The sequence below is a fragment of the Pyrus communis genome, chromosome 1 (assembly GCF_041283825.1).
Source record: "Pyrus communis isolate YQ-2024b chromosome 1, ASM4128382v1, whole genome shotgun sequence".
Lineage (NCBI taxonomy): Eukaryota > Viridiplantae > Streptophyta > Magnoliopsida > Rosales > Rosaceae > Pyrus > Pyrus communis.
This window is the reverse complement of record NC_142565.1, coordinates 14,595,507-14,667,595: the sequence shown is the minus strand read 5'-3', so window position 1 is coordinate 14,667,595 and position 72,089 is coordinate 14,595,507. Positions and strand designations below refer to the sequence as shown.

The 72,089-nt window shown below is 36.7% G+C and overlaps 2 protein-coding genes, 1 long non-coding RNA gene and 2 pseudogenes across 3 annotated transcripts; 1 reads left to right on the top strand and 4 right to left on the bottom strand.

Moving 5' to 3' along the window:
• Positions 1–21,283: 21,283 nt before the first annotated feature.
• LOC137721297 (transcription factor bHLH94-like) lies at positions 21,284–23,375 on the bottom strand. The gene is made up of 3 exons (XM_068460404.2): positions 22,589–23,375; positions 21,985–22,413; positions 21,284–21,528 (listed from the first exon to the last, which is right to left on the bottom strand). The coding sequence occupies exons 1-3, from the start codon at positions 23,033–23,035 to the stop codon at positions 21,427–21,429; spliced, it is 978 nt and encodes a 325-aa protein (XP_068316505.1). The 5' UTR covers positions 23,036–23,375; the 3' UTR covers positions 21,284–21,426.
• Positions 23,376–43,762: 20,387 nt separating this feature from the next.
• Positions 43,763–45,164, bottom strand: LOC148699227 (uncharacterized; annotated as a pseudogene).
• A 1,432-nt stretch (positions 45,165–46,596) lies between these two features.
• LOC148699225 (uncharacterized) lies at positions 46,597–57,383 on the top strand (annotated as a pseudogene).
• LOC148699226 (uncharacterized) lies at positions 50,006–51,233 on the bottom strand. The gene is made up of 3 exons (XR_015965460.1): positions 51,098–51,233; positions 50,600–50,999; positions 50,006–50,336 (listed from the first exon to the last, which is right to left on the bottom strand). It is a non-coding gene; the product is annotated as an uncharacterized LOC148699226 (long non-coding RNA).
• LOC137720712 (uncharacterized) lies at positions 57,358–62,033 on the bottom strand. Its single transcript, XM_068459819.2, has 8 exons — positions 61,581–62,033; positions 61,328–61,444; positions 60,689–60,915; positions 60,386–60,597; positions 60,162–60,264; positions 59,620–59,990; positions 58,893–59,385; positions 57,358–58,655 (listed from the first exon to the last, which is right to left on the bottom strand). Exons 1-8 carry the CDS (start codon positions 61,738–61,740, stop codon positions 57,507–57,509), a joined length of 2,832 nt encoding a protein of 943 aa, XP_068315920.1. The 5' UTR covers positions 61,741–62,033; the 3' UTR covers positions 57,358–57,506.
• Between the last annotated feature and the right edge of the window lie 10,056 nt (positions 62,034–72,089).

The following is a 72,089-nucleotide window of genomic DNA, read 5'->3' as shown; positions in this document are numbered from 1 at the left end:
GGGTCCTTCTTCACATATAACACACTTGCATAAAAATCAATTTCCATTGCTTTTCCAATAAACCATGAACCTCAACGCCCCAGATTAACCGTGAACAGCACTAATTAACCCTCAGATTTTCCTTAAGTCATTGAATTGGATGGATAACACATCGGCAACCAAATTATTCTTCAATAGTTCCCTACATGAACAACATAATAGAGATACAATCAAAGATCATTAAGCTTTGTGAAAATCATAAGCATTGACAAGGCATTCGTAACTATAAACAACATGATACTCCTGCCAAGAATTTACTTGACACGATTATGACTAGCAACCTCCATTACTTATGAATATAAGTTCATAACAATTAGGTGAAACTCCCTTATATTCTAGCATCAAATTCAGGCATGCAAACTAAGATTGCATCCAGGCATGCAAACTAAGATTGCATCCTTAATCAACAAACAAGAATAAGCTCTGAATCAAACAATTAAGTAAATTGCATTCATGATTTATGAAATCACAACTGGAAGTAATCAATTCATATTGCAAATATGTTCATGGCTTTGAATTCTCCTCTAGCTAAAATGAGTTTAGCTCCTCACGTTCACAATAAAACAAAGATAACTTAAATTAAACATCGAAAACAAAAGATGGATTACACCTAAAAACGTTCCAGCAATCCAACAATCTTGAATGGCAGGCACGACTCCAAGCTATCCTCTCCTTCCTTGCAAAATTGTGGCACAAGTGTGTGAATGAATGGTTATGTGGATTGGATGATTGGTGTCAAGTATGATGAATGATGGAGGTCCTTGTGTAGTGTGGCACAATGTTATATTTAAAGGGAAAAATAGCTAAAACCCTAATTAATTTTGGAGACAGATTTGTACACCAAATACTCAGAGAAAAAGGGTAATTAAATGTCAAAATCCAAGAGGAAAAGGGTAACAAGGGTGCGGCAAGGAAAGAAAAGGGGAAAGGTATTTGCCTTGCACGGCAAGGGAAAGGGAAAGGGAAAGGTGGTGCGGCAAGGAAAGGAGATAGGACTAGGTCTTCTAGAATCATTATTTAAGTGTCCTAAAATAATTAGGGATCCTCTTTTGCAGCTTAAACCTAGGTGGTGTAGAATTAGGAAAGGGAAAGGACAAAATAAGGTAACTTTGGCTAACTTTCCTTATTTCTTGCTGGATTCCTTGATTTCTTTTGTCTTGACTTTATTTCCTTCATTTCTTTGCTCATTCCTAGCCTCCTTTGAACTTCAAATTCGCCCATCCACCTTGCTCCAAGCATGTGCTATCCATTCTAAGCCCAAAACTGCTCTAAAATGCTCCAAATTGCCTTTTCTTGCCACTTTAGTCAATTGGACCTACAAACAAAAATAGCTTAAATCACTATAATAAATAGAAACTAACTCACTAAATGCAAGGAATTAAACTAACAAAGTCGCATAAATATGCTCCTATCAATGGGCCAAGAAAAATGAACTGCTATAGCAATAATCAAACGAATGGTTGAGTGAGTCACCAAAAGGCTAAAAGTTTCACCATAATCAAGTCCTGGTTACTGATGAAAGCCATTGGCTACAAGATGAGCCTTAAACCTGTCTATCGAACCATCAGACTTACGCTTTATACGAAAAACCCAATTATCTGGAAGTACATTCATGGAAGGGTGATAGGGCACCAAAGACCATATGCCTACACGTTGGAGGGCATTAAATTCATCTGCCATAACTATGCACCATTCCTAAAATTTATTAGCTTGACTGTAGCATGTAGGTTCAGACAAGGCATGAATGGTGGAAGTATGGGCATACTTAGGGTTAGGTTTAGAAATACCATATTTTGCACATGTAACAATGGGATGGATGGGTGTGGGACCGGGTGGAACTATGTTTGTCGAAGATGATGAGGTAGTGGGTTAGGGAGGGATGTGGCTGATGGTAGAGAGGGTAATAGGTTAGGTGGGGATGTGACTATGGGTGAATTAATGGGAGAAGAAAGTAATGGAGATTGTGTGGTAGATATGGGAGAGGTGAGGTGAGTATCTGGGAAAGTGTTGGAGCGTGTGAGGGAAGTATGGGTTAAAGTAGGGATAGCTGGCGGATTTTGTGATGATGGGAACGTGATTTTAGGAGTCCCAAGGACAATGGGACTATTATCATACAGAGAGGATTGTACGGGAGTAACACTAGGTTTTTCGGTAAATGGAAAACAATTTTTCATCGAAAACAACATGCTTGGACATGAACACATGACCAGTGCATGGATCAAGACACCTATACCCTAATTGATTTTGAGAATAACCTAAGAAAACACATTTCTTTGAATGAAAATGCAATTTATTTGGCATGTATGGACGTAAATATGGAAAGCAAGCACAACCGAAGACCTTAAAAAAATCATAGGATGGTTCTCGTTGAAACAACTTGGTGTATGGAGAAATTAATTTCAAAACTTTAGTAGGTAGGCGATTAATAAAAAAATTAGCAGTATGTAGAGCCTCTGCCCAATAGGTTTAAGGCATGGTGGCATGAGCAAGAAGAGTGAGACCAATTTCAACCAAATGACGGTGTTTACGTTCTACCATATTGTTTTGTTCAGGATGGTGAGGGCATGTATATTGATGATGAATGCCATGATTTTCTAAATAAGATTTGAAATTTTTGTTTATATATTCTCCTCCACCATCCGTTTGAAAAGTTTGAATTTTCAATTGAAATTTATTCTCCATTTCAGTTTTAAATTTGATAAATGTTGAGAACACATCAGATTTGAGTTTTAAAGGATATAACCATGTATAGCGCGAATAATCATCAATAAAAATCACGTAATATCGAAAACTAGAAATTGACAAAGTTGGTGACGTCCATACATCAGAATGAATAAGCTGTAAAGGAAAATGGGAAATGGAATTTGATGGTAAAAATGGCAATTTCTTGCTTTTGCCCAGAGGGCATGAATGACATACAAAATTGAAATGGTGCCTAGTAAGAGGCACTTTACTACTGGAAACTAAATGCTTTAAAATAAATGATGATGGATGATCGAGTCTGGAGTGCCAAATGCGATCATCGACCCTAACTCCCATGCATGAAAACAGTTCATGTCTTTTATTTGAATGAAAACTTGTATAAGGATAAACATCAGTGTTACTCCAGCCTGATAAAAAGGTCATCCTCGAGCGGATATCTTGAACACGAAAAAAATTAGGATGAAGGACAAAGAAACAGTCATTGTCAGAAGAAAACTGATTGATGGATAAAATATTTTGGGAGGCATTGAGACATATAAAGTATTAGAAAGAGGATAGGATCTAGTGGGAGAATGAATGTAGGATGTTATTATGTGAGAGATGTGCAAACCTTGACCACCATTAACACCATTAACTTGATATGTGCATGTGTATTCCTGTGCATTGGTAAGTTGGCCAAGATCATTAGTAATGTGAGTGTTGGCTCCAGAGTCCAGAAGCCAGGTTGTTGGAGCATTAGATGCAGGAGATACACGGCTAGACTGCCTAGCAAGGGCCGTGATGAGAGTATTAGGAACACAGCCTTCATAAGAAGTATTCATTCAGTTGTAACAATCAATGGCATAGTGCCCATTACGATGGCAAATCTGACAGCGGAGAGAAGGTCGATCAGTAGAAAAAGGCCCAACACCCAGAAGACCATCATTAGAGCGACCTTGAGGAGAACCAGTAGCAGCATGAAGGCATGGCTAATGACCACCGCGAGGAGCACCACGGCCTCCTCCACGCGTAAAAGCAGCAGAGGTAGGGACCCTGCGTCTATAGTTAGCAGCCATGGAAGTCATGGCAGGAACAGAAGTGTCGCCAGACAAAGTGAAGGTGAGATGGCGTGTTTCAGCGCTGAGCAGGAGAGCTTCCAAAGCAGCATAAGAAATAAGAGTCTCGCGGGCATGTATGGAGGCGACAATGTTCTCATACAAGAGACCAACATTATTCAAGATTACAGCAACGAGGTCAGAATCAGCCATGGGAGAGCCAGATAAAGCCAACTGATCGGCCAAGGTATTTATTTTGTCCAAATAATTAGCAATACGGAGATCGCCGCGACGAAGATTAAGAAGTTCCCCATGAAGTTGAATAACACGATTATGAGAAGAGGGTGCATACCTGTCCTGGAAAGCTTTCCAGACCTCAGCAGCACTAATGCATTTGACAACAACATGCATAACAGACGGGGAAAGAGCACTAGTGAGCCATGAAAGAACCATCTGATCTTGCTGGATCCACGGTTCTAGAGCGGGTTGATGTTGTCAGTAAGCTGACCTTCATCATCCAGAAGGAATGCAGGCAGACAATGAAAGGTGTCATCTACAAAAGACATCAGACTCCGGCTTTGAAGTAATGGAACGAACTGGGCACACCACAACGGATAATTATGATGATCAAGTTTTAGAGGAAGAAAGGCAGAAACATTTAGAAGGGCAACGGAAAAAGCCATTGTTATTTGAGAGAGGTATGTTGTGAGACTAGAAGAATGATGATACCATATAAGAATTGTGCTCGATACTAAGCTTGTATTACTTCAACACTTATATAGAGCTTTACAAGATAGAGTTTGAGTGAAGAACAAACTCTTCAAAACAAACTAAAAGATAATTACATAAAATACAAAAGCCCAATATTATCATACAATCTGTTGTGAATTCAAAATATTCAAATAGTTAGAGATTTGGATGAATTGATTCCATCGTTATCACTTGTGGTGGTTGTGGCAGGAACTGAGGTTTTCAAAGTTGATTTATCAGGAAAGAGGAGGGGAGAGAATCCTAGTCCCATCTGAAGAGGGGTCACATCATCGTCAATTTTATGGGTGGTTCTATCGCCGCAATCGTCTGCCTGCCCAAACGGTCTGCATAAGAGACGCATTCATTTGGACATAATAATTTCATTTCGTATTAGATGGTTGGACTGAAATGCACAACCTTTTAAATTCAAGGCATAGTTAAGATAGATGATAATAATTTTTCATTGAGGGGAAATTTCTTTGTTTTGGTCTTTCCATTTTGAGGAGGATTGGAATGAAGAAGTTTTCTTAATGACTAATTCATCTTCTACCCTTTTGTTGAGCACAATTTATTTATGTATTCTTTCAACATACCTTGACAGTTGACAGTAGTTACCTTTCCATTCCAATCCAATCCTCTATACCAAACGACACCTAATAACAAGTCAATTGGAATTTAAGATAATTTTATATAGCGCTCTAAATCTCATCACGTTTTCAGGTTTAATTTTGATATCCCCAAATTAAAAGGTTTAATATTGAAATTCTCATATTGACAAGAACAAATCAACTACGAAGTAGCTAGACCTTCCATTTTCAACCTGACCCATTAACCAGATTCGACCCGACCCGTTAAAATTAGTATTCGGATGAGTGATAAACGTGTCGAGTGATTAATGGGTCAACCCGTTAATCACCCATTAAATAACGGGTCATTTTGGGTGAACCCATGAACCCGTTAACACCCATTAGGGAGGAACACAAGCCTGGTGAACGAAGTCGACCATGATTGCGGTGCCGCTGATGTTTTGGGTAATTTTATTTGTGACGTGAGGGAATTGGCGGAAGGAAATGGAAGGGTGGGACTCCTACCGTGGGAGTGGGAGATGTGGTGGATGTAGGCGGGGCCTGAGCTATTTGTTTGCTTCAAAATTCTCAATTCTTTCCCTTTTTTGCTTTTGGGATTTTGTTTTCTGCATCAGTTTTGCCTCAAATTTTTACATTTACCAGAAAAACAAACATGTAACTCACCTGGGTTCTTAATTTTTTCCATTGATGGTATCTTTTTTGTTCCCAAAGATTATGTGTTTTTGACTTATGAACTAAAGATGAAATTTGAAATATTTTATCTAATTGATGATTATAAATATAAAAGTTGAATTTTTGTTTTGATTTATCCCATTGAATGTGAAATGTGTCAATTTGTTGTTCTGATCATGTATGTATGTCAATGTCATGGTGTTTTATGTTGTGAGATAGTAGTTGGGCAGGCAGTCATCAACCATAACGGTGACACCACAGATTTGGATCAATGACAGGAACCTAGTGGTTCATGGAAGGACCAGTTTGACTGGAGTTCCAGACAACATCGAACTTAGGGGTGTCGAAGAAGCTGTTGTAGGTGTAAAGAATGGTGATGGAGAACTTGTGGGGGTCGTAGTGGTGGATGAGCTTGCCGAGCTCCACCATGGAGATGATGTGACCTATTCCTACTGCTGCGTACAACACTATTACGTCTCCCATGGCGGCTGCTGCTGCTGATTTGTTTGGGTTTGGTGTTTGTGTGTTGTGTTTTCTCTTGAAATTATTTGATTTGATTTGATTTGAAAGAAAATAAAAGAAAAGAAAGAAAAAAAAATTGTTAACGGGTGAAACAGATACTCCATTAGTTTAATGGGTTGGGTTTGGGTGACCCATTAACTTAACGGGTTAGGTTTGGATGATCCGTTAGATTAATGGGTCGGGTTATACCCAACCCGTTTACAGGTGTAGAAGTAGCTATTATATTGTTATTTGTCTTTCAAACGTTGATCCTGAATTCAAAACATCATCCCTTATTTGATAGAAAAGAAGTGAACTAATGCATCTAGTAGAAAAGAAGTTAGGAGTATTTGCAGAAATAATTTTTTTGAATACACATTATTACTTTTATAAGCTACATTAAGACGAGGAGGGAGGGTGCTAGATGCAATGGATTAAAGCAAAAGGTCCTAATAATTATTTGATAATGATATTGGGATAATTATTGGTCTTTCCCATATAACTCAATTATGAAAAATATTTCATGTATGTCAGACGGTATTTGTACATAGGAGAATGACTAATGACGATGTATGAGGAGCCAACCAGTTTTTTCTTTATAAAATTTGGACGTTTACCATCTTTGTTCAGTAGTCATTATCACAAATTTGTTGGGTCATGAGTGTTAACTTTCAGTTCTCCAATTATTGGTTCCTTACTGATTCATTGTCCTGCCAAATATATGCTTTCAATTTACAAATTATATCTTCCTGTGCCAAATATATGTATTATTCCTTGCTGGATTCGTGCAGATCTGTTAGATATGTTTGCTACATGTATATATTGACATGCAGAAAGCTTTAGCGCTTGCAAAGGCTGCTCATGCCTTGCCTTTGTAGTACTTGACCTCACATATATGTGCATATAAATTGCTTTATACTTTATGGCTTTTCACCAATAAAATACTTTAGGGCTTTTCTCATATGTATCAACTTTTTATATATAATGTTGTCTTTGTAGAACTGTATCCGTTCATGTTCTTTATTACAAATGAATGTCTTGATGATTTTGAATTTGTATAATTTTTTGCAAAAATGGTCAATGAATTGAAACATAGGTGGTTTAAACCTTTGATAAAAGTTACAAAGGAGAGCCACAAAAATGTGTGTCATCAGATCCCAACTCATATATCCCGCAGGTACTTGTTCTGAACTTCTGGTGAAAACGAATCTCCTTGGGCTAGCTTTGAGGTCTTTTTTTTTTTCTCTCTTTGATAAGTTTGCTCAAAATAAAAAAAAAATGTTCAGTGCGGTTCTTTGGATTACATATATATATATATATATATATGTATATATATGTATGTATGTATATATATATATGTATGTATGTCTCTATGTATGTATGTATGTATGTATATGTGTGTGTGTGTATGTAGGATTTTATTTAGATCATCGATTACGTAGGATTTTATTTGAATGTATGACCATACATGGATTAACAATTTGCAACATATGTAGTGTTGTACCATATTTAAGCCCATGGGTTATGTAAAAGGGCAGGGAAATTCAAGTCCTGTAAAAGGAATCTCTCACCCTTATTTTAGAGGGTAGCCTCGTTTTCCACATTGTAACCCTGGAGGCACACAGTATTCTCTAAACACAAACTACAGCAACGTGTAAGTAATTCAACTTTGGGTGAACCACAACACATCTTGTGTTCTGATGTGTTTGTGTGGTTTTACAGTCGGATCTAAGTTGGTCCACTTTTGTGCATCAACATATAACAACTAACAAGAGAACATTACGTAGTTGAATTGTACAAGAATAGTCAAGTTGATAATCATCACTTGCTTTCTATTAACAGTACGTACAGAGGAGATGAGATTAATTATGGAAACAGAAGAACTGAGAGAAGTAAGGTTTTTTATGGGACACTTTGGATGCAATCCCTAACTATCAATATTCTTTGATTCAAACCTTATTTGTTTTTAGTTTTTTATTAAAGTTCCTGACATTAATGTAATATGTAAGTTGCTATGTTTTTAAATTAAAACTTAAAAATTGAAATTTGTATTTGTTTTTATTAATAAGATTTTAAATAAAACCCATAATTTGTGGGATTAAAAGTAATAAAATATAAAGTATACTCTCTATTATATTGTGTGTGTATATACATATACATATATAGGTACATTCATTAAAATTAACAAAAAAATAATAATTATTGTAAAAAAAAGATATTAAACTTAATAACATTGGTAAATTTCTTCGATCAAACTTAATTATTGTACCAAAACAAAAAATGGGTACATTAACACACCCCGACCGGAGTTGAGGCAAGCTAGTCGTCACGTGAGGGTGACGTAGCCAAGTGTGCAACAGAAGTGATATTAATAAGAAAAAAAATGTGAATAAATAAAAACCAAAACTAAACTTATTTAAATAGAGATAATATATAAGTGTGTGAAAGTGCTTTAGTATATAATACACACATATCAGAGCATAGGTAAAACAGAAGTGTAGTTGAACTAACTAGGTACTAATTATACAAACATGGAGAAAATCCCTACATTATTTAGTAGTACGTCAGAACCGCCGAGTAGTCCTTGTGAGCCACCAAAGATGAACATCTACTTAGAACCTGGAGGGGCACAAAATAAAAGGGTGAGTGGGCAAAAACAAAGCGTTGGAAAACATATTTAGCTTTATGAACATAATAAACCCTTTCCGTAAAACCCATATGGTTTCCAGAAAATACTACTACGTAGGTACGAAAAACCAATGCACAAGGCTAGCGAAAACTGAAGTATGCCAAGTCATAATATTTCAGCACTAAAAGATGTAAGCCAGGTGTGAAACCAATATAAAGTAGTATGCCAATCGGAGTCACCTAATGTGACCTGTACAACAGGCTGGGTGTAAATAAGTACGCTTAAGTGCTATGATCACATGAAAGCTGTGCGATAGATCGCGGGTCACCTACGAGTCGAAACCACCTATTGTGGTATGTACGACAGGCTAGCACCAAAACTTGGATCCAAGGTGAGCGTGCGGTGCGGGAGGTGAACAATCACGTGAAAGCTGTGCCCTGGCCTCAGGCGGGAGCACTAACACTGGGGTGCAGCATAATAAGCTCTAAATGCATAGCAATATGTAATGCTACAAGACCAATCACATGCTAACTCACATGAAGCTTACCTGAGCTTCCACAACATCAAATAGTATAATTCACAATTCATACTAATGCAACAATATAGTAATAAGCGGTATAGACATGGCATACAAGGCATAAATTCATTTAAAAACGTTTTCTGGAAATCGTAAAGCACATATATATATATATATATAGAAAACAAATGCCCACTCACTGATAAGTAACAGGATTGTAGCCCCCTTGCTTCGCTTGTCCACACTCGTCCTCGGGGTACGTCTCACCTATATGCGATACAACTATTTTAATGTTAATTCGATAGCACATAAACAAAGCCTAGGATTAATTCCTCATACGTTGCTCAAATAGGGTGTTAGAATATACCAACGTGATCTATTCGACAACACGAACACCCACATATTTTTAGAAAAAAATTTGGACCTCGAAAACACCGCCACACGTCGATCAAGGCACGGTCAGACGCGCCTCCATGCGCGGCCAGTGCCAGATGGAATCTAGGAATATTTCATCCAAACTGACGAAATATTCCGCTAATTTAACTGACGGAGTTAACGACGTTACCTGACGCCGTCAGAATATTCCGTCAACTTTGACTGAATATTCACTTTCTTCTCCAGTAACCCTTGTCGTCCGCTGTCGCCGGCACGCCATCTGGTTCCCCAGTTTCTGAAAAAATATCACCGATTTCTGGAAAATTTTCAGATCATCATAACCTTGTCATTTGTTAACCATAATCCATGAAATTATATGGATTTAAAGCCCTTGAAGAGTAGAAAAAGTTCTTACCTCTTAAAAGTCCAAAATCAAACTAAAATCGGCTTGAAAATCCCTCGAAAGTTTAGGCCAAAACTGAAACTTCTCAAACTCAGTTGTTCCAACGTCAACTTCACTCCAAACTTACTCTAGGGTCTCCGTGGAGCTGCGTAGATGTTTTCTCGAGCCTTAAAGTCTCGTAAGTTGGCCACGATCACGACGACCCAAGAACCACTAAGTTGGCGTTCAAGAGTCCACGGGTTAAAACTCGTCAAAATCCCAAACAATTGGTATGGCTAAGTTCGTGAAGTCAAGATAAGTTCGATGGTGGTATTTATAAGTTTGATATGTGACGATTTGCTGATGGTTGTGCTATGGTGGGTTCCTCGAGTGTAAGAAGAAAAGAGAAGAAAGTGCGAGAAAGAGAGAGGGAGAGAGAGAGAGAAAGAAAGAAAGAAATATCAGTTCTGATTGGCAGAGAAGAGAGAGAGTAGCTTTTAATTGGTCCAAAAGAAAGAAAATATCTATTGGCTAAGGAGGATAGAAACTAAAATAATTGGTAGACAAGGATAGTAATAAAAATAATATAGAACTACATATACATCCACGTCACTTTGTTATTAAGGGCACAAACATCAATTTACGTATTCGGGGAGAAAATCACATAGAAAATAGGGTTGCCACATACATTCTTCAAAACCATAGGGGAAAAAAAGATATTAAACTTAATAACATTTGTAAATTTCTTCGATTAAACTTAACATGGATACATTCTCAAAATCTACTAAAAAATGTACCCATATAAATTTAAAAATGGATTAAAAAAAATTGAATGGATTTATATTGAAAAATTGGGTTCATTTTATATTAAAAAATGGTACATTTTACATATAACAAATTGGTACATATAAGAATGGATACATTTAAGATTAAAAAAAATGAAAATTATATGAATGGGTACATTTAAGATTAAAAAAATTGAGAATCTTTTTATAAAAAACTAATGGGTACAAACTTATTATAATTTATTTATTTTTATTTTGGAAATGTTTGAATTGAAAATTAATTAGGAGTTTAATAGAGGTGTGAGTATTAAAATCCTAAATCAATTACTAATTTTTTATTTTAAAAAATTATGTAATAAACATGTAAATTCATCATCACATTAATGCTAGAGACTTCAATCAAAATTTAAAAACTAATAAGATCTCAGTCAATGAACAATAATAACTAGGGACCGGATACTAATTTTTCCATTTTCTATTATCTCTTACTAGCTGAACTGATTACAAGCTTAGAACCTAGTTTTAATAAGTCAAAGTTTGTTTTGAACCCTCTTGCTCCTTAACGAAGTGATAATCACCATAATAAAAAAACAAATAAATGGGAAGTGCTTTTACACCCCTGTTTCTTCTCCAAATCCTAATTACTTGCTACCTTTATTAAGACTAGCCTTCATGCACGCACTCACGCGAGACATTTTTTGAATCACGGCGTGCTACGTACGACTTACATGTTTTAAATGTATTTATATGCGTAAATTAACAAAAGGAAAGTCAAATATTTGAAGTAAATGAATAATCTTAGATCATGCTAGAAGGAACCCCTCATAAACCAATTAAAGCAGCTGAATTCACATAATAAAATCAGTCTCTATTGAATTTATATTAAGAATAGAGAAAATAATATGTAATAAACAACTGATTGAATCACATTATTGCTAGCCCATTGTGAGGCTAAGCCCACCCCCACCCCCATAGTGTAGATAATATCGTTTGTTCAAATAAAAAAACAATAATTTGACAACTAATTTAATTACATTATTATCCACGTGTGAAATACATTTTTTATAACCTGCTTTACATGCCTCTTAAGATGTTTTAAACGTGTTTAAAAATAGAGAAAATAACATTTAATGAAAAACTGATTGAATCACATTATTACTAGCCTATTGTGAGGTACTAATTATTTAAAAATAAATTGTACAAAAGAAATTAATTATTAAAAAAATACTATTAAAATGATAAAAATACCCATGCCACATTTGATGCATTATTTTGAGTTGCTTTTGAATTTTTTGTTTGAGGGGCATTTTTGTCCCCTTGTTTTGGTGAAGCTTGTGACACCAAAAATTGGGCCCTTGGCTTTATACATAAAGATTTGATGTATGATTTATTTTTCAATTTGAGAAATTATATTAACGGATGTAACAACGATCATTTTCGTGCTCTCTTTGCCTCCTATGCCTAACAAAGTTACATTCCTACGGTCCATTCAATTTTTCCAAGCCATTACAATGCAGAATGAGAGAAAAGATGTGTTAAATCATCTCCTCACAATTAATGGTAAGCAGATTGATGAGTTGCGTCAACCCAACTTACATAGAAGTAGTCGGGCCATTATTTTTAATAAAACTTTACAAGTATTGTGTTTGATTTAACCTAGTTTTCATTTATAGTTTTTTTATTTTTATTTTAACTGTTCTCAATTTTTAACATTTATAGCTATAAAAAAGCATAACTCACTCGTACTAAGTTAAGAAACTCAGCAACTAAAAGATACATGTAGTCTACTTAACAAAAGGTAAAAAAAGTGAAAAAAAAAAAAGAAAGTGGTGATAAATCTACCCCACTATCTTATTTTCCACCCGCATTTTAATTAAAATTTTAATACTAATTTTATCCTTTGTAAAATGGCATCTAATGTTAAGGATAGTATTGTAAAAGACTCAGTTGGAGATAAAACTTAGAGTTGGTTAATTTGTTGAGATTGTTGTATTAGGTTGGTTAATTAGTTGAGATTGTTGTAATAGGTGGCAAGTTGGTTAGAAGGTTAGAGTTATGTGAGAGTGTGGAAGGTTGTATATATACAACAATATTGTAATTTTATGATTCATTCAATGAAATTCATTTTCTTTAACATGGTATCACTCGCCATCTATCCACCGACTTGATCCAATCCATGCTTTCCCTCCCACAACTTCTTCGCTAAGCTTTCTTCCTCCCTAAGCTTCTACGCCAAGCTTTTTCCGCCAAACCCTAACTCTCCCTCATGGCGACCTCACCTTCTCCCTCTTCTGAGTCAGCTACATAGATTCATCTTGATCATCTCTTTAATTCAAGCTCTACTCTCTTTACACCTTTAATCACGATTCAGAATATAGGATCCATGGTGCCAATCAAGCTGACTACAACCAATTATGTCACTTGGAGTGCGATGTTTGCTCTGATCTTCCGTCGCTATAATCTTGCTGGAATTCTTGATGGATCGATGCCTTATCCACCTCAATTCATCTCTGATGCTTTTGGAAATCAAGTTCTGAATTTGGCATACGTTTCTTGGTTCGAGAACGATTAGAACATCCTAATCTGGATCAATTCCATGCTTTTTGAATCGATCATTCCTTACACTGTTGGAGTCACCACATCCAGTGAGCTTTGGGCAAAATTGGAGTCATGACTCGCAACAACCTCTTAATCGCACATCCACGATCTTCGATCATGTCTGCGCAGCATCTAGAAAGGCGATCCATAGCTGCTTAATATCTTCAACAAATTGAAGAGATCGATGATGCTCTTACTAATGCCGGTGCTCCGGTTGAAGATTCTGAACTAATTTCTATCACACTTCATGATTTACCACTGGAATATGAATCATTTGTTGATGCGATACAATTCCGGCTAGGTTCCACCACACTTGATGAATTGGATGGTCTCCTTCTTAGTAAAGAGATTCAGTTAACAAATCGGAAAAAAGGCTACTTAGACTGTGCACATTCAGGCATATAATTTCACCGCATGCATTCTTCATACTCCAACTTCTCAGGCTCTTGTTACTCAACATAATTCTCAAGACCGTGGTGGTGATCGCAATTTCTCTCAAGGTCGTGGTGGTGATCGTAATTTCTCAAATCTTAGAAACTTTTAGGGACGAGGTAATTTCTGATCCAATAACTGTCGTCCAAATTCATCTCGTAACAACTGTCAGCGATACAATCGTGGTGGTCAATCCAACTTTAATTCCTTTGGAAGAAAGATTTCATGCCAAATTTGTTGTCAATTTCAGCATGATGCAATTGAGTGCCCTCAATGTATGAATCCACATTACTCCAGCAATGCTTCTCATTCTACTATAGTTGCAAGCACAAATTCTGCTCAACCTACCTGGATTGTAGACATTAGTGCTAGCAATCATATGAACAATTCTTACAACACTCTTCAAAATTGAGAACCTGAGCAAGTTTACATTGGAGATGGCAAAGGTTTGCCTATTCTCCACTCTGGTTCCTCTACATTACTTACTCCTCAACATAATTTTCAACTTAGCAATGTGTTACATGTTCCTGATTTGAAACAAAATTTACTTTCTGCAAATCAGCTTCTTGTTGATAATTGGTGTTCTATGCATCTTTATCCCTTTCACTTCGTTGTGAAGGATATTTCTTCAAGGAAAATGCTCTAAAGGTCTTGTAAGAGATGGCTTCTATCCATTTCAACCATAGCCTTCCAACACTGTGACCATCAATCACAATGGTCTTGCTGCTACTGTTCATGCTTCTAGAGATATATGGCATCAAAGACTTAGCCATCATTCTCTAAAGATACTAAATAAGTTGGCCACTAAGTCTTGTATTTCAATGTCCAGTAGTTCAAATAAGTCATTTTGTAATGGTTGTGCTTTAAGCAAAAGTTTCATATTGTCATTTGCTTCTGTACCTTGTCATGCAAGTAAGCATTTAGAGCTACTGCACACACATGTTTGGGGGCCAACATATGTCACTTCCGTGAATCATTTCAAATACTATGTCGTCTTTGTAGATGACTTTACAAAATATTGTTAGTATTATCCTTTGCAATATAAATCAGATGTGTTTCCTACTTTTGTTAAATTCAAAAGTCTTGTTGAGAACTTGTTACATACCAAAATTATTGCTCTCAAATTAGATTCTGGTGGGGAATATCTTAGTACTCAATTCTCAAATTTCCTGGTTAAGAATGGTATCAGTCATCAATTAAGTTGCCATCGCACTCCTTAACAGAATGGTTTTGCTGAGCGCAAGCACAGACATATAATTGAGACTGCTAGAACACTTTTAACAGTCTCCAAGGTTCCTCACACTTATTGGGATCATGCCTTTTCCATTACTATGTTTCTTATCAATAGATTGCCTACTGCATCTAGATTGTCTTCATGGGAACGTCTATTCCACAGATCACCTACATATGCTACTTTAAATATTTTTCGGTGTAGTTGTTTTCCATGGTTGCAACCTTATTCTAACTCTAAGTTGGATCCCAAAGGTAAGCACTGTGTGTTCTTAGGTTACAGTCTCAATCACAAAGGTTACAAATGTCTGGATCTCACTACAAACAAGTTATACATTTCAAGAAATGTGATATTTGATGAAGGCAGCTTCACATCGTTCTCATTTCTCAAGAGCATCTTCATCTCCAAATACTATACCCACTTAACTCACATTTACACAACCATATATCAGTCCTACCATTCCACCTCCACAATCATCTCCACCTCATATCATTCTTAATAGCTCTTCCCAAACAGCTTCTATATCCTCTTCAATACCTCCATCTCACTCAATCCCTTCTAATACATATCTCATGAAAATCAGGTCCAAATCTGGTATTTACAAACCAAAAGCCTTTTCTGCAATAGACCATCCACTCCATTCTCATCTCTCTCATGAATTTGTTCCCACCACCTATCTACAAGCTTCAAAATATCCATATTGGGTTTAGGCAATGCAGAATGAGTTTCATGCCCTGCAGCATACTGGTACTTGGTCTTTAGCACCTAAACCTGATCATCAAAACATTGTGGGATGCAAGTGGGTTTTCAGGATTAAAAAAAATAAACAACAAAAAAAACCTGATGGTACCATAAATAGGTACAAAGCTAGCTTAGTTGCCAAAGGTTTTCATCAGCAAGAAGGGGCAGAATTATACTGAGAGTTTTAGCCCAATGGCAAAACCTGTGACTATTCATTACTACTTGCTCTTGCTACTCAGTTTGATTGAAGTCTAAATCAACTAGATGTAAGCGATGCATTTTTGCATGGGACCTTGTCTGAATCTGTCTTTATGCAACAACCCCCTGGCTTTGAAGATGCAATTCACCCTACTTATGTTTGCCAGTTACATAAGTCACTGTATGGTCTTAAACAGGCTCCCCGAACCTGGTATGAAAAATTACGTGGAGCATTGAAAACTCTTGGCTTCACTGGATCTCAATCAGATTACTCATTATTTGCCAAACGGGATCCCATGGTTTTTGTTTTGGTATATGTTGATGACATTATTGTCCTATGACCATCTACTTCAACATGCAAGCATGTTATTTCTCAGCTTAGCTCACTTTTTCCTATCAAAGACCTTGGTGCACTTCACTATTTTCTAGGTACTAAAGTTCAGAGATCCTCCAAAGGCATCTTCATTACACAAACCAAGTATATCTTGGATCTATTAAAGAAAGCCAACAGAATATCAAAACCATGTGTTACCCCTCTCAGTACATCCATGCTAGATCACTCCTCTCCATTGCTTGAAAATCCTACAGAATATCAATCTTTAGTTGGTACTTTACAGTATCTAACCTGGACTCGGCCTAACATATCTTTTGCAGTCAACCTTGTTTGCCAATTCATGCACAGTCCAAGGCAATCTCATTTTCAGGTTGTCAAAAGAATCATTCGGTATCTCAAGGGCTTTATTGATATTGGTCTTAGTTTTCAAAATCCACTTTTGCTCCATATCTCAAAGCCTTCTCTGATGCTGACTGGGCAGTATGTACACTTGATCAAGGATCGACTAGTGGTTTTTGTATTTTTATGGGTTCCTCCATCACTAGTTAAAGTGCTAAGAAGCAACCAACAGTTGCTCGTTCTTCAACAGAGGCAAAATATCGATCTCTAGCTAATACTGCAACTGAAATTACATGGATATGTTAGTTACTTGTTGATATTGGTTTCTCTTTCTTGTACTCTTTAACTCTGGTGTGACAATCAATCAGCCATCTCTCTTGCCAAAAATCCTTTGTTTCATGCCAGAACAAAGCATGTTAAGATCGATTACCACTACATTTGAGAAAAAGTGTGATCGAAAGCTATTTCAGTTCATTTTGTGAGCACTCATGATTAGATTGCAGATATCTGCACAAAGTCTCTTTCCAAGGACATGTTTCATCTCTTAAGATCCAACCTGTCCCTTCGAACTCCTCAGTTCAATTTGAAGGGGGATATTAAAGATAGTATTGTAAAAGACTCAGTTGGAGATAAAACTTAGAGTTGGTTAATTTGTTGGGATTGTTGTATTACGTTGGTTAATTAGTTGAGATTGTTGTAAAAGGTGGCCAGTTAGTTAGAAGATTAGAGTTATGTGAGAGTGTGAAAGGTTGTGTGTATATATACAAAAATATTGTAATTTTATGATTCATTCAATGACATTCATATTCTCTAACATCTAAGACCAAAGGAAAAACCAAAAAATTGGGAAAAAAAAACCCATTGATAGGTTCGTTATTCAAGGCTTATTTATCTACAATCCACTTACAAATTGAGTTCGATTCAGAAAAAGCAAAATCCACCCACTATTATCTCTCTTATCCGCAGCCAATTAACCCAATCTCTCTCCCAAGAGAGATAAAGATGGCAGCGGCGACATTGGTTGGAGTTGGAGTAGGTTATGTTTGGAAGGCACATGCTGCAATGGCAACGATTCAACTTTTCACTGGAGGGTATCATGTAATTAGCAAAGTAGCCATCTTCGCAAGAGATCTTGCCCGGACGAGGCTGGAGTCGAAGTGGTATAAGTGTGGAAGTTACAAATTAAGTGGTAGAAGTTGGTGTCGATATGGTAGCGGTAGTTGCGGTGGGTAAGGGTGGGCACAGTTCAGTTTGGTGCGATTTTGAGTGAAACCGCAACCAAAACTGAAACTTTTGTAGTTCGATTCGGTGTGGTTTTGAAGCCAAAACCAAATAGAAACCAAATCGTTCAGTTCGATTTGTGTAGTTTCAAACAGTTTTGGTTCGGTTTTTGAGAAAAAAAATTACCGTTTGAAATTGCATAAAACTTCATTAAAGATGGATTCAAACCTGCATCAAATTCTTCCACAATCTGTGCCAGATGAGAAATCAAAGCTAACATTTTGTAAGGATGCATGCACGCCATGCTCCAGCTACTCCAATGGCTTATCATTTCATTTTTCATGAACATATAAAATCACATTTCATATGGTCCAGAGGAGTGGTAAATATACATAGCTACTTTTTTTAATATAATTTCTCGTTAGCATGCATAGGTAGGTAAGAGAGAGAGAAAGACTAATGAGTGATAATATTTATCGAATAGCAGTTGAATAAATGTATGGACTCTAACAAATAACCAATCAAAACATGATATCTAATTTGAGGTGCAGTTTCGGTTTCAGTGCGATTTTTAAATGTCAAAATTGAAACCAAACCGTTTCTAAGACTGCAGTTAGGTTTCAAAACCACAAAACAGAGCCATTTGGTGAGGTCCGATTTGGTTCGTGTTTTGGTTTTGGTTTTCGGTTTCAAGTACCCACCCTTAGCGGTGAGAGGCGCCAATGAAATGGAAGATGATATTCTCGAGGGTGGGTGGCATGTTGGAGGACGGAGAAGAGGCCGGGAATTGTGTAGAGAGTAATTTAGGCAATACAAATTAAAAAAAAAAAAAGAATTTGAATATATTCTAGAGGTTATTTTAGGAACAAAAGGGGGTCAAAACATATTTTAATTTTTGAACTTTTTGTGGTAGGTAAAATTATAACCTGGGTGGGAAAATAAGACATTAAGGTGGGTCTAGTAGCACTAAAAAAAAAAAAAAAAATTCAACAAATCAATCGAACTTGTTTAATTAGTAGGTTCCTAACTAAAAGGCACAAAATTAAAAACCTCGAACCAATTGGTTAGTCAGTTACGTTGAAGATGCAATTTTCATATACTTGCACATACAAACAAAAAACTTGCAGAAATGCCAAAATTCACGGCTCTAGTGTTACGTGAAGCTCTAATCTAGGTTAGGAGGAGGAGCCTGACGCACGTGTTAGTGGAGGGTGATTCTAAGCTTATCATTGATGTTGTCCGTGGTGTAGGTGAAGTGTCGTGGAATTTGAGATCTATTATTGAAGATATCAGGCGGTGTGCCTCGTCGTTCCAAGATATCAAGTAAGGGCATGTGTTTAGGGAAGCAAATTTTGTTGCGGACGCTGTGGTGTCTATTGGGCTTAAGACTAATAAATTTTGTATTTGGGATGCTTGTGTTCTTGTGGAAGCAAACTTGGCCCTCCTTTTTTATTGTAATGGCTCCGACTGTGTGAGGGGTTTCTCACTTTAATATATTTTCTTTCCTATAAAAAAAAAGAAAAAGAAAAACGAAACATAAAACCATCCTATAAAAAAATGTATAAACAGATAAAAGGGAAGGCCTTGGGGGAAAGAGGGGGGGTGGGTGTGGAAAGATGGAGATCACAATAAAATGGGAGTTCATTAAAATTATATTTCATACGAATAATACCTACTGTTTGGGCCTGAAATTCTAAGTTTGCACCGAGATGGTTGACAACTTAGAAAGAAGGCTGTGAGTCTCGGCTCAACAATGTATTGCTGGTAGTGTGGCCGAGTCCTAAACGAAGTACGATTATTTGAGGCGTAAGATTAGTTTATGATAAGGTTTGGATTAATTGCTTAAGGATTAAGACTCATTTCTAGATAAAGCATGAATTGATCACATAATAGGACTACGTTACGAATCTTGGTTTGAGTCAAAGAAGGTGAGGTTCGGCAGCGTGTGATAGAGTTTCAGTGGGTGAAGGATTTGTGAAGATAATTCCAAGTGCATTTAGATAATATGCTGAGGAGTTGCAATACTATCAGAACTCTACAACTTGAACATGAAGTAATATGTTCCTATAATACAAGAGTATTGGCAACGATAAAAGGACTTTCATCAACTCAACACACAAATCAAGGTTCTACATGAAACTCTTTCACACTATTTTTGTGAAAAGTAAATGATCCACTAATTGTCAACACAAATTATGATTGGATAGATGGGTTTGGGTTGGCAGCCGAAGGACAACAAATGACTACATAGATGGGGTCTCTAGAAGAAACCATTGAAGGCGACTGACTGGATAGATGGGCCTGGAGCTGTAGAGTCAGTTTGTTTTAGGAGTCTCAACCGACTGGATAGATGAAGATTTTCTCTGAGTACGTGGCTGACTATTTATCCTAAGTCTTAGTCAGTGAAGAGTCTTTGATTCTTCTGCCGAAAGAGGTCGTGAGGTATTCTATGATTGGTTACTGCTAGGTTAAATCCCAAGTTCGGTACACAGACAGCCAAACCAGTTTTACAATTAAGACGCTTGTCTACTTTGAGTATCTTCCATACAGTTTGGTACAAATTCAGCAGACCTATATTTTCACCAATATAGTTGAGGTTGTCAAACCAGGTGCACAAGATCCAAAACTTCACAATGATTTTGCATAACCACATTCAAGTTATTTGGCTGGCAGAGCATGAGGCGAATTGGAATGCCCACAACAATATTCAAGCCACCAAAAAATGTAGTTAGCTTCTAATAATTTGGCATACGGGTCACGTAGGCTTTATAATTTTAAAAATTAACACTTTCCTTTAGGATTCTTTAGCAATATGGCCATACAAACAAAACACCTACAGAAATCACAAAATTCACATGCCTCTTCGATATGTACAATTGTATTAAAATATAGCCTGCAATAAAATGTATATAAACAGAAACATAAAAACAGCCTATAAAATATGTATAAATAGATAAAAGGCATGTCTTTGGAAAAAAAAAAAAAAAAAAAGAATAAGATAGTGATCACAATAGAATGGGATCCATTAAACTTTTAATTCCTATAACTAATTAGAAAGTGTAAAAGTTCACGTGATATTTCAAAAATGCCTCTTATTTACAATTTTATACTAATAATACTTATTTTTAGGATTACTTAAAAATATGCCCTTACAACTCATATTTCGTCGACCACAACCAACCTATTATGCCAATATGGGGAGGACAACAACTAAGTTCATCAGAAATTTAAGCCATGTCATAATGCAGATAATTCTTGGAAAGTACAAATTAAGAAATGTAACCCAAGTTGTTTCCATTTACTACATTACATAAAGAAGAAAGCATGATGCCAATATTAGTGGACAAACTAATAAAGGTTATTGAGCTAAATGCTGAGCTTCCTCCTGAATCCTACCCACCATTTCATACACATCAGCTGCAATCTCATTCACTGAGGTCAGCTGAGAATTATCTTCAATCTGTCTCATCAATTCAAACACAAAATTTAATTAAAAGTGGGTTTCACTTATTTATCATACTAATAAGAGTGGTTCGACTTAATAAATCAAACTCATTAAAAGTGTAATCAATTTTATTATTGGTATAATTACATTCATGAGGTGTGAGATGATGAATTTCAAAATAGACCATGAAGTTTTAATATTTTTTTATTTTATTTTACACCATAAGGATTAATTTGTCCAAATTGATTGCTTGATGAAGGATTAGATATTAAAGGAGACAAATGCCTAAATCAATACATTTCAAAACTTTAGGGTGTAATGTGACAAAATTAAAACCTTGTGTCTCATTTTGAAAATGACCTCAAAAGTGAAGGGTGTAAAATATAATTATCCTTTTCGTTTCTGTGTTGATATGTACTTATGAATCTAAACAATAAAAAACTCAACAAATTATTTATATGTTTAACTAACCTTGACACTGAAAGAGTAAAAGATCATACTATCCACGGTAGTGACATTGAGGTGAAGGATCATAAGGCGCAGAGAATGCAAACCAAGCACCATATTCAAGAGCTGCCTTGGCTGCTTTTTAACAAGCACTTTGATATTGGCATGGCTTTCCGCCATTGACACCTCAACATCTGCAATCGCCGACGACCGCTTCTCAGCCGTTAACTCATTTGAAAGCTCTATTGAGCTATTGTTGTATAGGCCATGACCATGGTTGGTCGAACAGGTCGAGTATTGAGGGAAGACAAAGAAGCTCGAGAAGATCGAGGCGAAATTTAAGTGATGATCTGATTGTTGCTTGGTTCGTCTCTGGCCTTCTATAGATTGTAGAAGTTGCTCAAGCTCCTTCACGAAATTAATGGCTCCTCCTATAATTGATGCTTGGTCTCCCTATGTACCAAAAAGAACTCTAGGTAAGTTATTAGAAGACATTAATTATTTTCTTCGAGTAAAACATGGAAAATTTTATGTTTTCATATTTTGCTTTTTGCACTTTATGAGGAGAGGTTTCAATTATGTTGCAAAAGTATCACATATCAAATCTAGAGAGTTGGGTGAAATTTACTCTTTGGGCATAGGGAGCGGGCATCATAGAGCGGAGGACAGCAAGATAGACATTCATTTGCTTCCTCCGATTGCGTTCAACAGCTATGTGGGTCATCCTTTGTGTCTCCATAACTTCCTTGTTCTTGATGCTTCGGATGCGCTTTCTCTTTTTCCGGCCTGTGGTGGCCGCCAGAGCTTCAATCGAAGGGAACACGTGATTGAAAGCTGACCCATTATTGGTGTCACAGTCATTGACACTTTGCACCATTGAAGAAGGTGAAGAATCCAAACTCATATTGAAACCTTGTTGCCCTACCTCATTACTCTCTTCTTGGTGATCTTCTTCTCCAAAATCAAAGCCATGGCTCCAAGATCCACCACCACCACCTCCTCCTCCTATGGCCTGCGAATCCTTCCAACCATAGCTATATTGTTCTTCTTGGAACACCACCGCCTCTAATGTCATTCTCTCTCTCTCTCTCTCCACGGGCTAAAATGCTGAAATCTAATAGAATATGTGAGGCAAGAACAAGTGCAAACTTTTTTGCTGCTTGAGTTATGGCGATCTGGGATCACTAGAATTTAAAGGGAGAATGATTCTTCCAATAAACACAAAGACTAAGTGAACGATTTTCTTAGCAAGTTGCAGAGAGAGATCAAAGCTTAATCTAGCGAACAAGTTGCAGAGAAACCATATATATAAATATATAATCCAAGCCAACTTGTAGGCATTGGGAGAGAGAATGTCATCTGTGACTCTGCGTGTGGTCAATATTTCCTTCTGTATTATTGTGTAAATAAGATCTACAGCCAGTTTTAATTTGTGATTCTCTTTTGCTTAGAAATTGACGTACATGTTCATAATTTGGTCGTATTTACTGTGTAGACGTAGGGCTGACTCTGCAGGGAGAGTACGTGGCACACTGGGGGAAGCAAAAAAGCAGCATGGGGCCAGCAAGTGTACAAAGTTTATTGTCAGGGGGAAGAATCCACGGGTTAGGAGTGACCAAACAATGAAGGGGCTACATGCCCTGCAATCATCCATGACAAAGACCAAAAGACCAATTAATTATTTAGCTCCCCTCTCCATGGACTGATTGAGTGATATGTTCTAATACATTCTTATCATATACGTGTTAAATTCTGCATACCTACCTTGGAGAATATAATTGTGCCAAGGTATAAATTGAATTATAAAAATAATATTCTCATCTTGCTAACGAAATGCAATCTTAAGGATGATATCACCTACTAGCTTTTGGTTGATGGTCATTTTTCTATTCAATTGCAAGGGGAGTCTAAATTTCAACAAAATAAATAAATAAAGTCTAGTTTGATGAATGATTACACAGAGTATTTAATACATTAGTAATGCAAGTTAGACCAAATTTGTAGACTAAAATTGCAAATTAAAATAATATGTTACCAATAAAAAATAAGTACACATTAATCAACATTTAAGTAATAATTCAACCATCAACTTTCATGTTATTTGGTTTATAAAATTTGGTCTATAAATTTAGTTTCTCTAGCATTATCCTTAATATATAGGATATTCTTAACACTTTTTGCTTGTTGAAGGCGTTGTACTTATATTGTTGATACCACGATTTACATCCGTCATGCGGGTATAGAAATCTAACCACGAATTATATATATGTCATGCGGGTGTAGAAATCTAATTAGGGTATGCAAATCCATTATAGAACTTGAACAATTCTATTGCAGACCTTGCTTTGTCAAATGTTGAGTCCATCATCCAACAATGTTCCATATAGTTGATTTGGTCCCCATGGATCTCTCTCTCTCTCTCTCTCTCTCTCTCTCTCTGTCTCTACGATTTTCACTCTCTAACCGAGTTGGACTCGATCTTTACTCGTTTCAAGTTCGATCTCCAATCGATTTGAGTTCATCTTTCTATTGTGGACCTCCTGCTTGTGACTGCAAGAAAATTTAGCTTTCGGTGATAGCAACATCGTGGGTGATGATGAGTGAAAGTGTCAACAACGTTAACAATATCGGGAGCATATAGACTTTATATATAATACATATCGACAACTATAACAATCCTCATTGACAATAGATCTATCGCCACTAAGAATAATAACACTTGTACAATATACTTACACGCATTGCAATATCTATGCAATATTAACAGTCCATCTATGATATATGTATATAATATTATATCTATGTAGGTGAAATTTTCCTCCAATATATTATCATTCGTGTACGTAGTCTATGTTGATATTTCTATTTTCGCAAACAAGTGTTTGTAATATTTCTAAAACAGCCAAATACCTCCAAATAACTCCTAGCTTTCTCTAGAACTTATGAATGAGACCTTCGACACAGTTACAATTGGCAAATTGACGCATAAAAATGCTCATCATCTCAACATTCATCCTAAATGATTAATCATAAATTACAAAATCTCTTTTGTATTATATTGCTAACAAAATGCTAATGCTTCCACGTCGTCGTTTTTGTTATTATTATTTGTTTAACTATGGTTTGCCCCCAAAACATTTCCTCTCCGTGCACGTGTCTGAGTTTCACAGTCAAACGTGAGCATGTTTGGATAAAAGAAGACAAGTTATCTCTGCAAATTTGCATTGTATGCTACATCTGTGTTGGCTTGATGCTCATCACCCACCTACCAAATTGTTTAAGGGAATCTTTCAACTGGTTCACCAATTACTAGATTAAACTTACAAGAATTCGGTTTTCTTCTGTAGAATTATTAAATTCGAATTGGTTAGATTTGCATTAAGCAAAGATAGAGAGAGGCGAGAGAGAAGTTATGCGATGTAACACACTAATTTTGCTGTAATGCAAGTTTTTTTATTTATTTATTTTTTTTGGGGAACAAACGATGCTAGTTATAATGTGGTTAAAATTCATCTTACTTATAAGTGAAGTTAAATATTACTAAACTATAATACTAAGTGGCGTAACGTAATTGAGTATAAAAAGTACATGGCGTAGAACATACATAGATACAAGTGAAACTGTGTTGATTGACTAAAATCTTATATTACAACTTTATTATAATTTGAATACTTTGAATTTAGCAAAAATTATTAAAACCTTTCTAAATTATGAGAAATTTTTCAGTATTCCCGCCATACTAAATGAGTTGGCATTCCCAACAAATAACAATTTGCCACCTAGCTCTTTCATTTTTCTGGAATAAAAAAATGCCAAACGTTAATCCTATGTCAATACAATTCCTAATCTAACCCTAATATTAAGAACTCTCAGTAACTCAGACCAGCAAACACATAAAACCCTCCACGCCGCCGCCACACCAGCAACAACCCACCTCCACCAACGGTCGGCGAATTCATCCGCGACATCCCGTCTTCTCTCACTTATTTCCTCGTTTTCTCTCTCATCTTCCCTCCGTTTTCTCCTTCTCTTCGGCATGGGACCCAAGATGGTTGACGACAACTACAATCCTTAAATCTACTATCTCCGATTTCCGATCTAAGAATTGGTGAGGTCGCTGACCTCCCGTATGTCCTTATCCTGCGAAAGAAAAAAAGGAAGAGAAAAGGAGAAAGAAAGGGAAAGGGAGAGAGAGAAATAGGTGAGGCCTGGAGGAGCAAAAGGGGGATGGGTGGGGTGAGGGTGTTGGGCGCAGAGGATCGGAATCTGGGTAAACTTTGTTTTGTTTTTACTTAAGTTCTTTTTTTGTTTTTAATTAAAGTTACGAAGGGGTGAAATTGAAAGTTGAAAAAAATGACTTAATTCAGCTATCCATAAAAGGAAGAAGGCCAGGTGTTTTATGCTCATTGGTTTGGAACACCAACTTTCACTAGTGAGTTGGTATTCGCGATACCTAGAAATCATGCAAAGATTAATACTAAGTAGGGTTTTTTTTTTTTTTTTTTTTCCCACAAATTTGAATTGTCTGAAATCTGAACAGATTTTTTTTTCACAATAAAATTATTTTGGAACAAACCATATATTATTGATTATGAGAGAGTGGGTGAGTGAGCTAAGAGTCTATGTTTCGCAATGAGCTAGTAATAATGTTGTTCAAATTCGTTTTTGGTGAGAATTAAACCTAAAACATCTTACTTACAAGTAAAAATGAATACCACTAGAGTGTAGTATTAAGTGACATTTTTATTTTTAAACATTGGTGTGTATTCAGTGCTGCTCACAAGGACCACTGTTTTAGGACATGTGAGGGACTAACTTATTGCAACCGACAGATTTATCAAACGCATTGCACCAGATCAAGAACAAAGAAAACCTTGAGTTTTTATTTTTTATTTTTTATTATTTATTTATTTGTTTTTTTAACGGAAAATCTATCTTATTTCTCCTCCCTCACCTCATTACCCAACCTATAAAATTTCTAACACGGTAGATAGGCCGTCTGCAACAGAAGAAATTTTCAAGCGGATAGGGAAACCATTTTTATTTTTCATTGGAAGTGTTTTTGCAAAACACCGAGAGATTAAAGCATGGAACCCTAAAATTCAAAGCATGAAAGTTTGATTAGATTACTTCAGTATGGTCAGTGATTGATACTCCAAAATGACATCTTAGGTCCTGCTACGATCCAATTTAGTTGTGGGCAAATATTAATCAATTTAGTTTATGCATGATTTCAGTTCCCACTCCCAGATTTATGCTCTCTGGAACAACAAAAAAATGGTTCAACAGTCAACTTCCAGATTTCTTAATGAAGCTTCCAAATCTGGGTATGGCTGTTCAACGGCCCACCCCCACCCAATCTTCTGTTACCAAGGAAGTGAGACGAAAAAGAAATTGATGAGACGGGAGTTTCATCCGATTATTGGCTTCTTTTTTTATTTTTTATTTATGTTTATGTTGTTCTTAATGGGGTGTAATATGGTAGAATAAGTCATTAAGAATTTATACCGTAGGTGAGCATTAATTTATGTCTTGCTATCTTCTCTCTTTCTCTCTCTGTTTTCGGTTGTGGTCGCTCTCCCTTTGGCAAGAAAAGTCTTCGTAATTGTGGTCACTCTCTTGCTTTGTCAAGGAGTTTTTATGCATATGTTGTGGTCATGAGTTTTTACTCAACCTCTCGGATCCTAAAGCAACATCTGTTGTTTGGTCAGAGGTAGTATATATGTTTGTGGTTTGTGCGCTTCATAAAAGACTATGCGGAGGATGCTCGACATTTGTTAGAGGTAACTCATAGCAAGACTTCTTTACTAACGATTACAAAATCATCAAAGGCCAGTGTGGTTCTTTCTTCACAATACCCTTAGGGGGCGTTTGTTACGCCGGACTATCTCGGACTGGATTAGCTTCAAGGACTAAGCTGGACTGGCTTAGACAAGACTAAACTGGACTAACTTAGTGAAGCGTTTGGTGCAGTATTGGACTAAGAAGCTGGATAATAACAAATTCTAATATTATATTATTTAATATATAAATTATTAATATTTTATTATGATCTTATCTTTTTCTCCATCTTTTCCTACCATTTCCGTCCCACTCTTTTCCTCTTCTCTCATCGTCCCACCCTCTCCCTCTTTTTTTCCTCTTAGACCTCTCAATTCATGTCTCTTTCTCATTCATGGTCAAACTCCTTATTGATTCAAGTCTCTATTTCTCTGTCCTCCCTCCCTCTCTAGCTATGCGTTGTTCGAACGGAACCTCACGGCTTCAATTTTCCCGACGAGTTGCAGGTTTCCCGATGTGTTTTCCGGCCAACCCTCATTAAATTGGATGAAGTTAGCACCGCCAAAAAATTCATCACCATCCCTGGACCGAGATCTTAGCTTTGAATGCTCGAATATGTCATGGATTTGAAGAAGCCCAAACAGGCCGAGACTTCCAGGCCATTTTCCGGCCACATTCGACCACATTTTAGCCTCGATTCAGGTAAAATCGTAATCTTGTCACTCCCAGCTTCAATTTGGTATATTTTATATGAAAGTTGGTTGTGAAATGGATCTAAAAGAGAGTCGGAAAGGTAATGATTGATCTAGGTGACCAGAGATGACAAGGAGTCTGTCGGGAGTGGTCGTTGAGCATGACGAGGACGAGAAAGAGAGGATAGTCTTAGCTAGTCCCATGGTTATTGGGGGGTCTCGCTAAGACCTCTTAGTGAAGGGTTTTGTCCATGCTAGTCCCCTTTAGTCTCATTAATGTTAGTCCCAGCATGGAACAAACACAGTATTGGACTAATAGTTAGTCCAGTCCAGTCCAGTCCAACTTAGTGAGGGCAAACAAACGCCCCCTTAGTCCTTCGGCTCGCAAAGTTTAGTCCTTATGACTAGGGTTTAGGATTTACAACTAACCATCCTCCGTGGCTGAAGAAGTATATTTTTTTCCTTCATGATGAGTTTGTAATTGTAAAATTATGGTATGTTTTTGGCATGTGTGTCCTCTTAAATTGTTCTAAGGACAACATATGAGTTGATCCGTAACTCTCATCTTAACTATACCGGGACACTGTTGAGAAGTGTTGATAACACACTCCATAGTCCATAAAAAATAAAAATAAATAAAAATAAAAAAACACCTAGAAGGCAGAGCAAATTCGTGCTCCCCGGCCTCGCAACCCTAAAATTTAGAAAGCTCATCGATCTTCCCTAGTTAGGCTGTCTCCATCCTCACAAACGAAGTCCACACAATAAGGGGTATACATAAGGCGAAGATCATGGAGCAACTTGAATATATATGTAGCCAACCTCTAACCTTCGAGCCCTAGGGCGTGCGCAAACACTCCAAACTCGTGCAAGTGCAGCAATCAAGGAACCAAGATGCGTGGTGTCTCTTATGATAACAAGCAAATTTCCATATCAATTGATTTGTATCCAACATGAATGAGATTAAAACTTCGAAATAGTTGAATGTATTATATTAAAACCTGAAGTAATATAATTGGGTGGAAGAATCTGTCCATGCACCAATCATAGTCCTGTCTTCTTTGCAATCGCCAAAAATTGACGTGATGTTGTGACCGACACGCATCCAGCCATAATACACTAATTAGAGAAGGAATCACACGTAGCTTGCTTCCTGCAAGTGTAGAGCATGCCAATTATTTGATGAGATTTATTTTCATTAATTTACGTCCTAAGGAAGCTAGCTATCCAGCTAGCTACAATTTGCTTGTGATCTGATATCGAGTTTATCTAGACTCTTCTAATAAGGAAAGCATCTTGTTTTTTTTAGTGTTCAAGTTGTTCTCCTAAACCACGCAGCCTCAAATCGAAACTACTGTATCAGGCAATATGTTACGCCAGCTGCTTGGTCTTGGTGTGTGAACATCTTGAGTCCTTCACCTTGATTTCATGTGCCACACAAATTGTTGGATTAATTACCCACCCTATTTTTGTTTCTAGTCCCATATATATATATATATATATATATATATATATATATGACCAGGCGTACTTTTATTGTGATCTATTTCAAAGTGGTGGATTGTGCTGTTTAGGGTATTTTTCTTTAGCTCATTGCGTCTGAGGCCCAAGTCATTCCTCTACCAATTTATTATACATTAGTGTAGAATATCGGTTGTAATAAAAAAAATTATTATTTGTTTATAAGGCAACTGTAGAAGAAGATGCATTAGAAGCTTAAGTATATTAATTGTACAAGTTTGATAGACTTTAAAATTAAGTGGCAAGTTGAAAGGAGTGTATAGTCCTTGATATTGACATAACTTCTCATTATGAATTATGAGATTTGAAAAGTTTGTCTACCATCAATCATTTTGGTCATTCCGTGAAAATCTCCATTAAATAAGAATAAAGTGATAAAAATACCTTTAATTTTTGTCAAATCATTTCGGCTCATTGTTTACTAAATTACGAGTATTTTTGTTATTTTGATCCTTATTTAACATAACTTTTCACGGAATGATCAAAATGATTGATGGTGTACAAATTTAGGAATCGCTTATATCGATTTCAAATCTCATAAATCAAATTGAGAAGTTATACTAATTTCAAAGACTATTTTAAATTAAAAAATAGATTTTTTATTATTGGATGGAGCTAGGTTTTGATTATTTATTAGTATATATTGATGAGTACAAATGATGTTGTGGACGATTTGATATCTGCATTGATACAGAGTGGGAGGAAAGACTCATTCTTTTGTCTGCAACATAAAATACATATTAATGTCTCTTCCGATTCAGTGCATCTAAAATAATTGTCAATTACAGATTAATATTCATCCCTACTTGATGAAAGCAACTTATATATGACAATGAATTATATATATATAAAACATCAACACAACATTCTATACTAATAAAATAGTGTTACGTAACAAAAATTTTCAACATGACCTTGTATTATAAAGACAAAAAACCCAATAACAGTGTATATGTGCTATTAAAAGCCTTCACTTAAAACTTAATTAAAAGGAAAATTTTTTCTTGATAGATTCCCGTCATCAGAAATTACTACATCATGTCATGTGTAACATTTGCAAATGATTTTGAATATTGTGCAACTTGCTAGAAACCAAATTAATCAACTCCCTGAAAAGGTGCATTGAATTGTGTAATTCCCTTTGTTTCTGATTTGAAAACCCACACGACTGTTTCATGGTCTCTTTCGTCTAACCATACACAATGAGCCATAGTTGAGTCTTTTTGGCAAATACTTATTTTAGCATTTTTTAAAAGGGTTTAGTATGTTTCTGTTGAAAGATCTAAGGTTATGGTACTCTGCACATTTTTATATAGTTAGCCTTGTGAGTCTTTTTTTCTTTATGGATAAGAGAATTAAAGCCTATTGTATTTAAGTCTATAGCCACAAACGTTATGGATTAGTCACTGCATTATAATTCAATAGTATTTTTCAATTTGTAAATAAAATTGCAATAACTAAACCATAGCGTATTATGTTTTAATCATTTAATGAGAATTTAACTCGTAAACATAAGAAATTCAAGCATATCTAAATATTTACTAAGCTCGCATTTGGATTCACATTAAATGTTAGAGGCATGACCTCGATAATCTCGCTTAGTAGAAAAAACACATATGTCGAACTTGCGTGTTGGACATGTATCATCCAACTAATGGACCTTCTAACTCAACAAATTTATTGTGTCCGCATAGCTTAATTTAGCCAACCCTTTTCTCACATCTCACTATAGAAAATATGCCCTAAAAGCCAATTAATTATGAAATGATATTTTTTGCACATTTCACATATTACGCTAATTAGTTTAATCTAAGGACAAAGATTATTATTTAAAGTCATCTCATTAATTAAAATTTATACCCTTAAACAATAAGCCCAATGAATAAGTAATGGAGAGAATGTAATCTAAGGAAATTTGAATCATGAAACCTTTCTTTCTCATACACATATGCTAAACGTTCTAGATCATAGAATTCCAACTAGGCATTGACAATCTAATAAGACCAATACATATTATGTCTTCTCTTGAGAGAGTGATTAGTCTCAAGTAATTGGTGTTAAAGGCACTAAGGCAAATATGTTGGTGCTCAATAGAGAGTGAGTTCACTAAACATAATCAACCAGGAGTTCTCATATTCATATTATATGAGAACTCACTAGGTACGATAATGAAAAATAGTGCTTTGACCTGAGATACAACAGTTGTCTTGTGAATATGTCTTTGATCAATTTATGATGTCTCATAACCTCATGGCTTGTTCCGTGCATTGTTGGGATCACTGATATATTCACATAGGCATGTAAGTTTACAACAAGGAATCTCTAACCTTCAACCTTTGAAGGAGAATACTCTGTGATAGAATTCAAGAGTTGAATTCCAGAGTCTCTTGCCATAACACATGAATACAATTTTGGAGGTACATTCCAAATCATATAGATAAGAAAATCATATTGGATAATAGACATGAATAAATTATCAACCAAACAACGTGAAAAAAAAAAAATTATTGATATAGCAAAGAACCGTATTGCATTGCAATTCTAATTGAATAGATTCTCCACTTCTTCTACTTAGCTTGGGTAGCCATGACATGCTGCAAGGTGTCATTCATGGCTTGTGGAAGCCTTGAGGATTAGCACTTGTTATTCTTCATTAAAGGGATAATTGAAAAGTAAGTTTCAATTCACAATTTGACTAGTAAGAGTTCTAATCACTGCCTTGTTAATTATAATCTAATGGATTTTACACTGTGTAAGATAGAGATTGAAGAATAACGGAGTTGAGTAAGAACAATTAAATGATTTCATTGTTTTTAGTTAGAGTTAATTAAAAATTAATTAATCAAACAAATAAGTTCGAATTGGGCCTTAGGCTAGTTTCGGGCTTCATAGAGCAAAAGGCCCTGATCCATCAAACCCAACAAGTTAAATTGTTTAACGTAAAACTAAAAGGCCCAAATGCCCACTAGCACTAGTAAGGCCGACCCTATAGTGGGAGAATGCTAGGTATTGTCCTTTAGTCACGTAAAAGAAGGGACTATAAAGGTGTTACAACTCTAGCCTTCTTAGGGTTTTGTTTGGAGAAATCAGAGAAGCATCATTCTCAATTTTCTCTTTACAAGACCAGTCACATAGGGTGGTGCTTATAGCACCACAATCATCCCTATGTCACTCATTTCCTCTTCAAATCTCACATTGATGAAGAGAATTAGAGGCCCTATTCTTTGGTGGCTCATGGAGATTCCTATTCAGTCTAAATCCAACAAGCAAAGGAATTAAGACCTTCTCATGGGTGAATAGACTTTGCCTTGCAAAGAGGATTTACAAAGGTATATAGAAATCTCTTCCCTTTCTTTTAAAATTTGGGTTGAGTCTTGGTTCATTACATACTAGGCTATAGATTTCATGGTAAAAGATTAGTTTTTGAGTCCATGTTAACTAATTTCCGCATTTAACCTTATTGTAAGATGCATGAGATAATCAAATGATCTTCATTTAAACAAAAAATTTGTTTCACTAACAAAAGAACAAATCTTACAATTGTGTCCTCATCATAGCCATGAGAATCAATGTGGTTAAGAGGCTTCCTTAAACATGGCTCTTAATTAGCCTCTTTTTTGCCACGTTTACCAAAATCAAACAGCTATATGGTGTAATGGACAGTGTAGGACCATGAGCTTTATTAGTCCGAAGTAAGGCGAATCGAAATACAAAATGCCGTAGAAATCTGGTTTTGAAGTGTTTTAATGTGTCCTATAACAGAAAATCCGAAAATTTTGAAAAAAAAAAACAAAAAACAAAAAAGTTTGAAAAAAAATACCAAAAAGAGTCGTTTTTTGTTGCTTGTGTGTGTTTTAGGGTACCTTCCAATACAATGATGAGGATTTGGTTTTTAATTACATGACTGTTAAAGAAAGTTACAAACATGGGTGAAAGTTTGATACGCTCTTTGGTTAATACTTAGTTGTAGTTGTCATTTACGAATTCACATGTAATCACACAAAGAAAAAAATCAGTTTTTGTAACATGCTTGAAGGAAGAAACTTAAACTAACGCTACAACTGTAATACCCTAAAAAATTCAAATATATGAATATGTGGAGAAAATCGAAAAGTAAATCGATTTATGGGTATGGAAAATTTAATTGAGAACTTTTATAGTTTGTTCCAGAAATTATTATAAATTATGTTGTAAAATTTATTGATAAGTGGAAACGGATGAAAATGCACCCATTTGGTTTAACGTAATTATACGAGAACGTATTTTATCCTCATATATTGTGTCATATTTCTTGACATATTTGGGTAGAGGACGATTCCACGAGCGTGTAGAAGAAAACCGTTTGTGAAACGAAATATAACGAATAAAATAAAAACGAACGAAAGGGGCAAATTAGTTGTTTTGTCAGGAATTTGTAAGGCTCAGATTCTGTTTTGGGTGGAATTAGGCCACGGGACGAGAAAAAAAAAGGGAGGGGAGAAGAGAGACGAAAGGGGAAGGGGGAGGAAAAGGAGGGGTGACCAATGGGGAGAGCAGGAAATGAGGGAAATGAGAGAGAAAGAGAGGTAGCCAACCGAGTCTCTTGACCTGTTTCCCCTTTTCGTGACCCGACCGACGGAAACCATGGTTTCCGTTGCATTGTCTGGCCGAATCCAAATGGTTTACTCCAAATTATCACGTGAAAATAGGTCCCCGACCTTCCCTCTCTCATTTACAACCAAAAATTGTTGGAAATTGGCTTTGAATTTAGGTAAACTCCCCCGAAGGGTGTCGTTGGGGGTGTGGCGGAAATCGGCAAAATCTACAAGGGCCACCATCGAGTACCACCATTCAACTCATTTTGGTCCCAGGAACAAACCCCAAACATGTTTTGGGGCGATGGAACACCGGAATGATCGAATTGAAGTGGACCCATTTCTAAGGTTCCGGCGGATCGAGGGAGATTTGAGATGTTTTCCGGTCAAGTTGGACTTCGGCCCAGGTATAAAAGTTGTTCGTCTTGACTTGATCTACATTACTGTAAAATTTAAGAATTTTTAGAAATAGTAAAATTTTCTGGCGATTTGAGGTGGTCGACTGCCACCCACGGCGGCGTTTGGCCAGTGAGTTAAGAATGCATTTTTATGCAAATTTCATTAATCCAATTATGTTTTGGGTATCTAATTAACGTGTTTCGATTATTAATATAATTGTGTGATATTTAGATTAATTGTACATTTTCAGAAATTGGTTTGGAATTGACATGTGAACTACGGAAGGCTTGATCCCACTCAAGGGTACGTAGGCAGTTTAACAGGGTTAGATGCAGCCTTAAACAATCGAGAATTAATTTTTAGTTGGTAATTTGATTTAAGAGAAGAAAATGGTAATTAATTGTAAATGTAACTGTATGATTTAAAAGAGAAATATGGTTATAGATCATATGTGGAATAAAGAAATTTACATAAAGAATAGTGATTAATGTTAGTGAGTTAAACAAGAATTATGATTTGGGCCTATCATCAAAATTATTTTATGAAAATAAGTATTTCGGGGGTGGGGCGTTACAAGTGGTATCAGAGCAAATGATCTTACTCTGTAATATGCAATGTTCTTGAATTCTTGTTGGTATGAATGATGATATGCATTATGGTTGCATGATTTCACAATTTTCGTGAATAAAGTGGCATGCATGTGACATATATATATATATATATATATATATATATATATATATGTGTGTGTGTGTGTGTGTGTGTGTGTGTGATACATATATGATTGGCCTCGTGTTGTGTGCAATTTCCATGGTGATTATGGAATTCCTATAGTAGGAATTATTATTGGCATTGCTATTGCATTATTCTCTAAGACCTTTGAGTAATGAGAAAGTTATGTGAAATATATACATGTTGAGAATCATCATGAAAAGTGAAGTGATTTGGATTGACATTATGTTATGTATTGTGAAAAATTTGAATGTTAAAATGATGGTGGAATGGTGACAAGTACATGGAAGAAATTGTCTTATACCTGTGCCAGTGAGAAATGTTGTTATGGGCAGAAAAATGTCGTGGATATGTGAATTGGGCGAAAAAGGCATGTGAATGTGAAATTGGGCACAATGACCCGTGGATGTGAATTGGGCACAATGACCCATGGATGTGAAATTGGGCACAATGACCCGTGAATGTGAAATTGGGCGAAAAAGGCCCGTGTATGTGGAAAAAAAAAAAGAGTGAGGAAGAAAAGAAAAAGGAAGTGTGATGTGGATTGGCCAGGTATATTACAATCTTTTCCAGCCTACTAGTCACTGTTGGAGATAAAAGAAAATGGTGGTGGAATCATTGTGTTGACAATGGTAAGTGTGGCTAGAAATTTAAAATGTTTGGCAAATGATAATTGTGGTTGGAAATTGGGTATTCATTAAAGTCATGACAATTTGTCGAATGAAAATAAAAAGTATATGATTTGGTTATGGATAATCATGAATGAAATTATGGAATGAAATTTTTGAGTTCGTTTAATATAAATGATTTCCTAGATGAGTCTTCCGTTTGATGAAAAGAATTGACGGGAAAAGTTTATAATTACAAATTTGATTAGTTTGGTTTGCCATTAACGAATTATGGCGAAAATTCTGATATTTTGTTAGCCACGATAGTCATGGCTTAAAATTTGATAATTGATTTTGTCAAGGTGAGAGAAAATAATTGGACCACTATTAGTTTTAAAGAGATTCAATAATGCTCCATATTTTTTTTGCACAATTTGTTGCCTCTTGACATGCCAAAGTGCATTATGTGGTGGCATGACAAATTTGGGTACATGGAATCCCATAAGCCTTATGTTCTTTTACTTCTTTTTATTTTCTTATCAACATGAAGAATATTTGACATTTTAATTAATTATACATTACGGGAATGAAGGTTTACACTTGAATGTGGAAAGAAGGATATTGTCTCAAATCAATATGATTGTGTCTACATGTGCATAGTTTGGATTTTGTTAGAGAAATATTTTATATCATCTGCACATATGGTTAATAGCAAAACGCATGTCATGTGTGTGTAGTTCCAAATGCCTTAATGTTCAAATGCAATAAATGAACATATTCCCAAGTTCAACCAGTACCCTTGGTTGGTTGATGCATGTTTAATTTCAAGCTTTGGTTTCTTTATAATTGGGGTGTTTAGTTGCCCTTGAATAGCTTTGGAGCCCTCTGGCTAGTTCATGCTCACATGTGGGAGGCTCTTCTAGGAAGAGTCAAGAACGTATATATCTTTGGTTCCCATGCCCATTCATTAAACAACGGAAAAGAAAATATAAAGTTTTTAAATTTTACTACGAGTGATTAAGTAAATTGCAGAAATGAAGGAAATAAAAGACTGAGAGTTGAGTTCATTATATGGTAACGGAAATTGCGGATCTTTATTCTAATGTAGTGGCGAGTAATGATGGTTGAAAATTCCAAATAATTTTGGTTGGAATTTTGGTAATAGATTTACCAATTCGATTGGGTTGGTTTGAAATTTTGATAATTACTTAGCCACTGATGATTTTGGCATGAAATTCTGATGTTTAAATTGGCTGAATATGGTTATGGTTGAAACTTATTATATTGTGGTCATTATGCTAGTATTTATCTAGCCGATGGTTGGTGAGGTTTGATATTCTAGTATTTATTCAGCCAACAAAAAAAAATTATGGCTGGAATTTATGATCTTGGTTTTTGCCAATAATGAAAATTTCTAATGTGGGTATCGTTCGTGTGTGTGATTAAAAGATTGGAGAAAAAAATCGTAGTAACGGCTGAGTATACCCAATGATGGTGAGTGATTTTACAAATGATTGTGATTATTACGTTAGTAATTATTTCGCCAATGGTAGATGTAGTTCGATAATCTGATGTTTATTTAGCCAACGAGAATTGTGGCTTGGCGTTTGATATTATTTCTGTCAAGGTGTATGTCTAGAAAGTCGGATATTTATTATGCCGGTGAATATGGTTGGGAATTTGTGAAGGTGGGTAGAAATCATGATGATTTATTCGTTGATTTCTTTATTTTGAGTTGAAATAAACTTGTAGATAAAAGGAATGGTGGGAGTAATTCAAATCCCTTTTCTATGTTTGGTTTAATATTTGGTGATGGAAGAATGAAAGAAATAATTGTGACCTAGCTATTGTGTCACTCTGATAACTATTTTCTAATTGTGTGTACGATACGTGTAACATCATTTTTCTATATTGGTTGTTGATTGGATTCGTTATTGTGTCAGAACTGGTGACACAAGCATATTCTATGGTTATATGATTAATATGGTTAGTAGGGTTCACGTGAGAATATGAATAAAATCTTAGAATAAGATTTTGATTTTGTTCAAGATAAACGGTACTGCGAATTGGTTTAAAATACCTTATCCTTACCCAGTGATTTGGAAATCTCGGGGACGAGATTTATTTTAACAAGGGGTGAATGTAATACCCTAAAAAATTCAAATATATGAATATGTGGAGAAAATCGAAAAATAAATTGATTTATGGGTATGGAAAATTTAATTGAGAACTTTTATAGTTTGTTCCGGAAATTATTATAAATTATGTTGTAAAATTTATTGATAAGTGGAAAAGGACGAAAATGCCCCTATTTGGTTTAACGTAATTATACGAGAATGTATTTTATCCTCATATATTTTGTCATATTTCTTGACATATTTGGGTAGAGGACGATTCCACAAGCGTGTAGAAGAAACCCGTTAGTGAATTAGTCGTTTCCACAACGAATAAAATAAAAACGAACGAAAGTAGGGGCAAATTAGTCGTTTTGTCATGAATCTAGAAGGCTCCAGATTCTGTTTTGGGTGGAATTAGGCCACGGGAAGAGAAAAAAAAAAAAAGAAGGGGGGAGAAGAGAGACGAAAGGGGAAGGGGGGAGGAAAAGGAGGGGTGACCAATGGGGATAGCATGAAAGGAGGGAAATGAGAGAAAGAGAGGTAGCCAACCAGGTCTCTCAACCCGTTTCCTCTTTTCGTGACCTGGCCGACGGAAACCATGGTTTCCGTTGCATTTTTTGGCTGAATCCAAACGGTTTACTCCAAATTATCACATGAAAATAGGTCCCCGACCTTCCCTCTCTCATTTACAACCAAAAATTGGTGGAAATTGGCTTTGAATTTAGGTAAACTCCCCTGAAGGGTGTCGTTGAAGGTATGGCGGAAATCGGCAAAATTTGCAAGGGTCGCCGTCGAGTACCACCATCATTCAACTCATTTTGGTCCCAAGAACAAACCCCAAACATGTTTTGGGGCGATAGAACACCGGAATGATCAAATTGAAATGGACCTATTTCTAGGGTTCCGGCGGATCGAGGGAGATTTGAGGTGTTTTTTGACCGAGTTGGACTTCGGCCCAGGTATAAAAGTTGTTCCTCTTGACTTGATCTACATTTCTGTAAAATTTGAGAATTTTTAGAAATAATAAAATTTTCCGACGATTTAAGGCGGTTGTCCGCCACCCACGGCGGCACCTGGCCAGTGAGTTAAGAATGCATTTTTATGCAAATTTCATTAATCCAATTATGTTTTGGGTATCTAATTAACGTGTTTCGATTATTAATATGAATGTGTGATATTTGGATTAATTGTACATTTTCAGAAATTGGTTTGGAATTGACATGTGAACTACGGAAGGCTTGATCCCACTCAAGGGCACGTAGGCAGTCTAACAGGGTTAGATGCAGCCTTAAACAATCGAGGATTAATTTTTAGTTGGTAATTTGATTTAAGAGAAGAAAATGGCAATTAATTGTAAATGTAACTATATGATTTAAAACAGAAACATGGTTATAGATCATATGTGGAATAAAGAAATTTACATAAAGAATAGTGATTAATGTTAGTGAGTTAAACAAGAATTATGATTTGGGCCTATCATCAAAATTATTTTCTGAAAATAAATATTTCGAGGGCGGGGCGTTACAACAACCCTGAGAGACTTAAACCTATTCTTTGTTTGGAGAGTTATTAATCTTGATATTCTTGTGTTTCTACAGTCCTTGCATGATCTCATTATTTTGTTTGCTTGGTTGCTACTTAGAATGCTTTTTTATCATTTTAGTTCCAAATACTAAAACTCATGCCCGTTTCATTCAAAGCATAAAATTGAGTGCCTAACAAATAACAAGATGAAGTTGTTTAGATACCACCAAAGCCAAAAAGCCTTATCCCTTGCATATGTATTGTAGGTTTAACCCCTCTGAGCCTTATTTAGCCTATTTTCTTTGTTGGCATGCATTATCCCTACCTAACCTAGTATAGGAATATCCATACCCTTGTTCTTAAAGAATAGTGGAGCATGACTTGTTGGGAATTCCTTTTGATCTACATTATGCAGAAAAACAAGTGTGGGGGAAGGTTTTTCGTTGGAAATCTATAAGGTTGTACGTTTAGTGTGCCAAAGAAAGAAAAGGGCATGGAAAAAAAAACGTGGAAAAAGAAAGAAAAAGAAGAAAAAGTTGAGAAAAAGAAAGGAAACGAGTTGAGAAATAAGTGAGAATGAGCTCACAAGTGTTGGTTGTTGAAGAAGGGTCCAAAAAAAGTGAATCTGACCCTAAAAGTTGTATAAATCTTCCCTTTATGTTTAAAGTTGGTTGCTGCAATTAAAAGTTGAATTCTAAGTGTTGATTTCATTACTTTGCTTACTATCACTTTAAGAACCTTTGTTTATCCTTAACCTTTCTTTGTTAGCCAATACCTTAGCCCCATTACAAGCCTTAGACTTTTATCTTGATTGTTATGTTTTTCAAAATGTGGAGTTTGAAATTGGTACGAGCATATGGGATCCCTGGTTCTCGCTTCTATGTAGTGGCATTCCATTCATGAGATCATATACATGTTGTACTAATAATTCCAAAAAGTGCCTTCTTTGTTATAACATATGTGAATGCTAGTCTACATGTTTTGTTGAAAGGTAACTCGGCTAGGGTTTAGAAATATGAAGTCTGGGAATCAACTTTGAATATATTCTCATTGATTTACAATTGAATACAAAACTTATATAATACAAGGAAGTCTATTCTAGGAAGGAAACAAAGATGATTTACATTGATTCATACGGATCAATTCTACTCCTAATATCAAGGGGACGATATTGTCGTCCAATACTCCCCCTCAAGGTGGAGTGTGAATGTCAAGAACACCCATCTTGCCAAGTAGAGAACGGAATGCTAACTGTCCAAGTGGCTTGGTGAATATATCGGCAAGCTGCTGTCCAGTAGGTACATAGGCTGTCGAAATAACCCCAGAACGTAGTCGTTCACGAACAACATGGCAGTCGATCTCTATGTGTTTGGTGCGTTCGTGAAAAACGGGATTGGCAGCTATGTGGAGTGCAGCTTGGTTGTCACAGTGTAACTTTGCCAGACCCTTGTGATCAATTTGCAGATCAGCCAATAAGTACTTCATCCACGTAAGCTCACATGTAGCTGAAGCCATGGCACGATACTCCGCTTCAGCTGAGGATCTCGAAACGGTAGATTGTTTCTTGGTTTTCCAAGAAACTAGTGCACCTCCAAGAAATATACAATAGCCTGTGACAGATCTTCTTGTAAGTGGACAGCGAGCCCAATCGGCGTCGCAATATCTTTTCAACGTCAAACTCCCATTTGAAGGAAAAAGAAGCCCTTGTCCAGGTGATCCCTTTAAGTATCGTAGAAGACGATGCACTGCGTCTAGATGAGGCTTTCTTGGTTGTTGCATAAATTGGCTGAGTATATGGACCGAGTATGAAATCTCCGGCCTCGTGATTGTGAGATAAATAAGTTTCCCAACAAGCCTCCTGTATTGCGAGGCATTATGGAGAAGTTGCCCTTCCGTTGGAGATAATCTCAAGTTTTCTTCCATTGGGAACTTTGCAGGCTTTGCACCAAGTAAGCCGGCCTCATCAATAATGTCAAGTGTATATTTACGTTGTGAAATGGCGATTCCTTGAGAAGACTGAGCCACCTCCACACCGAGGAAGTACTTTAAGTGTCCAAGGTCCTTAATGCGAAAATGGGATTGAAGAAATTGCTTGAGGTCATGGATGGCAGCCTCATCGTTGCATGTGATAATCATGTCGTCAACATAAAGCAAGACGGCTGTAAACAAATTTCCACGCACCTTAGTGAATAGGGAGTAGTCAGCCATTGACTGCTGGTAGCCGGCTTGACTTATGGCAGTGGAAAATTTATGGAACCAGCTGCGAGAGGCTTGCTTAAGGCCATAAAGGGACTTGTTGAGTCGACATACATTATGCTCCCCGTGCCGATGAAGTCCAGGAGGCAGCTGCATATAAACTTCCTCACAAAGGTCACCATGAAGGAAGGCATTATGGACATCCATTTGATGTAAGGACCAATGACGAACCGAAGCAACGGCTAACAAACAACGGACGGTGATGAGTTTGGCAACAGGAGCAAAAGTTTCCTTGTAATCGATACCTTCGCGTTGAGTAAAACCTTTGGCCACAAGACGAGCTTTATAACGCTCGACGATACCATCAGAGTTGTACTTGATTTTGTAGACCCATTTGCAACCGATGGCGCGATGACCAAGAGGTAAGGTAGTGAGAGTCCATGTGTTGTTTTGTTCAAGGGCCAGAAGCTCAGAGTCCATGGCAGCACGCCATTGAGGATCACCGTTAGCCTGTGCAAATGTAGTGGGTTCGACAAGAGTCGAAATAGCACAAGCAAAAGAGCGATGCGATGGTGAAAGATGAGCATAAGATACATAGTGAGATAAAGGATAGCGAGTACCTGACATGGAGGAGGACGTGGCGCTGGGAGCAAGAGGTTGCACATGATATAAATGGTATCCCTGAAGCCTGACAGAGGGCTTGAGGGCGCGGCCAGATTGGCGAGGGGCAGGTGGGGCAGGTGGGGTAGGAAGTGGTGGAGAGACTAAGTGAGGTTCGGTTGGTGTGGGAAGAGAGGGTTCTATGGGAGTGAGAGGAGTAGTTTCTGTCGGTGTGGATAAAAGGATGTCGGTCGGTGTGGGGAAAGGAGGTGCAGTCGGTGGCGGTGTGGGATTAGGATGAGATGGAGAGTCGGTGGGGATAGGTAGGATAGGTGTAGCAGGGTGATGGTCAAGTGGTTGAGAGGAAAAAGGGAACGTGGTTTCATGGAAGATCACGTCACGAGTGGAAAAAATTTTGTGTGTGGTAAGGTCATAAACACGATAGCCCTTCTGACCTAATGGATACCCAACAAAAATACATCTTTGAGCACGTTGGTCAAACTTATGGTGAGGATGGAGGTTGGTAGCATAACACAAACAACCGAAAACTCGAAGATGCGAAAAATCGGGAGTGTGACAATGCAAAAGCTCATAAGGAGTTTTATGACCAAGAAGAGGTGTAGGTAAATGATTAATTAAATAACACGCTGTTTGTATGCTTTCCCCCCAAAAATGTTGTGGTAAATTGGCTTGAAACCGTAGAGCTCGACCAACATTGAGGAGATGACGGTGTTTCCGTTCAACAACCCCATTTTGTTGGGGCGTGGACGGACAAGAAGTTTGGAATATGATACCCTTGTTATAAAAAAAAGAACGTAAAGAGGTAAATTCACCACCATTATCAGCCCTAAGTGTTTTAAGCATGCAATGAAATTGTGTTTGGACCCAAGCAATAAAGGAACGTAACAATCCTTGTGTTTCGGATTTAAAACGCATGAGATGTATCCAAGTATAGCGAGAATAATCATCAACAATCGTTAAAAAATACCGAGCCCCCGAATGGGAATTGACTCGGTGAGGTCCCCAAATATCACAATGTATCAAATCAAAAGGTGCTTTAGAAGAAATAAAACTGGACGGAAAAGATAACCGGGTTTGTTTAGCAAGAAGACAAATGTCACATGTATGACTGGAATCAAATACTATTGATGGAACTTGTTTGGTTAAAGTTTGCAGAGGACCGATAGAAGGGTGCCCTAATCGTTGGTGCCAGAGGGTGGAGTTGCGGCTAATGTGATGAGCAAGGCGAAGGTTGTGTTCTGGCGCCAAGTAGTAAAGCCCATTATATCGCTTGCCCAGGCCAATCGTCCTCCTCGTATCCATGTCCTGTATCACACAGAAATCAGGGAAGAAAATCACTATGCATCGTAATGCTTCAGTAAGTTTGCTAACAGATAATAAGTGAACTCGGAAGTTGGGCACATGGAGCACTCCATCAAGTTTAATGTGTGAGGTAACTTGTATAGAACCAATCGAGTCTATTAAGGCATGTCCTCCATTCGGCAATTGAACAGAATCCAGCATGGATAATGACTTCTTGTCAAGCAAATGAGGAGAAGGAGATACATGGTCTGTTGCCCCACTATCAATGATCCAATATAAAGTTTTCTCTGACAAGTCAGAAGAAGGTGTGATTGTACCTGTTGCATTTGCAAAATGTTGCGGATTACCATCAATGTTGCTCTTCTTGAGCATTGCCATAAGTTGATTATATTCTTCTATGGTGAACTTTGGACCGTCACTGGACGTCGCCTTGTGTCATGAGTCTACACCCTTGGTGGTCTCGGTCTCCACCGTGACTTGGTTTGCTGCAGGTTTTCTTTTATTTGGTGGCTTGACTGATTTGCCATGATACTTATGGCCAGGTGGGAAACCATACAGGTAAAAGCATCGATCCACGGTGTGGTATTTTTTATCACAATATGAGCATTGAATGGTGTTTCCTTTTGATGCAGCAGTTTCCCTGTTGCGGGTTATATTCATAGCATGCATATTTATATTGTTACGATTTAGAGATACCTCTACTTGCTTCTCTTGTTGGAGAACAAGGGAATATGCCCTCCGAGTGCCTGGTAGTGGCTGCATCAATAGTATCTGTCCATGTACTGCTGCATAAGAATCGTTTAAACCCATCAGGAACTGCATCACCCTTTCTTTCTCATCTCGATCATTTATCTTCTTCAATCCCCCACAGGTGCAAGTCGGAGTTTCATTGTAGGATGCCAGTTCATCCCACAACGCTTTCAGTTTCGTGTAGTAAACCTGGATCGATTGTTGTTCCTGTCTGTGTTCAACGATCTCTCTCCTGATTTGATAAATGCGTGAGTCGTTTCCTTGTGAGAAACGATCTCGCAGGTCAGCCCAAACATCGGCTGCTGTTGTGTAATAAGAAACGCTGCTCGCAATGTCGTCGTGGACTGAGTTGAGAATCCAGGCAAGGACCATATCATTGCATCTTTGCCATGATGCAAATTGTTTGTCAGTCTCTGATGGAGGGTCAATGGTGCCATCAACCATGCCAAGTTTATTTTTCGCGCTCAAGCTGATTCGCATAGCACGACTCCAGGTATTGTAGTTGTCTCCTTGAAGTGTTTTGGAGACCAAGATATTCCCAGGTTGATCTGAGGGGTGTATAATAAAAGGGTTCGAGACATCTGTGAATGTCTCCATAGGTTTTTGGGTGTCAATGGACGCCTTAGGTATTGGATCGCCCATGGTGGTTTAGGTGATGTTGTGTTTGTTAGGATTTGCGGAAGCTGTGTGGGTATTCAGAGTCACCAGAAACGGTGCTCTGATACCATGTTGAAAGGTAACTCGGCTAGGGTTTAGAAATATGAAGTATGGGAATCAACTTTGAATATATTCTCATTGATTTACAATTGAATACAAGACTTATATAATACAAGGAAGTCTATTCTAGGAAGGAAACAAAGATGATTTACATTGATTCATACGGATCAATTCTACTCCTAATATCAAGGGGACGATATTGTCGTCCAATATGTTTACATGAATCTTCTCACATATACTTAGTATAGGGAGTGTAGTCAGAAAATCCATGTGAAAATGGAGAGTATATCCAGTGAGGAATTGAATGAATTCTCTATGGCATGTTGGCTTGTACCACACTGGTAACTTAGGTTAATCACAGTTGTTTACTCTTGTTTGTAGGTAGCCGTTCTCACATACTTTACCATCCAAAGTGGTGCGTAAACTTAGTTTCAACAAAGAGGATAACAATCTCAAACAAGTTGATCATGAGACGTTACGTGTGCCGTAATGAATCACGTACAAGCTCAAACTTGCCACTTATGAAGACGTGTCCATTGACCATGAAGAGATAACTATTCCTCTATGAATAAACTTGATTTTTCATATTCATTCTATCCACTAAATTCTAATTAAAGAGACATTGTCTCACACCACACTAGTGTGAGAAGGTCTAATTTGTCTATTCGATCCCCACATCACATTCTCTAACTAGTTAAGTAATTTGTGGAGATATAAAAGGCAACCTGAATATAAGATATTTATGTTTTGTTTGTTACAAGCAATATTCTACACTAATCTACACTAAAAAAATGGATGGGGGAGGTGGAGGCGGAGAAGAGTGTTAGAACCAGGATCTAATGGGTTACAATTCACCACTTGCAACATATCTAACTTTCTAAATTATCAATTATCCTAATGGTTTTTGCTTTGTCTGTACTATGAACTAGGTTTAACAATATATTTATTTAATTTAATGTAAAAGGCATGCAATCCTAGTGATCTTTGTGCATGGCTATAAGGGTGAATTTGGTATATAATTTGGGTGATAATGAAGTACTAAGATTCTCCCAGATGGGTGTATAATTTGGCTTTTTGGGAGTTTTGGCAGCCAACATTCTTGATGGAACTTGTTCTTACCAAATGGGGTATGCACATTTCTGATGTGCTCTTGGCTCATCTTCTCTGGAGTGTACTCATGTGAACTCCAAGTCTCCAATGCCATTAATTTCTTGGAAAATATTAAAATGATTAAAATTACTAATTTTGCTTTTCTTTGTAATAGTTGTATGTTTTGTTTCTTGATACAAGTGGATGGATTGCATGGGGACTCTAAAGCGAGAGGAGTGAATTTGGGACGGTAGTTGGCTGTGGAAGGTTGGATTAAGATTTTGTTTCGTATATTGTTTTTGGGTTTTTGTTGTTGTTGTCGTCGTCGTCGTTGTTGTTGTTATTTGAGCGATATAGGAGAGGGTATGAACTTGGGTGCAATGGAAGAGACACTACTCTCAGGTCTGCCTGTTTTGGGGTTTTCTTATCGTTGCAGTTGACCCGTTTGTGGATGTTGAAATGTAGGATGGAATACTGGTAACTAAAGTCAGTGACCTTGGAGAAGCATGTATCTGCAGATAATTGGGGGGGGGGGGGGGGGTGGGGGTGGGGGGCGTGGTGGGCGCGGGGTCGGGCTGGGGTGGGGGTGGGGGTGGTGGGGACGAATGTCTCGGTTAATAGAGATATTGCATCTTCATGGGAAACCTTTAGGGTAAGGCACACTGATGATCTCATCAAATAGTTCATGCCTGTAATTTCTGTTAACTTATATGTGGGAATCTCAAGTGTTTTCTGATTAAATGCATCCATTGCGACCTTATGCTCTGTCCGATCTCAAAAATGAAGGGACAGACTAAAATTGTTATGGTTTATATTGTAAATAAATCTGCTAATTTCTCTAAGGAGGAGGAAATAATTATATACTACAAGAATACATCTGTTGAGAAATTAGACTCTAAGAAAATTGAGGTCCTCATTTATCTTGGTTCATACTACTCAAACTTATGATCCTGTTTTCTGTTCTAGACATGAGAGTTTCCGAATTAGAATTTCAGCTCCGCACTTTGCAAGAAAGTTTCTGAAAGTTCTAGGATGGGTACTAGTTTAACTTAGAGGGGGGTGAATAGGTTCCAATTTAAAAATCCAATTTAATTTTCAATTTAATTTTCAGTTCTCAAATTAATTCTACCTTCACATCACACATCAAGCTATCCTACACATATGCAGTTAAAAAGATAAATAAAAAGTGCACATAGGATGTAGGATTTAACGAGGTAAAACCCACCACTTGGAAAATCATCCGGTTCCCAAGCTAGGACAAACACTAAGAGAAATAAGTACATAAAGACTTACAAAACACATCAACTAGACACATATACAAGTAGGTAGTTTTGTCTCCGCGCTTTGCTACTCGATCTCTCTTTAGCCTTCGAGTGGAAGTAGCATGACACTTACGCGGCCATCAATCACCTTTTTCTCGAACTTTACAAGATACTGACACGATCATGCAGAATGTATGAAATGAAATGATTTTTGAAAATCAACCAATTACGAAAATCACTAGGCGTATTTTCATAATTGATTTTTTGTTAAAGCACAAAGAAAAATCAATGATGGAAACTAAATTTTTCCTTGAAGACACTCACAAATAATAGACTGCTTTTTCTGAAATGGAAACGGCACTCTGTGCACTTGGATCTGCTCTAAAAGACGTTTGTTTTCAAATGATATTTCATGCAATAACAAATGAAGTACAATGGCTGCATTGCATTTCTATCTTAGATATTGTGCAAATTCCTCCCAAAAATAGATCAAAATATCAACTAATAAAGAACGCACATCATTAAAAGAATTCGTCAAAATAATGATAAAAAGCTAATGCATCCAATCAATTCTCTGTACCTGTGTGTGTCAATATAGCAGCCAAAAACCCCAACTGATCTAATGCATGTGGCAGCCCAAAAACCTAATGCATGCAGCAATACTCTGTAAAGCGCATGACAAATCTCAATGCATGTGTGTGTGATACTGCAGCCACACAAATGCTCTGATGACCTGGGTATTTTTTATGCGGCAGCAACACCACAAACCCTAATTTAATCCATCAATAAATATAACAATTACAAGAGTTTGAATTGACTTCAACTTCCAAAAATTGGGACGACAGATTAAGAGATAAAAATAAAATCATTCAGAATTTATCAATACAGTAAACATGCATTGAAACAAACTAGGACATTGCAGCAAGCATAACAAACGAATCCTATGTAAATATGGATAAGCTAGAGTATTGTGCTGATAAAAAATTGTGGGCCTTTTATTTAAGTTAAATGAAGTCTTAATTAAAAAAGAAAAATTTACGTGCAAAGCTTTTATTCTTCTTCTTTTTTCTCCTGATAGTGTTTGCACATTCAGAAGCAATGTGTCCATACCCTTGATATTCATGGCATTGAACTCTATTATTAGAACTCATTTGTTCACTAGTCCTAAAGGATTTAGATGTTTTGTCATGTGAGAGATCTAAGGAATGAAAGTTTCTTGAATTCAAACTAGAGTTAGTTCGTAGCTCATGACCCTGGGAATTTTGAGACTTGAGAAACCTTATAATTTGCATGGTTAATTCAACCAATTCATCTTCAGACAAGTCTTCAACTGAGCCATCACTTTCTTCTTCTTTGACAACTTTGAGAGCAATGTTTTTCATCTTCTTGGAGTCAGGAAGCTCTAACTCATATGTTTGCAGAGACCCAGTCAATTGCTCAAGTTTGTAGGTGTTTAGATCTTTCGATTCCTCAATCGCTGTCATCTTAGCAAGAAACCTCATAGGAAGTGAACTTAAGATCTTTTTCACAATCCTATGTTCTGGAATATTGTCACCAATATTGTGGTAGCCATTAACAATTACGCTAAGCTTAGCATAAAAGTCAAAGAAACTCTCATCAGACATTGTGATATTTTTGAATTTTGTGATGAGATGTTGAAGCTTGGATTCTTTAACAGTTGAGTTACCCTCATGAGTAACTTCAATAATGTCCCAAGCTTCTTTTCCCGTTGTACACTTGCTTATGTAATTGAATTGTTCAGGCGAAACGGCTGTGAATAAAGCATTCAAAGCCTTTTGGTTAAAAGTGCTAGAACTACGCTCATCATTGCTCCATTCTTTCCTAGGCTTGAGCTTAGATACAGACGCAGAGCACTTTCCTCCAACTTTTATTTCTTCGATTGTCGGAGGTTCACAACCTTCTTCAACAACAAGCCACACCTTGTTGCCCACATAAACAATTTCATTTTCGCCTTCCACACAACATAATTGTCACCACACTACTGCAAAATTATCTATTGATGGCGGTCCAAAAATCGACAAGAAACATATATTATTGTCGGATATTATGCAAAGTCTGACAGAAAATGGATGCAGTGACAGATATAATAAGTGACAGAGTTGTCAGCGTCAGGAAATGAATTTTCGACAGAAAATACTCTAAAACTAACAGAACTTGTGTCAGATATAACCGACAGAAAATATATTAATAATGAATAAATAAGAGCATTTTCTGTCGGATAAAACCGACAGAAAATATATATATACGACAGAACTTGTGTCGGTTATAACCGACAGAAAATATTAATAATGAATAAGTAAAGCATTCTCTGTTGGCTAAAACCGACAGCAAATATACTAATAATAAAAATAAAATAAAAAGGACATGAGAGCATTCTCCCTTCTTCTCGTTGAGCATTATTCTCCCCTTTTGCTCGAAATCAGAATCCGCAGCTAATGAGCAAACCAGATTGGGCAACATCCTTGAACCCCTATGCACGATGGAATTTGAAGTTCGAATTCAAAAGATCCAAAACCCAACTCCACTAACCTTCTTCCCAACACAAAACACAACAATCCATCCCAGAAAAACAGAAGAGAAAACCCACATCTTCCATAAATAGAACAACGAAGAAAAGCATGGAGATCCAAAATCACACACAGCATTTAAACATCAAACACTTACACAATCAACGGAAACGACCACCATAACTAGAAGAACGAGAAAAACAATGAAGAAAAAAGAAAGGCTCACTTGTCTTTCTCTTTGGTGCTCTGTAACGGGTTTCGATCGGACTTTGAGGAGCAAAAGGGAGGAGAAAGAATAGATGAAGCAACGACACAGAGAATTAGATGAAGCAAAAATCTAAAAACCATGTAACGGGGAAGAAGAAACGTGCATGTACAGTGTTTGTATGTGGTGGGTTGGACGAATCTAGAGTTGGAAGATCTTTTCACCTTCAAAAGCCCATTTGTTCAGCAAATCAAGTTCACGTTCCCCAAAACTGGTCCACTCTTTGTGGCTCAAATCCAGACTTACAGAATCTGAGAAAGAAAGAAGAGCACCCGAGAGTGCAACACAGAATGCCGCAGATGAACCAAGGACTGAACCCAATGGAAGTTTTGAAGTGATAACAATGGTAGCAGGCTTAAATCTGAGCCATAAAGAGAAGGAATCAGAGAACGAGAAAATAAGAATCAATAGTCAAGAACTGAAAGTAGTCGATTATACAAACAAATAATGATTGTGTACCCTTGGATAGATGAATATAGCCAAAGAAAAACCAACACTCCAGCACCAAGTCCAATTTTTGCCACTGGAATCTTTAGTTCATCAACTAAAGCGACAAGTGATTTAGTCGACTCAAGTGAACATGAGGTTGGCACTGATGAGTTAGGAATATCTAATTCTAATAAGACTGCTTTTAATCTACCAATAGGCCTATTATTGTCGGTTAAAACCAACAGAATTTTTTTTTAAAATAAAAACCGACAGAAAATTTTCATTACTGTCGATTATAACCGACAGAAAAAAAATGGCAGTAAAAATCCCTCCAAAATTCCCTCCCAAAGTTTTAAATTCCCTTCCAAAATTTTGAATCCCCCCCCCCCAAAATTTTGTTACGATTTTAAAAAATAAAATAATAATTGTTTGGTTTAATAAATAAATAAATAATATGTATTTAAATAGAATACGTTTTAAAAATTAAATAAATAGTTGTGCGGCTTAATAGATAAAAACCAATGTAAAATATGCAATAAAGAAACAAAAAGATAATTGTACAATGAAAATGTCGTCACACAAACTAAATATTGTCAAATCAATACTTGAAAAACATAAATAAAAATTTAGCACAAATTACTTTTCCCACTTCAAAATTTAGGTAAATTTAATGGAGATATGTATTCTATGAAACTCGTTTCCATGATCTAACCGTCAAACTTGTGTGTAGTTACTACAAGATCGCATACGTAAAAAAATCACAAAAAAAAAAAAAAACATTCAGAGATTAGGTCGAACAAAAGTTTTCAACGGTTATAAACGAAAAATCACAATTTAACGGTTATAAACGAAAAAACATTCAGAAATGAATGCATTCGATCTTCAATTTAAAACATTTACACTAGTAGATACCACAAAATCTTATTTTATACTTAATGGAAGTATAATATTAACTCTAGTGTTTGTTTAATCTACCGTTTTGACGCGATATGCAATTTACGAAACTTTTTTCAACAATCCAACCGTCAAACTTATTTGTACACACTCCGAGATTGCACACGTAAAAAATCTTAAAAAAAAAACATTCAGAGATTGCGTAATGGAACAAAAGTTTTCGACGGTTATAAACGAAAAATCACAATTTAATGGTTATTTTGGCTCCGATTTTGATGATTTTTTTACTGCTACACTCCTCGACCCTATAAGAATGCAATGAATGCATTTGATCTTCAATTTAAAACATTCACACTAGTAGATACCACAAAATCTTATTTTATACTTAATGGAAGTATAATATTAACTCTAAGTGTTTGTTTAATCTACTGTTTTGACGCGATATGCATTCAACGAAACTTTTTTCAATGATCCAACCATTAAACTTATTTGTACACACTCCGAGATTGCATACGTAAAAAATTTTAAAAAACAAACATTCAGAGATCACGTAATGGAACAAAAGTTTTCGACGGTTAAACGGAAAATCACAATTTAACGATTATTTTAGCTCTGATTTTAATGACTTTTTATAGTTACACTCCTTGACCCTATAAGAATGTAATGAAAGAATTCAATCTTCAATTTAAAATATTTACACTAGTGGATACCACAAAATCTTATTTTATACTTAATGGAAGTATAACATTAACTCTAAGTGTTTGTTTAATCTACCATTTTGATGCGATACGCATTCTACGAAACGTTTTTCAACGATCCAACCGTCAAACTTGTTTGCACACACTCCGAGATTGCATACGTAAAAAATCGCAAAAAAAAAAACATTCAGAGATTAGGTAATGGAACAAAAGTTTTCGACGGTTATAAACAAAAAATAACAATTTAACAGTTATTTTAGCTATGATTTTGATTATTTTTTACAGCTATTCTCCTTGACTCTATAAGAATGCAATGAATAAATTCGATCTTCAATTTAAAATATTTACACTAGTGGATAAATCTTATTTTATACTTAATGGAAGTATAACATTAACTCTTAAGTGTTTGTTATATCTATCAATTTGATAGGATATGCATTCTACGAAGCTAGTTTCAATGATCAAACCGTCAAATATGTTTGTATATACTCCAAGATAGCATGCGTAAAAATTGCCACAAAAAAAAAAACATTAAGAGATTATTCTGGCGGCCATCCAAAATTTTGCTTTGTTCATGTCGGTTATATCCGATAGGGCCATGAGTTAAAAAAAAATTTAAAACATGTGTTTATTTATTTATTTTTAATCAATATAACATTTTAAAATAATAAAATCAGATATGATAGAGTACACCAAATGTTCATGTGTGTTTATGTGCCAGACAATGTTCTTTTTGACGCATTCAAAATAATTGTTTGAATTTCCTTGTATCTTATTGCTTGCCTGTGAGGGAGCATAATCCTCATTACAAAAATGATTGAGCTTCATATTTTAGTCTGTTGTTATTATTCTCTTAGAAAATTTATGGCTCGTGGGAATTGGGTTCATTAGACTTTAGGTCATGAGTGAAAAAAAAACATTTAAAAAATGTGTTTATTTATTTATTTATTTTTAATCAATATAACATTTAAAAATAATAAAATTTTCATTTCTGTCGGTTGTAACCGCCAGCATACTAAAATAATAACCGTCAGAAAGTAAAATAATAAAGTAGTCAATTTCTGTTGGTTATAACAGCCACCATTAACTTAAAACCCACCAGAATCTGTCAAAAATATTGAAAAAAAAATTCAAAAATCTTGTCAGTTATAACCGACAAGATTTTTTTGATATTCACCAGGACTTTATGTCACCGACAAGATTTTTCTAATATCTGCCACTAATTAAATGATGTGTCGAATATAATTTTTCTGACATGATTTTTCTAATATCTGCCACCATCATCCGCCACCTAAAGCTAATATTGTAGTAGTGCCATCAAAGTGTGGTGGGTGAGAAATTGAACCCATAGCACGATTCATCCTAGACTACCCATTGATCTCACTAATTATTTTTAGTGACCTGCTTTGGTGACAATTGAAAGTTCTAGGATGGGTACTAGTTTAACCTAAAGAGGGGTGAATAGGTTCCAATTTAAAAATCCAATTCAATTTTCAATTTAATTTTCAAATCTCAAATTAATTCCACATTCACATCACATATCAAACTATCCTACACATATGCAGTTAAAAAGATAAATAAAAAGTGCACACAAGATGTAGGATTTAACGGGGGCAAAACCCACCATTCGAAAAATTCTTAAGCTCCCAAGTTAGGACAAACACTAAGAAAAATAAGTACAGAAAGACTTACAAAACTCATCACCTAGACACATATACTAGTAGGCAGTTTTGTCTCCACGCTTTACTACTCGATCTCCCTTCAACCTTCGAGTAGAAGTCGCACGACACTAACATGGCCATCAATTACCTTTTTCTTGAATTTTGCAAGATACTAATCCGATCATGCAGAATGTATGAAATGAAATGATTTTTGAAAATCAACCAATTACGAAAATCACAAGGCATATTTTCATAATTAATTTCTTGTTGAAGCACAACGAAAAATCAATGATCGAAACTAAATTTTTCCTTGAAGACACTCACAGATAATAGACTGATTTTTCTGGAATGGAAATGGCACTCTGTGCACTTGGAGTTGCGCTAAAAGACGTTTGTTTTCAAATGATATTTCAAGCAACAACAAACGAAGTACAATGGCTGCATTGCATTTCCCTCTCAGATACTGTGCAAATTCCTCCCAAAAATAGATCAAAATATTAACTAATAAATAATGCACATCATTAAAAGAATTCGTCAAAATAATGATAAAAAGCTAATGCACCCAATCAATTCTCTGCACCTGTGCGTGTCAATATGCGCAGCCAAAAACCCCAACTGATCTGATGCATGCGGCAACCCAAAAACCTAATGCATGCATCAATACTCTGTAAAGCGAATGACTGATCTCAATGCATGTGTGTGTGATACTGCAGCCGCACAAATGCTCTGATGACCTGGGTATTTTTTATGCGGCAACAAAACCTTAAACCCTAATCTAATCCATCAATAAATATAACAACTACAAGAGTTCGAATTGACTTCAACTTCCAAAAGATTGGGATGACTGATTAAGAGATAAAAATAAAATCATTTGGTATTTATCAATAGAGTAAACATACATTCAAACAAACTAGGACATTGCAACAAGCATAACAAACGAATTCTATATAAATATGGATAAGCTAGAGTTTTGTGCTGATAAAAAATCGTGGGCCTTTTAATTAAGTTAAATGAAATCTTAATTAAAAAAGGCAAATTTAACGTGCAAAGCTTTTATTGTTAAACTTAAAACTAGGCAGCTCATTAAACACAAAACTAGATAATATGAATGCATATGCATGTCGAACTTACCTGAGTGAATATCTCTGAAATGTTTGTTATTTTGTGATCGAGAGCATGAGAGGCAAAACTTAGACTAAAATAATTACAACTGAAACATGCACTAGTCTAAGATATTACAGACTCAGGCGTTTTATTAGGAATTACCATTTTTACACTAACAGTTTCTAACATGTGATTGACAGGGTTGCTCTTTTTCTGCAACTAGAGAACCACCTTCAACACTAGGAACCTTTCACGTTGAAAAAATAACAAAGGTAGAGTTCACATCAGAAAAATGAATGGGACGGGACGTATTTGCAGGTTTGTTTTCTTGAGGTATTTAACGACCCAATTCATTAGCTTAGACTGAGGAATTATGTGTTGGCATGCTCTTTGTTCGACCACTGTTCATAAAATTATGTGACTTGTTTCCAAGAAATTTTGTAGTGTTTGGCTCTGCACGAAATTTCCATGAATTGAGTAAAGCCCAAAATTGTGCAGTTTTTCTATTAGCCTTTAAAATTTATGAAGAGTTGAGGTGCTTTCCCACAATGTGATAAAGTAAAATTTTTCAAGTCGACGGACTAAGGGCCTACTCCAACAACACCGATATTGTTCTTACTTTACCACTTGTCCAATCCTCAGGTATGAGATTTTGTCACAAAAAACCTCAATGTTAGTTAAAGAGGGGTATTTTTATTTAAATTGCTTTCCTTCTTCCCTCCTGGCCGATGTGGGACAATGGGTATTCCAACAGTACACTGCAAAATCAGCTCACGGTGGACTTTCTGGGGAAACCAGGATGGGATGATAATGCAGCCACGTTTGAACTGACCATTGTTGTTAATACCTTGCATGGAGATTACCAGCTTGCAAATGGATATGGACACAGTAAGGCCAAAGATACTCTTTAGGTAACTCTTCGTTACTTTCTAGCTGCCTTTGCAACAGATGTTCACCCGTTACATTATAGTTGCTAAACTAGAAAGCTTTCTCTCGATTTGTTTATTTGATATTCGGACCTTTTTAAAATGTAGAGACATAAAAATAGTTTCATCAAGGTGCCTATGATCCTGATCCTCCTGCGCCGTTAATTGGTTGATCTTTTGGAAGCTGTAGACAATGCATTCTCATGGGCGCAGTAGGTCTTTCATTCACCTAATTCTGTTCAGATAAAATCAAAATACCATTTTTGGTTCTGATGTCATACATTAGAACTGTGCTGCAGAGCCAATAGTATTAAGTGCATAATTGATGTTCACGCCACTCCTGGCTCCCAGAACCGGATGGAACATAGTGCTAGTAGAGATGGTTCAACAGATTGGCCTAATCCTTATTACATTTCACAAACACCGCCTGTTATAGATTTTCTAGCTTCCAGGTGTGTGATGTGTTTTTGAACTGCTACACTCTAGACCCTACTAAGTGTTCACGCACTTGCATATATCTTTGAGAAACCTGTAGTGTTATCTACAACATTTAATTCAGGTCAGCTCTCCTTAGAGTTCAAGCATGCCAAGCACTGATTTCTTTCGTTTGCAGGTATGCAAGACGTCCTGCTTTGCTGCAGTTCCATTAGATACTTTAGTTTGATGTTACAAACAAGGCTATCAAATTGTTCGGAAATACTCATCAACAGCTTACGTAATACTATAGTTTCATTTAGTGGTGGATTCACATTATTACAGTCTTTTTGATAATTTCTTTGTTAATATGAGTGCTGTGGATAAATTGCAATTCATATACAAGAGCAGGGAAACTCAACTGCAGGCCCTCAGCTGGGCAAACGGTTCACTAGTTTTTATCGGTATCTGAGATGCATCTGATTGCAGATTTTTATTTTTCTTTATCCCTCAACAACGATGACATTCATATCGTTCCATGTTGTTATGCAATTTTGCAGATTCGAATAACAAAATGTGGAAAGAAGAGTATCTGCAGAAAATGTCAATGAATATGTAACAACTTTGAGGCTACATGTATTAAATCCTTTGCCAATGAATTATGTGGGAAAATTTTCTTCCTAATTCCTCTTTTTACACACTAGTACCAACACATGAATGTCAGATGAGCTCAGTCTACTAGTTAAAGCCAACTTTTGTAAACCATGATATATAGTCTCTTGACCACCTGGCCGACGAAAATATATCCTACAAAAAGGACCACCAAAAATCCAAAGTACGACAGTGGAAGCTCAACGAATCCCATCACATCCCCAATTGGTGTGAACGGAATTGCAATTCCGATGGCAGAAATCAGAACTGTAGAACAAAGCACGGGCCATGAGGCAAACTCCTGAACGAAGGGAATTTTCTCTGTCCGGATCAAGTGGATGATCAGAGTCTGCATCAGAAGCCCTTCGATGAACCAAGCAGAATGGAAGAACACAATGTCTTCCAGACTGTCAGCCTTATAATAGAACCAAAGGAACATAAGTGTGCTTACGTCAAAGAGAGTGCACACAGGACCATTCCACAGAATAAACATCGGAAAGCCTTTCTTCGACCATTTTTGTGGTACTTTTACATATTCTTCTTCCATTTTGTCCCATGGGATTGCAATCTGGCCAACACTATACAAGAAGTTCTGCGTAAGAAGCTGTTTTGGAGTCAACGGTTCATACTTGAGACCCAAGGTTGCTATGAGAATTGAGAGAACGCTTCCTAGATTGGCAATTACCGACATTTTTATGTACTTCATTGTGTTCCCAAAAGTGAGTCTACCGTGCTCAACTCCAGCGATGAGGACATTGAGATCCTTCTCGAGTAATATAATGTCAGCAAAGTCTTTTGCAACTGATACTCCTGAGTCAACTGATATACCAACATTGGCTGCATCCAGCGCAAGCGAGTCATTTACTCCATCTCCTAAGAAGCCAACAGTGTGGTTTCCAACTGCCTGCAGGGACTGAACAACTCGGAGTTTCTGTGTTGGGGTGAGTCGAGCTAGTACAGTTGCTCTTTTAACCGTCTCATGAAAGGAATCCTGGTCGAGTAACTCAAGCTCTGGCCCTGTAACAACATGGGTGGTTCTTATACCAACTTCCTTGCAAACTCTTATTGATAGTGTGAGCGAGTCACCTGTCAAGACCTTTGCTTTCACTCCCTTCTCAGCCAACCGCCACAGAGCTTGCTTTGCTGAGTCCTTGGGCGGGTCAAAGAATGTTATGAGGCCAAGGAAAACCATGTCTGATTCAAAAGTTTCATCATCGTCTCTGTGTTGATAGCTCGTTTCCTGCATTGTGACAGAAATAGTCAGGTTAGTAAACATTGTAAGTTTACAAGGCAGCAGAATTATTTTCTTTTTGGTGTGCCATTTTCACATTTCTGTTCTAGTTCATTAATCCTTAGTTGCCACTTTATTATTTACCAGAAAAATGTCTATGAAACGTACTAAAATTTGAAAGAAATAAATAGATGCAATTGAATACAGAAAGTGCAGAAGTTGAGTCAGAAAGAAATCTAGACGCACCGTTTCCAGCCTCCTTATTGCCACTCCAATAGCTCTGAGTCCCTCATTGCTAATTTCTTCAGTGAGATTTAAAATCCTTTGATAGTGTTCTGTAGAGAAAGTTATATTCGTTTCCCCGTCAACATCCTCTATAAAAGAACAAACTTTCATCACTTCTTCCAGAGCTCCTTTTGTCACCACGATTCTATCGGAAATGTGGTGGCTTCTGTCTTCTGCTTCTCTCTCCATGATAATAGCTACTCTTCTTCTTATAAAATCAAAAGGAATCTCATCTATTTTCTTCCATTTCGAAGGCTGGAACTTGTATCCATTGGTATATACATGTGCCAAAATTGCATCGTCAAGGGGATACTTCTGGTCGGTCTTGAAATAGGAGTTGAGGAAAGCAAACTGTAAAACCTTTTCTTTCTGTAATCCCCAGCTGTTCAGATGATTAACCATTATTGCACGGTTCATGGTGAGCGTACCCGTCTTGTCAATGCATAAGATATCCCTGCAACAAAGAGAACACAGCAAATGACTACCAAACAAGGGAAGTTCCAAGTGAAAAAACTTCGATGATAAGAAATTGTAGTTATAGATGAAACAATCTAGGATATCATGTCCTCAGGAACTCTGTCAATTACATTGCCGGCTGCAATTCTAAGATATTTGTTCACACACACACACACATGCCCATTTGATTAATCCATCGCATAATTTGAAAAGAAATATAAAGTATACTTACATAGATCCCATGTCTCGTATTGCAGTTAAGCTTTTGATAATGCATCTGTCTTTGGCCATAGCAAGTGCTCCTTTTGCAAGACTTGTGTTAACAATGAGGGGAAGCATTTGAGGAGTGAGTGCACTTGCCACCGAGACTCCGAAAAGGATGCTCTCAGACAGATCATGAGATGTACTGTAGTCAGTTGCAACTATGATGGTGACTACTACAAGCATAACCGCAATCAGCACATAAGATATGCGGCGAACACCATCCTCAAATTCATTTGGTGGTTTCTTCTTTCCTATGTTTGAAAACATGGTGCTCATGTACGTCTTAGATCCAGTGGACACCACTAGACCAACTCCGCCACCTGATACTACATTTGTTCCCTGAATATTTACATAACATCAAGACATACGAAAATTGTTCAGTAACACACAATGCTTTAGCCTCAAGGGCTGTCGATTTGCATGGTTCAACTTCAACCTTTGATGTTACGTATATGCCACCCGAAATTTCACGCATAGTTAGAACAAAATGACAGGTACTACTGTACCTACCATGAAGCAAATATTCCGTAAATCGAGCAATGGAGTGCTCGAATCTTCTCTGACATCAGCTGTTTTCTCAGTTGTCCAGGACTCTCCTGTTAACGAGGACTGACTGTTCAAGAAGCATATTTGAGTGATCATTTAATCTAAAATTGTCTGTACATATTGGAAGAATGACATAAAACAATTCACAAATCTTATTTTTACGACAGAAAGCTTTAGAGGTACTATACCTTACAACAAGGTGTTTCGTAGACAATAGCCTCACATCACCAGGAAAGAGGTCTCCAGGTTCAAAAATGACAATGTCGCCAGGAACGACATCTCTTTGATCAATTTGTACTACTAGTTCGGTTTGAACAACTCTACCTGCGCATCTTTGCACTTTGACTGGGCACCTTACGAATTCTGAGAGTTTCATGGCCGCTTTTGAACTGCCATATTCCTGAAAGGAGCATGGAAAACTAGTCTTAGTCATATGCTTGATATAGAAAGCTAGGGCGCCTACTTGATCGAAGTAATTAAGCAAGGATTACCTGATAGAATCGAAGGGAGACACTTATGAAAACCAAAACAAGCATGATACAACCATTTGGACTGTCACTGGTTATGTACGAGATTACAGACAAGACGATCAATATGATATTGAAAGGATGAAAGAAAGCATTCCACAAAATATGCCACCAGCTCGGAAAAGAATAATCCACAGGAACATTCGGGCCATTTTCCTTCAGTCTCCTCTCAGCTTCAGTAAAGCTCAATCCTGAAGAGAAGCAAAAGTCCGTAGCTGGTATAAGATTTCGAGGAGCTACATTATATTGTTTCAATAATCCTCCTAAGAGTATTTGTAAATTTTTTCTCATAGAATTTCCTATATCCTTATTATTGTGCATACATTAAACGCTGAAAAATGCGCAGCATGAGTAAATTATCAAATTCAACACAGGAATTTCCTATATCTTGGCGTTTCAAATGCTACAATCTGCCACATATTTATTTTCAGATCTCAAACAAAATAACCATGTAATTTATAAATTACATAACATCTTCAGTCATGTTCTTGTACAAATACACACTTGTATCTATTACAAAAGAAAATCTCGGTTGTCACATTTCCTAATAACTTTATTACTAAAAGAACAGAGAAGCTAAGGCGAGTAATTAAGAACGCTTACCCCTTTCAGTGGATCGAACATACTCGAAAACCAAATCCTTGTCTGATTGCGCCAAGGCGTATAACCAAGAGTAGAGCTTCTCCTCTGCCTCAGTCCTTGACCCCCCATCAATTTTTCCTGCACATTCCACACAAACAACAAAATCCCACATCAGAAGCAGCTCCAAGTACAAAACCATGAATTCACTTATCCCACATCAATTTTTCCTAACAAGCTTCTCCTCTGCCTCAGTCCTTGTAAACCTCTAGCATACCTCCAGACATAAGCCTGCGCAGTAGTCGAAAGAGCTTGTTAGGGACACCATCTTTCGGAGTTTCAGAGTTGTTTACAGGGTTTTGGCGAATTGGGTTGTAGTAAGGAAGGTTTCTGTGATTGTTTGAAGTGAAAATGCTAGGGGTTTTGAACCAGCCCATATTATCAGATTAAGAAAAAACTTTTGGGAATGCCAGAGAGACATAAAATGTAGGACTCGCGACGACAAGTAAGAAGAAGAGGAAGAGACAGTACGCATCTTTGTGGAAAGTATATGTTTGAAGATTGGATCTTTGAAGAGAAGGTAGGGAAGATAAACTATTAAATTTTGTCTCTTTTTGTTTAATATGTTGGTGGAATTTAGGGTTTTTGCTTCTTGTGTGGGATTTGCGTGGAGTTTCTCTCTCTACAGGAGGACCAAGAGGCTGATGACTTTCCCTGTCAAGCTTCAACTACCAGACTTCCAGATGACGGTTAGGTTGGTTATATATGTTTGCTGGGGAGTTGCTGACTCTTTCATTTCTCAAAGTCATCGCCTGTTGTCAAGACTGATTTTGGCCTGTTTCAACGAGAGCATTTTTGCTCACCGCCATTTAGTGGGGTGTATGCTCACCATCCTATTTATCACCGTTAGATGAGTTTGAATTTCAAGATTCGTGTAGACAATAAAAAATATACAATCAAAAGAGTCCCATTATTTTCAGGTTTTTAAAATTAAATTTATTTTAGTAAACAACGATATTTATGAGAATTTATCAGGGGTGGTTCGGTATGGGATCCCATACTGAAACCCTTGTCCCGATTCCCAAACCGAAATTTTTGGGAATCTCAAATTCAATACCAATCCCAAACCAAATTTTCGGGAATCCCAATTTTAGGGAATCCCGAAATAATTTCGGGATTTCGGGACAAATTGGGAATCCCGAAATGCTTTTGGGCTTTTGGACTAAAATTTGACATATTATGTTTTTGGGCTAAAATTTGACATATTATGCTTTTAGGCCCAAATTGCCAATTTGTTATTTCTACTAATTTGCCCACTGCCCACTGCACAAATTTGATATAATTTCATAAATTAAGTTTCAATCTATCCACTACCCATTTGTGCACAAAGTTTCAATAATAACAAAGTTTCAATTTGCCCACTACACATGCATCATGCATGCAATAAAAATAAATTAGGTACCAAACCCAAAAGCAAAAATAATAGTTACAAGCCAAGGTTTTAAAATAAATAAAGTAACAAACTCAAAAGCAAAAATAGTAGTTACAAGCCAAGGTTTTAAAATAAATAAAGTAATAAACCTAAAATCAAAAAAATTAGTTATGAGCCAAAGTTTCAATAATTAAGTTACAAATCAAAAGCTAAAAAGCAAAGCTTAAAGTCTATAAATATTGTTGGCCTCTTCGGCCCCTTCGTCCCCTTGATCTTGTTGATGCTTGTGGTTGCTCCCTTCTTGTTGGTACTTGTACTCGTCCCCTTGATGTTGATGGTTGAGCCCTTCCCCTTGCAATGGGTGGTCGTGGAGGTAGTGATTGATTTTGACGTTGTTGAACTTCAACTTGGAGTGGTCGAGGAGGTGGAGGTGGCATTTCATTTTCTTGTGTTGTATTCTCCTCACCTCCCAAATTAGCCGTGCCTAAAATAATAAATCACAAATCATTTACATTGAATTATAGTCTAATAGATAATAAATACTAAGAAAATAAAAGAGGAAATTAAATTGTTTACTTACTTCTTTCTAAGCGTTCAAGCTCCTTGTAGAAATGGAATTCGTCAAGTGTAGGCTCCTTGTAGAAACAAAATTCTTTTCCTCTAAGCCAATCACTAGTACACACTAAAGCCTCAACCGTTTTAGGTGTTAAGGAAGTTCTAAAAGGATCAACAACTCTCCCACCAAGACTAAAGGCATTCTCACTAGCAACGGTGCTACTAGGAAGGGCCAAAACATCTTTAGCAACTTTACTAAGAGTTGGATATTGAGCACAATTTCCTTTCCACCAATCCAAAAGATTGAAACCCTCATATGTTAGGCTTTGATGTGGATCATTGAAGTACGTATCCACTTCATTGGCTATCTCATTTTGTTGTGCCTCCGCTCTCTTTCGTTGGATCTTCTTTGTCATCCTTGAAGCAACATCAATATCTACAATCACACCCCCCACATCATCTAGTACAACACTTGATCTTTGCTCCACATTTGAGGTAGCACTACTACTAGTACTACTAGTACTATTACTACTAAGGACCACTCCCTCCTTTTATGCATTATACAACTCGGTTACATAGCCTTTAACCCTTACTTTCTCCTCCCTTATTTTGTCCCATCCATAGCCGAGCTCTTCTAGATTTGTCTCCAACATATCAAATTTGTACCTAGGGTCGAGTACTTGGGCTACAAAGAGAATAGGATTCACCTTTTCAATGTGACCCCAATATTTGTCAAACTTGAGCTTCATTGAGGTAGCCACACTTTGCAAAGTGGCATTAGAGGCGTTTAAAATTTGTTCTTGTATCTCCACTTGCAAGGCAATCACTGTGCTAAGTATTAAGTGTGACGTTGGAGTAAGGGTTGCACTCAATGTCAAGGTGGCATCATAAAACTTTTTAAGAAAGTGAGCAAAACTCATCGACCTTTCCCAATCATCCACCTCCGGAGGACCCACCCGCTTGGTCTTTGTTGTCACCCCATTAACCTCTTTCGAGACCTCCTCTTTAAAGTAAGCAATAAAAGAGTCACACTCAGAGGCCATCTTAGAGAACACTTCTTTAAACTTGAAAGCACTATTAAGCATCTCATATGTGGCATTCCACCTTGTGACAACATCAAAAGGGATACTTGACATCCTATCAAATCTCAACAAGACACAATATTCCCTAAAAGACTCCAACCTTGCCGGGGATGAGTGTATAAACTTCACACAATTTCTTATGGCATCAATTTCACAACTAAGCTCCGTCATTCCATCCTTAACTATCAAATTGAGGATGTGACAAGCGCACCTCATGTGCAAGTGAGCCCCGTCAAGTAAAAGAGCACCATTTGACTTGAATCTTCTTTTCATGTATGCAATGGCGGTGTCATTTGCACTAGCATTGTCAACGGTAATGCTAAACACCTTGTCAATGCCCCAATGATTCAAGCAAACCTCTAGACATCTTCCAATATCATCACCCTTATGAGAAGTAACTTGGACAAAGTTTAGGATCCTCTTATGCAACCCCCAATTAGTGTCCAAAAAATGGGCCGTGATGACCATGTAGTTTATCATTTGAATTGAGGTCCAAGTGTCGGTTGTAATACTCACTCTCAACCCCTCAATCACACTTTTTATTTTAGCCTTCTCTTCAACATACAACTCCAAAACCGCCGCCGCCACCTTATGCCTATTAGGAAGTTTGTATTTTGGATTCAAATCACGAATAAAATCTCGAAAGTCTTCTTGATCAACCACCCTAAAAGGCATCTCCGCTATTATAATCCACCTCACACATCTCCTATCAAGTCTTTTTTGATTGAAAGTGTGAGTGACAACCGGACCTCCCATCCTCGCTTGTGTCAATGTAGGTTGCTTCGGATCCACATTCTCAAAGAGACTAGAACCCGGGCATTTCCTCAAATGCTTAAGAATTCCCGTCGTCCCATGAATTATAAGGTGTGTCGGTACTAAGAGTTTGCAATGCTTGCATTCGGCCATGAAAGATTTCTCCCCATTATTATCGGTGATCGTTACCCTCTTAGCATCATTCCACGCCGGACTTGGACCCTTTCTCCTATTGCCCTTTTTCCGAGGAGGACCCTCCCATTGTCTCACTAATTCTTCTTCTTCTTCTTCTACTTCTTCTTCCCCCTCTTCCCCTTCTTCCTCATCTTCTTCTATTTGTTCTAATGCAATATCCTCCTCCATATCCGGATCATCATCCCAACAATCTTCATAATAATCATTATGCAAATAATCTTGAGGTGAGGGAGTGCCTAGTTGAAGGGTACCACTAGGTTGGGTTTGTTTTCGTTTTCCTAATACCGAGACCATAAGTGTACTAGATTGGCTACTAGACCCGTCCATCCTAACAAATAAAATAACAATGCACATTAATATATCACAACCACAGTTCAGCATATATCCAAATTCCAATCAATAAATAAAATAAATGGTTCAAAAATCTGAGCATTCAACTTAGAAAATATATGGTTGTGAGAAAAATAACTCAAAATATATAACAAAAATCAAAAGAAATCTGCCTATTCAATACTTTCATGTATCATTCAATAACAAATAATCAATCAAATTGAATATCGTCTAGCCATCCATAATTCATCAAATAAGCAGTTCGCTACGAGAAGATTAACATTGATTTGTTCAAAGACTCTTTATAATGAGTACTGTTTAGAGATATTTTTTGGATATAAACTTACAACGCCGTCTTAAGAGTAAGCTCGTTATAAAAACAATTTTGCATGCACACTTGGGCCTAAAAGATTTGAACCCACCTCAGAAAGCATAATACACTAACAGCACCAGTACTGTACACACATATTGGAACTTCAGATTTGGAAAGGCCGCAGTAGATATTGATACACATTTGAGTTCCTGCAGCCTTCAGCACAACCGCGTGTTGCAATTGCATGTTTAGTCCTCTGCTTTAAATATATAATTCTATCTATTTGTAAGTTAAAATTCAAGGGAAAGTTGGGAGACCATCCCAGAATTCACTGAAACTTCAGATTAACCATATTAACAATAAGGTTGCAGAATTGATTCATTCATTATAACAATCAAGATTAGCGTTCGCGCTTAGGGTTTAGAGATGTTAACATTATCAAATCTCAAATCCGAATCTCCTTTCCGTTGTTTGATTAAAAGGCTTAGACCTAGCCTTACACAACGACATATACAAATTGGCCTCTGAAAGAACCGACACCAAGTACAAAACTTAGAAAAATGTTACAGAAGTAAGAATAAATCTATCTGCAACTGGGTAACTGGGCAACTCCCAAACTCATCCCAGCCACTCAATACAGCTAACAAACAGAGTTACAGATGAAGATGGAAGAAATGTATAAGTTATTAACACACACAAAAAAAATTGCCAACGGCATAAATTAATTACCTAATTTGGGTGAGAGTGAGACTCGGACTCAGTGCTAGATTGAGAGTTCTGTCTATGAGGGAAAATTGCCCAAGAGAGAGAGATCGCAACTCGCAAGTGTCGGAGACGATTCGTGAAGGAATCGTGAAGGAAGGCTGGAGAGTTCTGTCCTTGATGCTTTGGCGTGGCGGTGGCTGGGTGTTGATTTGTGAAGGAAGGCTGGGCCGCTGGAGAGTCAGAGACGATTCGAAGGAAGGCAAGCTGGGTGGTGATTCTGGTGAAGCCGTGAAGGAAGGCTGGTGGCAGTGGCACACGCACAGCGGCTGTGTTTGCAACTTCAAGCTCACAAACAAATTGAAATGGGTGATTCTGGTGAAGCCGTGAAGGAAGGCTGGTGGAAGTATGGAACAGAAGTGAAAATTGAAATGGGGGATCTAACCTAAAAACAAATGAACGACACAGATTAAATCTAAAACAATGAACGGGTAAAATAATTCTCTCTTATAATTAAAAAATAATATATATATATATATATATAATATTTATTTCGATTCGGTATGGGAATACCGAAAAAATGGAGATGCAATACCGAATCCCATACCGAAAAATTCGGTTTGGTTTGGGATTTTTGGGATTTTTTTCCAGCCCTAGAATTTATCATTAATAGCCAAAATACTCCAAAACTCATTTACACTAGGGTTTATGGACATTTCGTGTACAAGTCACACACAATGAGTTTGTCATAATAGCGCGGTATTGAACTCGCCATACACATGAACTAAATTTAAACCTTCTCATTTACAAGTGAAGGGGATATCACTAAATTGTAGTACTACTATAGTCTTTAAACTCAAATTAACTTCCTCTATTTAAATATGGCATGAGATGTCTGAGGACGCTTTCTTGATTTCAATAATAATTGGCTTTGCCATTGAGCAGTTTGCTAGTATTTTTGTCCACTTTTAGGTAGCAAATCTTAGGTTCTCACTCTCTTTAGATAGCAAGTTTGACACTAAAATTCTATAGCTAGCCAATTATGTGGCTTATCTCAAATTTCACACCTCTTAGCGTAAGTATATTAATAATAATAATAATAATAATAATCGGTGTTAAACATTATGTTGACCAGAGATTTGCTTTTTCTGCCTTCTGGTGAGTTTATTTTACAAGAGCTGCGAGTTCATTTTATTACCCTTTACTTGTAAGCAATGCAATCCAAATGATATTAATACCACCGATAAATGAGAATCCGCCACTTATTGTGGTCTAATGGTATTTTGTTTCACTTGTAAGTTAGAGATCTTAGGTTTGATTCTTGCCAAAAGTGAATTTGAACCAAATTATTATAACTAGCACATTGTGAGAATTTGAGCTAATACTGTATGTATTAAAAAAAAAGTTATTTAGCCAAAGGTCAATTAAATTTTTAATTACTAATTAAGCATTTATCAATGGTCTTTTTTTTTGGGGACATAGTAATGAAATATTTATAATAATTATGCATATGCCAATGAAGCATGCCACACACTACTACAAAATTGGTTTAATGTATCGAACAATGGTGGCGATTTTATACTATTACTGTCGAATAAAATATTTCAGACAACATGTTTAAAAAGTGTCGGATAACAAAGTATTACTGTCAGATATATCCGACAAGAATAATGAAACGGCATTTGACTCCACCAGATTATTTTTTAAATAATTATAACCAATTATGACGGATATATCCGATATGAGTAAGTTGTGACATCCCACATCGCCTAGGGGAGTGATCCTTAAATGTATATTCCCATCCTTACCTAGCACGAGGCCTTTTGGGAGCTCACTGGCTTCGGGTTCCGTTTGAACTCCGAAGTTAAGCGAGAAGGGGGCTAGAGCAATCCCATGATGGGTGACCCACTGGGAAGTTGCTCGTGAGTTCCCAAAAACAAAACCGTGAGGGAATGGTAAGCCCAAAGCGGACAATATCGTGCTACGGTGGTGGAGCGGGCCCGCCCCGGGCCGGGATGTGACAAATTGGTATCAGAGCCAATCCCTGGCCGGAAATGTGCCGACGAGGACGTCAGGCCCCTAAGGGGGGTGGATTGTGACATCCCACATCGCCCAGGGGAGTGATCCTTAAATGTATATTCCCATCCTTACCTAGCACGAGGCCTTTTGGGAGCTCACTAGCTTCGGGTTCCGTAAGAACTTCGAACTTAAGCGAGAAGGGGGCTAGAGCAATCCCATGATGGGTGACCCACTGGGAAGTTGCTCGTGAGTTCCTAAAAACAAAACCGTGAGGGAATGGTAAGCCCAAAGCGGACAATATCGTGCTACGGTGGTGGATCGGGCCCGGGAAGTGATCCGCCCCGAGCCGGGATGTGACAAAGTAATGTGTCAGATTATATCATATTATTTTCGAATTTTTTGTACTAACTCTGGCGGTTATATTCAACACAAATTTTTTCAAATTTTTTTCATTAACTCTGCAGTTATATCAAACACAAATAGTCAATTAAATATATTCTTCAAACTAATCTCTACTAATTAATGAAACCCTCTTTGTCAACCAAAATAGGGTGAAAAGACAAATTAGTCTTCTATCACACAAAAAAAATGATGGGTAATAATGTAATTTCACAGGTCCAAATTTTATTGTTTTTTATTGAAGCTTCACGTAAAGGTGATGTTAAAATACCTTCAATATTAAAAAAATAAAATAAAATAATAACCTCCCACTCCCCCCACGTTCTCCCTCCCTCCCTCCTTCTTCTTCTCATTTTAAAAATGTGTTTGTAACATCCCACATCGCCCAGGGGAGTTTAAATGTATATTCTCATCCCTACCTTGCACGAGGCCTTTTGGGAGCTCACTGGCTTCGGGTTCCGTAGGAACTCCAAAGTTAAGCGAGAAGGGGCTAGAGCAATCCCAGGATGGGTGACCCACTTGGAACTTGCTCGTGAGTTCTCAAAAACAAAACCGTGAAGGAATGGTAAGCCCAAAGCGGACAATATCGTGCTACGGTGGTGGAGCGAGCCCGGGGAGTGGTCCTGCTCGGGCTCGGATGTGACAATTGGTATCAGAGCCTAACCCTGGTCGTGGTGTGCCGACGAGGACGTCGGGCCCCTAAGGGGGGTGGATTGTAAGTTAAGCGAGAAGGGGCTAGAGCAATCCCAGGATGGGTGACCCACTGGGAACTTGCTCGTGAGTTCCCAAAAACAAAACCGTGAGGGAATGGTAAGCCCAAAGCGGACAATATCGTGCTACGGTAGTGGAGCGGGCCTGGGGAGTGGTCTCGCCCGGGCTCGGATGTGACAGTGTTCATACACACAAAGTGTGTAGGCAAATGCTAGTTAATATTAATATAATATAAATATTTTTTTATATTTTTTTCTTGGGCGATTAAATATTTATTTATGTTAAATTAATATATTTTTTCGCTATAATTGGTATGAAGATGTACAAAACTTGAATTTAATGAATAATCATGATTAGATAAGCATAATTTTAATATTCTTTGGTTTTTTTTTAAATTTGTATGTGTAAAAAATCATCAAAATCAGAGCTAAAATAACCGTTAAATTTTGATTTTTTGTTTATAATTGTCAAAATTTTCGTTCCGTTACCTAATCTCTGAATGTTTGTTTTTTGCGATTTTTTACGTATGCGATCTTGGAGTGTGTACAAACAAATTTGATGGTTGGATTGTTGAAATTTTTTTTCGTAGAATTGGTATCCCATCAAATTGGTAGATTAAACAAACACTTGGTTAACATTATACTTCCATTAAGTATAGATTTTGTGGTATCCACTAGTATAAATATTTTGAATTGAAGATCAAATTCGTTCATTGCATTCTTATAGGGTCGATGAGTGTAGTTGTAAAAAATCATCAAGTTGGTATCCCATCAAATTGGTAGATTAAACAAACACTTAGTTAACATTACACTTCCATTAAGTATAGATTTTGTGGTATCCACTAGTATAAATATTTTGAATTGAAGATTAAATTATGATTTTTTGTTTATAACCGTCGAAAACTTTTGTTCCGTTACCGAATCTCTGAATGTTTGTTTTTTGCAATTTTTTACATATGCGATCTTGGAGTGTGTACGAACAAGTTTGATGGTTGGATCATTGAAAAAAGTTTTCGTAGAATGTGTATCGCGTCAAAACGGTAGATTAAACAAACACTTAGAGTTAATGTTATACTACCATTAAATAAAAAATAAGATTTTGTGATATCCACTAGTGTAAATATTTTAAATTGAAGATCGAATTCTTTCATTCCATTCTTATAGGATCGAGGAGCGTAGCTGTAAAAAATTATCAAAATCGGAGTTAAAATAACTGTTAAATTATGATTTTTCGTTTTTTATTCTGTTACCTAATCTTTGAATATTTGATTTTTGTGATCTTTTACGTATGCGATCTCAGAGTGTGTACAAACAAGTTTGACGGTTGGATTGTTGAAAATAGTTTCATAGAATGCGTATCACGTCAAAACGGTAGATTAAACTAACATTTAGAGTTAATGTTATACTTTCATTAAGTATAAAACAAGATTTTGTGGTATCCACAAGTGTAAATATTTTAAATTGAAGATCAAATTTGTTCATTGCATCTTATTAGAGCTAAATTAACTGTTAAATTGTAATTTTTCGTTTATAACCGTCGAAAACTTTTATTACGTTATCTAATATCTGAATATTTGTTTTTTGCGATTTTTTATGTATGCGATCTCGGAGTGTGTACAAACAAGTTTGCTGGTTAGATCGTTGAAACTAGTTTTGAAGAATGTGTATCGCATCAAAATGATAGATTAAACAAACACTTAGAGTTAATGTTATATTTCCATTAAGTATAAAATAAGATTTTGTGATATCCACTGGTGTAAATATTTTAAATTGAAGATTGAATTCATTCATTGCATTCTTATAGGGTCGAGGAGTGTAGCTGTAAAAAATCATCAAAATCGAAGCTAAATAACTATTAAATTAACTTTATAACCGTCCAAAACTTTTGTTCCGTTACGTAAACTATGAATGTTTGTTTTTTACGATTTTTTACTTATGTGATCTTGAAGTGTGTAAAAACAAGTTTGACGGTTGGATTGTTGAAACTCGTTTTGTAGAATTGTGTATCGCGTCAAAACGGTAGATTAAACAAACATTTAGAGTTAATGTTATACTTTCATTAAGTATAAAATAAGATCCACTCGTGTAAATATTGTAAATTGAAGATCAAATTCGTTCATTGCATTCTTATAGGATCGATGAGTGTAGCTGTAAAAAAATCATTAAAATCAGAGCTAAAATAATCGTTAAATTGTGATTTTCATTTATAACCGTTGAAAACTTTTCTTCCTTTATCTAATCTTTGAATGTATTATTATTATTATTATTTTTGGGATTTTTTACGTATGTGATCTCA

Excerpts from the sequence above, each read along its gene's own strand:
- LOC137721297 (XM_068460404.2), bottom strand. The coding sequence starts at position 23,035 with ATGACATTAGAGGCGGTGGTGTTCCAAGAAGAACAATATAGCTATGGT. Across the intron at positions 22,414-22,588 it reads CCGCTCCCTATGCCCAAAGA|GGAGACCAAGCATCAATTAT; the intron begins GTAAATTTCACC and ends TTTGGTACATAG. Across the intron at positions 21,529-21,984 it reads TTTACTCTTTCAGTGTCAAG|ATTGAAGATAATTCTCAGCT; the intron begins GTTAGTTAAACA and ends TTGATGAGACAG.
- LOC137720712 (XM_068459819.2), bottom strand. The coding sequence starts at position 61,740 with ATGGGCTGGTTCAAAACCCCTAGCATTTTCACTTCAAACAATCACAGA. Across the intron at positions 60,916-61,327 it reads TGTTCGATCCACTGAAAGGG|GATTGAGCTTTACTGAAGCT; the intron begins GTAAGCGTTCTT and ends GCTTCTCTTCAG. Across the intron at positions 59,386-59,619 it reads ATACGAGACATGGGATCTAT|GGATATCTTATGCATTGACA; the intron begins GTAAGTATACTT and ends TCTTTGTTGCAG.